The sequence below is a fragment of the Dysidea avara genome, chromosome 6, assembly GCF_963678975.1.
Source record: "Dysidea avara chromosome 6, odDysAvar1.4, whole genome shotgun sequence".
In the NCBI taxonomy this organism is placed as follows: domain Eukaryota; kingdom Metazoa; phylum Porifera; class Demospongiae; order Dictyoceratida; family Dysideidae; genus Dysidea; species Dysidea avara.
The window spans coordinates 40,173,561-40,245,649 of NC_089277.1; the positions used below are offsets into that span (position 1 = coordinate 40,173,561).

Sequence of the window (72,089 nt, forward strand, 5' to 3'; positions counted from 1 at the left end):
TAGCCGAAACATAGCTCTTATCACACTCCTCGGCTTTAATTAATCCAGGTCACATCCGGGTCAAATCCGGGTCAGTGGGTCATCTGGGTCAGCAGTAGTGACCCGGTTTCAACGCTGTTCTATATGTCATGAAAATCTCATCCAGTGAAGTTTTATCTTTCTATTTGTGACTTTTAGTTGCAAATAGCTACCACCAGTCTCTATCGTATAAATGCTATACTTCCAAGACTTCCAACGGCCAGCTTACATGCTAATTAAAACCCACAATTAAATATATTTGAGCGTTGTATAAAAGTACACAGCTAGCTGTGCGTATATGGGTGGCATTGTATAATAAAACTCATGCGCAATTTCTTTAATACAAACAGAAACTTTCCTTTGATTGTTGTCTAAACAGATATGCAGATGTACACACCAAAATCTGTTAAACTTATATACCTTTCAATATTCAGAGTTTGTCAGCATTTTCAAGGGAGCTGCATTGAGTGCATTCTAGGATCCTGTCTAGTGACTATACCATTGTATTTGAGTGCACAAAGGTGTGTACTGTGCAGAGCTGCTGTATAGGTTACATAAAATAGTTCAGGAGGATAGCTGGAAACCCTGACCCATCAACAATTATGCACTATATAAACAACAAAATCAAGGTATCAAGATCAAGATACCCTAATAGAGCAGTCACCTCTAATACAACAGTCGAATAAAAATTGTGATGAACCCATGCTGAAATCACTCTCAGATTCCATCTCAGAGGGCATGCCCCCAGCCCCCCTAGATTGGCATACTTTGAATGATAGTGTGTTTTGCACACTAAGGTATACCTTCCCTATAGTGGCAATTCATTTTGACCCCTTTTCAAAAGTCTGGATTCGTCCCAGGCTGCATGTTATGCTATCTAGTACCACTCATAACCACTTCATTAGTATCATGATACAGTGTTGTATCGAACAGTTTATTGATGGTGATATGTGATACACAAAATGCACTGTATTGCAGAACCCTAGTCCCCAAGGGGTTGATAGGTGAGGTGTTAAGTATAGTATACTGTTAACACAATTGACTCACTATTCTAAATTTTGACGTTTTCGTTGTTGGTCCTTCTCCTCCTAAAGTTACTCTATTAAGTTGACTGGCTACTTGTTGTGTTGGTACACTCCTTGTGGAGGACTATGACCATATATGGTAACGATATTATTAGTAACAAAACAAAACAACACTTACCAGCTGTTGTCTCAACTGATTAATCTTGGACTTTTGCTGCACATTTTCTCTCCTCAGTTGTTCATTTTCTCTATCCTTCTGTTCCACTTGTTGATGTAAAGTGATAACATCTTGTGGGAAACCCTTCATGTAAACATCCTTGTTCACTTGGATCCTCTCACAGACAGCTGATATGGTTGGCCTCACAGCAGGATCATCATCCAGACACTCCTCCACCAGTGGCCTCAATACTTCAGCCTCTCCTCTCAGTTTATCCAGGTACTGTTGACGGCGCTCTACCTCGGACAATGCTACCCTCCTTCTGGTCTTGGGGTCAAATTGCACCTGATCAATAGGATGAGGCCATTGTTGATTGAATGTATGAAGGACTATACCGGCAAATGAAAATACATCCAAGGGAGGACCATAAACTGGACTAACTGAAAGACATTCTGGTGGCATAAAATCGACAGTTCCTGGAGCTTTAGTCATTGTCTTTCTGCTATCAGCCTTTATCACCTTGGCCACCCCAAGATCACTGATCTTTGCCACATGATGTGCCGTCAATAAGATGTTGTTAGGGGAGAGGTCTCGGTGAACAATGGGAAGATCATGATTGTGAAGATAGCACAGGCCAAGAGAGACATCATGGACAATTGAAAATTTTATATGGACAGGAATCTTCGCATGTTTATCCACCAGTGAGGTCAAGCTATCCGCCATCATCTCCATAACCATTACTGGTAGCCGTATCCTTCCCTGTACACCGCCCACCCCCACAGAGGGATAATAAACACCTAGGAACTGTATGACGTTTGGATGACGTAGAGTACTGCATTGACGACACTCCCTCATAAACGACTCGATGGTTCGCTGCATTTGCACTTGTCCAACTCCTTCGACCAGAATGGAGTGGATCTCTTTGGCGGCACAGATCGTTCCATAATAGTTTACAGCGTAAACTCTCCCATAAGCCCCGCGTCCCAGTTCGTCACGATCAAGTGGCGTTACTCCCTTCAGAACTAGACCTTGAAAATCATCACCGGAAGCCATTTCTCTTTGAAGATAGTTGATACGTATATAGGAAATATAATTATTGCACACGTGACTAAATTGTTGTTACGGTTTAATGGAAACCACAAACCTCGTGACCTAATTAATATTTCTCTCCTCTGCCTTAGGACTGTGGGATCTGACAGATCAGTCTGCTAAAGTAACTAATTTAACTAATAATTGATGTATGCGTGCGTGTGCCTGTGTGTGTGCGTGCGTGCGTGCGTGTGCCTGTGTGTGTGCGTGCGTGCGTGCGTGTGCCTGTGTGTGTGCGTGCGTGCGTGTGTGTGTGTTGCCATAGATCTATGGTGTTTCCAGGGCTCCAGCTGCTTTAAAGCTCCTTGGTACCCTGCGTTTAGGCCCCTTATTTATTTCCTGTACATTTGTCTTGAACCATAAGACGTGTAGCTAAATCAATCAATCCTACATGTAGCTACTCAGGGGCGGCCCCCCTCATATTTAGGCTTTACTTGATCAATACGCTGAGTATTATAATGAAATTTTGTCTTAGCATAATTATATGATCACTAATAAAACAAATACTCATAAAACCACCTTATAAACATCTTTCCAAGGTATTATCAGTGGATTTATGCTAAAGTTTATGCAACAAGGATCCGGATCAGCATTGGAGGTGTACAAGATCGAGATACTCTAATAGAGCAGTCAGCTAACTACTCTAATAGAACATTCACTGGAAACATGTAGTTGGTTCTATTATGGAATTTTTCCAAATCTGCCTGCACCTATACATACAATGAAGTGCATTGGTCTGTTTAAAGGGCTTCATTCATCTACTTGTGTAGTTAATATGTATGGCAATACTTAATTCAGGTACACAATTTCCCAGCGGTGGAGGAAGTAGTTGATATGAGGGGGGGGCTGGGCTGACCCAGACTTATTTCTATAGTTTGGTAAGGTGAGACCAAAAAAAAAGGTCACAACCAACTGACAAGAGCTTTCCACTACCATTTCTAGCTGATAAACTATATAAAAATCCTTACATAGCTCGCTACACACTGACTACTTTATAAAAGTGACTGCTCTATTAGAGTATCTCGATCTTTATCACGGTTTTCAGCCCCACTCCAAGAAAGATAATTTCGGTGTAATGTCATTCTGAGGGGGGGCTAAGCCCCCTAGCCCCCCCTTTCCGCCGCCTATGCAATTTCCATTGAAAATGCTCTCAGATTCAATCTTGTATTGTTCAAATTTCAAAATTTTCCACTTTCAACATTTTTATTCTAACATGCACCTATTCAGTGTTGTGCAATTGTGAGAGGGGTGCATCATGTACTTGGTTGTCTGTACCTACCCAAACTTTTCCATTAGCAAAATGCTTCAGAGAGCCATACCTATAATCTAAAGGCAGTATATAAAGTATCTACAGGCAGAAAATATTATGAATTTTATGTGGAAATGTCTCCAAATTGCAGTATTTTAGCATCTATTTTTCAAAAATTTCCTGGGGGGCATGCCCCCAGACCCCCCTAGTTCTTTGCACACCTCTACCCAAGAGATTAGTACCTTGAGTTAGCCCCCCCTTTTATAAATCCTAGATCCGCCCCTGCTACTGTGTATCATCTGGTTGTTGATTGTGTTTATCCACCCCCAGAATTTGTTGACATATGCTGTTAAAGCACTGCGAAAATAACTCACATTGCACCAGCCTAGTATGATGAAAATCACTGTTTAAACTTATGCGGATTAGGCCATACCTATTTGAAAAGTTGTTGCTTGGATCCGACCGGCCCAATTTTGTGTAGAAATTAAGAAAAGAAAAAATCAGATCACATCACACCTAGAAATTAATGTGTTAATTAAATCCACACAAAAACAGCCAAGCTGTGAAGAAATGGTGTGGCTTTAAAAGCTTGGGTGAAAAAGGTGAAAGGAGGCAGCCAAGAAATGGCTACAATGATGTTATATAATGCTAATAGATGTTAACAATGCACACAACCATTATTTAAAAATTTTAGCATTAACATCATTGCAGCCATTTCTTGGCCACCACCTTTGATTTCACAACTTTTTTTCATCCAGGCTTAAGGCTGCACCATTTTTTCACAGCTTGGCTGTTTTTGTGTGGATTTCACTTTTTTCAAGTTTGTACTTTATAAGGCCCCAAAACCAGCCTATGCATGGTTGACTTTGAGGTTTGTTTTGGCTCACATTTCTTCTTTTCTATATATGCATATATGCAGACAAAATGATGATTATTGAAGACAGACTTAGCTACAAATGTATTGCATTGCATGATTTACTTCAATAATATTTTTAATACTCTAATAGAGTGCACATTTTTTGAGGATTTCTAATAGAACATACATAGGATGTTCTAGAACAATCTAGTACTTCTATTGGTAGATCTATGAAATTACAAACGTTTAATTATAAGCAGAAATTTCATTTATAAAGCAAAAATTAAGTGAGGTGATCAGCAGTTTTAGTTTTTAGTTTAGTTTTTAGTAAAATTCAGATTAAAACTTTTAGTTTTAGTTTAGTATAGTACACTAAAAGGAATTTATGCTTACTAAAGTAGATTTTAGTTTAAGTAAACAACACTTTTTTACCACGTGGTAACTGCTCTATAGGAGTATCTCAATCCCGCGATTTTACACTTGTTTGGTTTACGCTTTATAACTTTGTCACTGTAACTCTATTGTTATTCAAACTATCTAAAGGCACTGCTATGATGATCAGCCTGTCTACACACCAATCTCAAGTTATTGTGGGTGTACAACAGGGAGTCCCCTGCTATTTTCTCTTGTGATTATGGATTTTGTTCAATCTGTAGGACTCCACAGCAGTGCTTGTCTTTGACTATGGTATCTGGATGATGGTACATTTATTGGCCCACGGTCTTCCCTAATTGCTTTGTTCACAACAGTCTGAAATTGACAAGGATAAAACATCCTGACTGCCTGGCAAACTCCTGTAAACGTTCAACCGTTAATCAGATGGCTGCAGGTTCGAGGCTGCCCAGGTCCAGTCATGGATTTTTTTCTCCTTTCTCCACCTTTTCAAACACACTTTCTGTAACAACTTTAAAACAGGCTGTAGGACCAGGTGTCCTACAGACCTTCAGCGCTTGTGCTGTAAAGCCTTAATAAATAAAAAAAATTAAGAATGCTCTCGGGATGGATCAGCTTTCGGTCTGCATTTAACCTCACTAAGTGTGAGGTCTTCTGGCCTTCGGGAGATTCTACCTTTCCTGAGTTTCCTGCAGCTGTTCGTAGAGTGGGCATGATTTCTGGGGGTGTTTAGCTGCTGGGTTGCCCCCTATTAGTAGGGCAGATTTTAGAAAACATGGGGACAGGCTGGATAAAAGCACCAATGTTTTTTTGGTGATAACTGAGACCCTTTTCAACATTTTCATGCTAGGAACCCAATTAAATAATTGCCCCTAATCAATTAATTTCAAGTGACTGTTCTATTAGAGATTTTATCATTAATTTTGTGCTACCAATGTGTTTTAATGGATTTTAAGACACTGTTATGTTGCAAATGTTTATGAAATATGTTCTGAGCATTCAATGACAAATACTAATCTATTTCACAAAATAAATAAATATAATCATGATGTAAAAATGTTATTCTGGATTTTCAAGTAGATAGTTACATTTACATGGATTAGTGCATGTTAAAGTGGCTTTTTTGCAACTACATCTAGTCCCACATCCCTTTTCACTTTTACAACTGCATTTTACAAACTACATGCATGCACTGGAAGCTATTGGCTGAGTAGTCCAAACTGGAATCTTTATCAAGTTCATCCCAATTCCAATCCCAAGAATCTGGCGTAGATTGATTTTGCTGAGAGTTGTGACTAGAAGTCCAAAGGCTTGCTTGATAAGTGGCCCTTTTAGCATGTTGCAATAAGGCATCTGACGTTGGTGGAATATTTTCCATTGACTTATTTTCCCGACAAAATAATTCCATTCTTGCTTCATCTACATCTTCCTATGTGCTGCTTTTGTTATATAAAAGAACTGTATACCTTTCCAGCATCCTAAAGTGTGAAGTTGCAGCATAAAAATTTTCAAATGGTTGCAGTGATATTCTAGAAAATACTGATGTAATTTCTGGGAAGCTATTCCAAGCTTCCCAAGCAGTTTTTTTGCCTCTTCTATAAAAACTTGATGTTGTATCACAGCCTGTGAAGCTATGAAACAATGGCAATGCAATAGATTTTTCCTCACCCAGATTGGAGCAGATGGTGTTTATATGCCAAAAAGCAAAGTTTTTCCCAGTACCAAATGCCACCCAAATGTTTGCATTAGAATTGACAGAGAATAAATGCGATAATTTTCCAATAAGGATGACGATTACATCTGTGTCTACAGTGCGTACAAGACAAGTGCTTAGCCCTTTCTTCAATGAATCAATCAGGTGAATTACAAGTCTCATATCTGCTCCCTCATGATTACACTGTTGCATAGATTGAGTAGCACTGTTTGTCAACACGAATGGGCCATCAGTGACAAAGACTTCTTTATTATCTGGGTATTTGAATGATATAATTTTACCAGATAAGAACTTGAACAGTTCCTCTTTATTTCTTTCATCACGCAAACAACTCTTCCAATTTGTTGATACCTTGTTTTTTCCTGCCACCTTTCGTCAAATACCCAGACCTCGCCTTTCCCTGGTAGAAGCTTTGATACTGTCAGTAATGTATGTATCCCATACTAGATCAAGCCGTGAACAGTTTTCAAGCTGTCTGACTAGGTGAGGTATAAATATTGAATCAGCATATTCATCAAATGTAGCGACACTTACTGTTGGTAGAAGGTGAACCAAAGCTGCACCATCAATAACACTGACATCGAAAACTTTGGGACATTCTGCTTGGCCATCTTGTGGAATCAAATTTAATAGATCAGATTTTTTTGATAATCGCAGTTTACCATTGTCTGATATAGAGGGTGGAAAGGGCTGGTTTTCATGACTGAAAAATGTTTGCATATCACAATCCCTATTTTTAGCTACAATGTATAGTCGTGAAAATAATGACACATCATTTTTCCGATTTTCAACAGTCTTGGACTGCTTTGATTTTGACTTTTGTTTTGGGCATTAAAAAAGTGAAAGATTGTTTCTTTTTATCGGATCATGTATAGACCTAGTGCAATCAACAAACACCGATTTGTAGTAACTATTAAACTGCTCTCTTCCCAAAGCTTCGATTGTAAAAACAGTGTCTACTGCTGACTTGTCCATTATAATTCCTGCATCCAATGTTGACAAGTCTTCAGATTGATCTAAAAATGGGTTACCCATGTCTCCAAATGCTTCCACCAAAGAAAGAACTTTCATTTTAAAATTGCTTTGTGTTGAGTGTCCTTCATCATGATGAAAATGATCATCATCATCTTTACTTTCCAAAAATTGCTTCTCGAATTCTTCAATTAGCCATGCCTGTTCTGGTCCAGAAATTAACCATTTCCTTAAAGCAGCAGGATTCTGCAAAAGACCAATAGCACCACCAGCCCCTTTTACACAGGCATTGTTTTGTTCATGAGCCTGGTCAATGGGCATTGCAGAAAATCGATTTTTGGTTTTCTGTATAACCCAATGACTGTTCTCATAAAACTCATTGTAAATAGATGTTAGCAAGTTTTACATATCACGAATATGCACAGGCATCCATCATGCATAGTGATAGTGATCCAAGGCAAAAAACCATGGTGTAATTGCTTTGATAGAATCAAGGTATAGTGGAAAATTTCTCTCACGGTGAGCTCTCACAAATATTAGGTCAGATAGCTCTAAATTGAATACAGTGTCCCAATACAAAAACATGGGACAGGTTTTCCTCAAGTTTTCTTTCCATTCTTGTTGGGAGCTAAATGAACCACCTGCTTGTAAAAAAAGCCTTCTTTTGCAGTATTGCTAGAGCTGATGCACTGACCTGGTGAGCATTTCTTGTTTTCATAAGGTGAAATGCATTGAGAAAACTTTCTGCAGTGCCTGTTGATGCTACACCAGATTGTGTGAGAGCAGTCACCCATCCTGACCCAACAAGATAATCTCCAACAGAACTCCACAAAGCCATCTCTATGTGAAGGCCACCCATCATAGCTACACATTTGTCTTCACCATGCATATCTGGCCATTTCCATTGCACTAACTTGGCTAAAGCAAATAGTGGTGCATCAAATGCTATAACTGGAATCTGGCCTGGGTTTAGGAAGTGTATGGCTTTAGTTTGTACAGTGATTCCATGCTTCACCATTGCAGCAGAAGCAGCATACTCATAAAACAAAGACATTAATTGAGAAATGCTTGCGCATGTAACTTCAGATTTAAGATAATGTATGATAAGCAGCCCATGATATCCGTTCTTCTTTGTCTAACTCTTCCTTGCTTATAGCTTCCATAACATGCTTCAGCCAATTGTGTTCAGTCTGCACTGCTTCATTAAAATGTGGATGAGACAATAATTGTGCTTGTTGAAACAGAGGGAACTACAACAGCATCTTTCCTCAGAACAACAGCTGGTACAATTGTACAGCTATCTAGCAACTTTGGTAGCTTTTTAGCTGCAGAAGCAGTATTTACAGTGGGTTGGGGTAGTCCTTCATTACACAGGGTAGGAAATTGAAAAAGACTGATACCTGTTCCATGAAAAGATTCTCTAGATGTGGTACTTGAAGGATTGTGGTCTAAATTGTCCAGAACACCAACAGTAAATAATCCATGCCGTAGCTGATGAGGGCACACTAAACCAGTTTCATTGATGGAATTACAAAAAGATGTGGCTATTTGGTTTTCAAGTTCCAAAATCCTATCATAACTGACAGAAAGACTCAAGCGGTACAGTTCAGAAACTATTTTCTTCGATCTGGTTTGTGTATGCATTTTCAGCCCTAGATAGAGAGGCAAAGGTGGCTCAAATTTTCTGTAGTGATGATGTGAAGATTTAGATTGTCTATTGCAGTTAAAAACGATAGTCTGTGATATGGTTAGGCAGCTTTGTGAGTCTTAAGGTTCAATGGTGCATCCATTCAATAGCATTGACACAAATTACTTGACATTTGTTGGAACTGATTGTTGCTGGCAGTCTACACCAAAGGAGCCATTAAATTTTGCAATGTTAGAATTCAATATGTCTTCGCGAATGACTTTAGCAGCTTTCGCAAGAATTATTGCATCGTCTTCATAGTTACCATTCACAGCTTGCTTCATTATCTGTTGCATTTCCTTGTAAAAATAAGCAGTGTATTCTTTCCATCACTTTGAACTTGAGCTTGAGGAAAATGCGAAAGTATTTACTCCTTCAATCTAGCCTTGTTTATTTCTTTGGGAATACCAAAGAAACTCAGCGCTTTTCATAGAGTGCTCTTAGTTCAGAAAACTTGAATAAAAAAACTCCTTCCTTTACTGAGGCTTCTACATGCGACAAAAGCTCAGCAAAAGCTCTTGCTTCAAGTTTTCTTTCCTCAATTAGTACACTAGAACTTTCCTCGACTTCTCTTAAGTAAGACCTGTGATGATTGCGGAGCTTAGCTAAACAACTCAAATGATATTTAGATTCCACAGCAATAAGGTCCCCTCCTTCAATTTTTGTGAGCAATGAAGTGTCGTTCAGGTCTTTATCAATAGTACACACACTACTGTCAGTTTCCAACATGCTGAAGTGATGAAGCTTACCACAGCCTTCTTCACAAAAAATGCATTTGTCCTTATCTAATGACTGGCGCAAAGGTCAAGTGCGCTTGGGACCACAAATATTTCCAACCTCTAATTCAATGTCTGGAGCATTCCTTTTCCTTGCTTTTTCTAACTTATCTTGACCAAATTTCAAATGAAAACTTTTGTGCCACTTTGCTTTATTTTGTACAAAGTCTTGTACTGTTATATTTTCAAGTAAATGAGTCAGTGGTAATAGTAAAATTTCTAATTCTTTAAAATCCTTGACTCTTTCAAGGAAACATTGATATGGGATAGACTTATCTGCTTTGCCTGGTGCATTTAATGGACATTTCAAAATTTCAGTTGCTTGCTGCTGACAGAGAACACACAAGGACCAGTCCATGATTTTGAAACTAACACTGTTCTTACAGCAGAGATGACTCTACAGCACAAACAAATCAGTGATTTCAAGCATCAAGTGTTTTATATTACCTGTATTCAGTCTTTGGTTGAACAGGAAGTCTTTGTTTGAGCAGGAAGTTGAAGATTATCACAAGCACGTGGTTGTATCAATAAGCGCCTCTTAAAACAATAAATTATTTCTAGAGGCGCTTAAGTCAGAAAACTGCTCACGTGTTTATGTATACTATATCTTGTGTGTATTTACCTTTAAACTGACATAGAACTGAATGTTTGAGTTGAAACTATTGTAATTACAAAATACAATTACATGCTGTTATTTTGAATTCTCAATTACAAACCCGAGGGCTCCTAGCATAAAATGACATCTAACCATCTCATGGCCATGTACAAAAAGTTTGATGCTTATATCCGCTCTGTCCCCATCTTCTTAAAAATACCCATTTATCTGCCCTACTATATGGGGTAGTTTAGACTTCTATACTGAGTGTTTTGATCGTAGCCTTCTCCACTTGTCTCAAGCTGATATAATGCTAAGACTGTCCTCCGCTACTGGACCCTCCACCCAGTTGTGGAGGAAGATGTTTGACTTGTTTGCTTTCTGTGTGTGTGTTTAAAAAAAAAGTATTTCTCTATAGTGAAAAAAAAATTTTTTAAGTTATTCCTATACTCAAGTTTTACTCTGCAGCAGTGACAGAAGTTTGATCTTTTTTACATGAATAAATGCTCATAACTCCTTGGATATTCCTCAGTTTCACAGCAAACTTGGTAGGTGAATCCACCATTACACGCTCTTCATTTGTGCTAAAGATCGAGGCAATCAAGTTACACGTTTGCATTTTATAGCAATTTTTGCAAAGTATGTGAAAAGAAATCAAAATCCCCGTAGCCCCGTATGACATAAGAAGAAAAAGGAACTTTATATCTTGCAAATGGCTGTTGCAAATTTAATCAAATTTGCTGTGTGGCTTACCCTAACTGGTGGATAGCTGTAATGCAAAAATGGTGTGCTTTGGAGAAGGGGCCATGGAGCTATGCATGTGTGAAAAAGCTATTTTCTTTCCTCCTGTCAATATACTCACAGTGTGGTGCACTGGCTTTCTTGGCCATTCTACACACTACTGTGTGTCTTGATGTTGCTGAATGATTACGATACTCTAATAGAACTGTCAGGGAGTAAACGTCTGCTCTCAAAAGGCATAATATTCCATAATATGTAATCTATGCAAAAGGCAATGTATCTGTAGGCGTAGATCCTTTAAGATCACACTGGCTATGAAAATCTACGATATGAAACTTCAGTGCTGTCTATAGCTCTTTGGGTTATGTATGTAGCCACTAGCTACGTAGCTCTAACCATAAGGTATTTGACATGTCTGTGGACAGTGCAGTATAAATGTTAATTTGAAACATGGTTTCAGTTCACTTGTATGAAACTGAGACCAGCTAGGTTTTTTTTTTTTTTTTTTTTTTTTGCCAATACCAACCAATCCATTCTGTTGTAAAAACAATCCGAGCAACAACTTTTCAAACAGGTATGTCCTTAGCATTGCAATGCACAATTAATACATGCATTTTGCATGTGATATTGTGCTTTGCACATGATTTGTCAAGTATGGCGGATGTTGTAAGATTGTTATCCTCGTATGCACGTCTATCAATAAACATGGCTGAGGAGCTGTATCAGCGAGATCTGCTTTATGGGTATAGTAGGTTTTGGCCAGAAGGGTGAGACCACGATGGGCCCAACCCAGCTCCCAATCGTGTGATCCTATGCATCACATGAGCATTTTGGAGCATAAATACTATGTAAAATGAAATCCTGATAATATATTTACAAACATTTAGTTATATAACAATGTTGTATGTGTATGTTGCTAGGTATGTTGTGTGTAGGGCATAGATGAAGAACAATTTTGTCTGATTCTGCCTCCCTGTTATAATAACAATTACGTTTTATACTTGAGTTACCAAATTAGCTAAACTTAGGGTGTCAACAATAGTAGCTAGCTACCTCCAATAATAAGAAACCATACAGATGATCACTATTATGTATCTACTAGAAATCACTGTATCCGGTCCTGCACTGTGTTCAGTTCATTTCACACAGCACAGGCTCACTCCAACCATGCTTTAGCATCTGTCTAGTTATTGACATGAATTTGAGGCAAAGCTGAGACTGATTCGCAGTAACTAAGATATTCTATAACTGCTGTGATATAGCATAAGTCACCAATTATCAGCAGGTATATACCGATTATCAGCACCTGTAAAGTATACAGACTACAGAGTACGGTGTATATAGAAGCCACCCAGTAACGCTGTGGGCTGTAATACCCTCTAAACATTTCTTACAATTGCTTTCATTCAGTAATTATTGCTCTTAAAGTGCTCTACAAGCTATGTTGGTTAACCATGAAGTTGTGTAAAAATAAATTTTACATTGGAAACCTTTGTAAAACTTTGTGAAACAAGAACTGTATATTGCACAAAAATTTCACAAGGTACCGGAGAGGTAATTACTCACAAATTTGCACAGTCTGCTGCTAATTGGTCAATCACTGAAGTACAGGGTGCTGATAATACTGAAGTACAGGGTGCCAATAATAGGTACCTAATGCTGATAATTGGTGCATGAGAGGCTTTGTGATTTCACTTAGAACATGGTACACTGACGTGAGATACTAAAGACTGCTCTAGTCCACACCAGGAGTTCATACGTCATTACAGTGAATAATTACAATTGCTTGATGAAATGATGCCGATAATTGGGGGCTTATGCTAAATGATTTCTATCCACTCGCAGGTGTAACCCAGGGTATTACACGTACACCTCAAGTATGCCTGGAACGCCTGAAGTCGCAACACAATCAAACGGATTACACACAGAAAGTACAAGCACACGTGACACATCACACACTGAAAGTGTAAACAAAGTCTGTAAACTATATATTATATCACTACTTAAATACTAGCTATTAGTTACAGTGTTACACAGGTATACATATGACTTTTTAATAGTCCCAGTGAACTCTTTTAAGTAGCTATGGCTTCACTGAGCAAATTTGTGACATCAAAACTAATTTTAAGACATAAAATTAATGATGTTTCCTTCTTACTTGTAGTAGTGGCTTTTTATTTTAATGTGTTCTAATTGTTTCACTCACCAGTCTGGTCCAAAATGGCTACCACTAGAGCTGGTTAAGAGTGGAGAATTGTTATTGAGTGTGAAGGAGATAATCCCTATTGGAGTGAGTTGTGTGCAGCGGCAGAGGAAGTAGTTGATATGAGGGGGGCTGGGCTGACCCACACTCATGGAAATGATCTACATTGTCTCTGGTTTTGTAAGGTGAGACCCACAAAAAAAAAAAGGTCACAGCCAGCTGAGAATAGCTTCCCACCTCACCAGCTACGCATTTATAACCGACAAACTACATAAATACACAAATCCTTACATAGCTCACTACATACTGCTCTAATACTGTGACTGCTTTATTAGAGTGACTGCTCTATTAGAGTATCTCGATCTTTATCGTGGCTTTCAGCCCCACTGCAAGAAGGATAATTTCAGCATGATGTCATTCTGAGGGGGGGCTAAGCCCCCTAGCCCCCCCCCCTTTCCGCCACCTATGGTTGTGTGTATATTGCAACTGTATATTCGGGATAGTGGAAGTGACTAAACAGGAGGGACCAACCTTATTGTACATAACCAACTTGTATCAGCCATTGTTATAGCCTTGCTATTATATTTAGGATTGATATGTAAAATTTGTATTAGTAATGTGATCTTATATACCATTAAAATGCTATAGACTCTTCTATTGTCTGAAAAAGAGGCATCGATGGGCTCCTTGACCCTCTGTATATGATTATTTGTCATTACAATAGTTCCTTAGTTATCCAAACACCCTTGTTCCTAGAGTAGACAAAAGTGCTCAGATAAGTGAATTTGTTTGGGTAAATGAAGCCCATTGATTTATATACAGATCTCTGTTCATTTACACTAATGACAAAATCAAACAGTGAGTCTTAGTGATCAGATAATCAAGGTGTTCGGATAACTGAAGTTTGGATAAGCGAGGATCCACTGTAATTGTATTTACAATTCAGGTGCAAGATTATTCTGAAGAGAGCATATCACTGTAGAGAGTGATGAGTGATTGTCCGTATGTGTGTCTGTTCATCTATTAAAGTATTTATTTATTAAATGCTATCCCACTAGGGACCTGTGAGAAGGCTAAAGCCTGTGAATACAGGGAGTCTTTAGTGCTCATAAAAGATCTTACATGTATATTTAAGTGCTTGAAAATATGATGAAACTAATAGCAGGAGTTCAGAAGTGCTGCAAGACACTTTCAGCACTTATAAACTTCTGCTAATACTGTATGTGATATTATCTAAGATTAGTAATTCATGTGATCAGAATTTGTCTTTGTGGTTGGTATGTGGTCTATACTACATGTAATAGTTGTGTTGTGCTGGTTATTAGGAGACTCAGTGGATGGAGACTCATTAACTGGTCAGTTAGAGATAAGGTCTTACAGTGATGATGAGTTACTGAACTCTCGACGATCATCACTTCATCCTGTTAGTACTAATGTCAGCCTCACAGGTGTGTGGTAGATGTGTAGTGTAACAGTTACATTGTTTATCTAACAATTCCCCATTATTCTCACCTAAGCTAGATGAAGTTGTGGATGTACCCAGTGACCCTCATTACTGCTGAACAAAACAAGACATAGAACATGCCCTCAAGAACTCTCCTCTTCCAGGGAGGAGTAATAGTCAACGTAAACAGAACGGACAAGCTAGTTTAGTGTATGGGCTGTCTGGGATATGATAGTGAAGGTGGAAGGATTGAAAGGAGACCTCAGTAAGTGTGTACGATTGTCACATGTACAGATTTCTGTGGAATGCTCTTCCACCTCTAGATTTGTCATTATCTATTGATGTTTTGAGAGCAAAACTTTTCAACATTTTTGGTCAAACTTTCTTAGACATTTTGATCAACATAATCCTTGTAGTTTCATGTTGTGTGTCCTTTGCTCCAGATGTAATTTAATCCCCACAATTCCCTTATATATAGCTTTAATTAACTTGGGTGGTGGTAGATTGTACTTAGTCTAGCATACCTGTTGTACATGTAGTACATAATCACTTTGTAATTGTATATGTATGTATACGTATATTGTAACTGCAGCAAAATCATTAATAAATAATTAGCCATTAGTAAATTTAAATAGTTGAACTTCAGTATCATGTTTGCTACACAGGATTTCAGTAGCCTTCTTTAGTGGAATAGTGACTAGTAATTTTGAGAAGAATGGTTTAAATACTTCAAGCTGTTCTAGAATATTGAACATAATAATCTGTAACCAAAACTGCATCATTTTAAAAACCTTTTTGGAGCATTTCCTGTACTAGCAGCTTCTGTTTGATAATAAAATAATTTGAAGAGTGAGTAGTATGACTAGTGTTCACACTAGGATGGTAACGTGGCACCACCTATGCTTCATAATGAACAGAGACGAAACTATAGGATTATGTTGAATCCTCACAGACTATAATGGCACATTGATCATGTGGCCATCCTTGCACCACTGCTTCACATCAAACCAGGTCCTTACCATTACCACAACACTTTCAGTATTACATATTGTTGATCAAGTACAGTACAGTACAATGAGTGACAGGTTACTATATATTTACATTATCTGCCTAAACACAGTTGATATCTCCAGTAGTTGTTGTCATATGGACAATTATCACATCATATTCCTCTACAGGTAATATTGAACTATATGTGAAGATCAGGTTGAATTGGTAGGTGTAGTTATTGTTGTTGTTTGTCATAACTAAGGTTGTCACATTGTAGTCAAGTTGTTGCCATCATGTAGTGTTGTTAGGTTGTTGTTATTGTTGTGTTATGTTATAATTATTATATTGCTGCTGTCATTATGTTTTGTTGTGCACTGCTTTGGTTTATTAATTTTATTGCTCATTTTATTCATGTTACCATATAGCATATAGTGGGTTTTTCTTGCAGACAAATTTAATCTCGCGAGGTGACAATCTCGTGACATTAAATTCCTCTTACGGATTTATTACTTGCTGTAATAAGTATTCGCATAGATGGAAAGCAATGAATTGTTGTCATGTTAGCCATGTTTCTTTGTATCTGTATGCTTGTATCCACAATGAATTGATGCAGGCGCCTGAAGTTCACCAGCAAACAGGTAGGGCAGCTGTGTTCAGTGATGTTTGGTGAAGAAACACTTGTTCAACAAGCAACTGATTGAGCCATTATAAACAATCAGCAAGCTGTTATGTACATAAACAAGCACAATGTTCAAACACAACAGTTTTATAGGTGCTAAAAACCTCACCAATAAACAAAATGCCACTCCAAAATGACAATGTAGTTTCCTGTCTGAAAATTTTCAAAATTTGGTGAGGGAGGGAGGCTTATTATTATAACAATATAAAAAGAAGAATATAAACTACGTACAAACACAACTTCAAAAAAGTAATACACATAGCTACACTGAACTCACAGTAACACAACTCACAGTAGCTACAGTTTGTTAATCTTTTTTGTGTTAGGAATTTTACTTTTATCGTCACATGCCTTGCACTGTGGATGAAATGGTTCAATATCACTCCATGGATCCAGAACAGTGTATGCATATATCTTCAAACTTAGCTAAATAGTAGAGCCTTTCTACTGGGTCTTCACAAGAAAGTTTACAATACAAATACAATCACTTTTAGATAATCTGGAAAATCAGAATCCTGAAGCTGTGCTCCACAATAAAAAGACAGACCATTCAGTCCTTGTTCCACTTCAATTTTCTCCAACCTTTTCAACTTCTTCTTGGTGTATACATGTAATAGACACCACATTTCACACTCATCGTGCAACAGCATCATATCAATGTTTTTGACATGTTGAATGCTAACTGAAAATGGAAGAGATTTGTCTTTTAATGACTTTTTCTTTTTCTTGTTTGAAGGCCTATGTTCTTTGGTTGTTTATGTTTCAAAAACTTCAGTAAACTTCTTGTAGTGATGGAACAGGGTCTGGAAGATGATTAAGCTTTGCAAACACATCAGTTGCAAGTCTTGGTGGTATACAGATGTCACAGTCACCCTAATGGATTTGACAGAGCAATCGAGAATGGGAAAGCAGCTCCTCCCTTGACATTGACTGCTTTACACACTTCCTGTGTTTGTGACTCTCTGGCTGATTCTATCCAGTAAACTGGTTAAAAACTGCTGGGACGTTAAGGGATCTTTCATTTATGGTGTCATGTATTCCATCTATATACCAAAGAGCATCTCTCAAACAGACACACATCTAGTTGCTGTCCAACTACTATGTAATTTCACTACTTTGCCACTACTGTAAGCTGGTCTGAATAACTGACACATTGTCAGTATACATCTTGTCCGTACGGTTTCAAACATTTGTGATAAAAGGCAGCTGAGCAGAGTTCCTTGATACAGTCCTTGAAGCAGCCATCATAAATTTGCAGGACTTTTTGCTTGTTCTTGCTGAGTGATGATCACATTTGTACTCACATAGTACTTCTCATACTTCCCAATGAGGTCAGCAGCACTACACAGGTTGAGATTATGATCGTCCACAACAATGGGCTTTGACTCTTGAGACCGTGACATATTCATATTTCAGCAACAACATTGTGATTGCTCTTCTCTTGTGGGAGTTTTTTGGAAACAACCTAGCGAACAACAATCTATAGCTAGCTAAGCCCTCAAGTGGCTAATATTATACATGCATACATGTGTATAGAGTGGGTCTAGTTGGGTATTTTATAATTAAAATACTAAACATGATATTAAAAACATTTAAAGATTTATGTACACTTAGCTATGCTGAGAGTTATTATAACTTACTTCATGAAACGATTCTTCTAATCTCCACTTTTCATCAGCTTCCAACAGTGTTTGATCAATTAAAAGGAACTTACAGCAGTTTTCATTAACAGAAGTCACTATAAGAATTATTCTTTATTCAATACATCACGGAAGATTTTTACACAATGCCATACAACTAGCAGCACTGAGAGGAAATAATAATTATCCATGTAAATAGAGTATAATGACAATAATATGGCAATAATGACCATTTAATGCAAGTCCTCAGACAGGATGTGGGCAGAGTACAGGTAACTACATCCTCATTTTGAGTGGCCTAATAAAATGAGGTAACATACCTGTTACACTACATCAACTATTATATGTCTAATTCAAGATCAGACACACGTCAAGTTGAAAACTGGGTGTTTTGGTTGTTTACTTGGAATCAGCTCGAGAAGATCCAAGTGCTGAAAAGAATAGGCAATTCAAAGGAGGGGGCATGCCTCCTGTTGAAAAAGAATTCTTAGGGAATCGTTGCAATACAGATTGGCATGTTAATTTCCATGTTTTTAGAATCAATTTTAAATTGCAAAAATCTCACAACTTCTGGGTATTACACCCCTAGACCCCCAGAATTCCACTTTTTACTACAGCCATGCAGTAACATCCATGGTGTGTCCCCTATGTGCCAGCAGTCTAGAATTGCTGCTGCTGAAAGAAAGTATTGATGCAGATTTGACTACAACAGTGGTTTTCGTGAGCCCAGAATGGTCGTTCATTGACACCAAAACAACCATGTTCAGGCACTAAATGCAACCAATCAATTAGGTCTAGCAGCTATATAGATGAAGTATATTATGATTGGCAAGACTTTTAAGCAAACATATATAAGATGTGGAAACATTTTGCTTCATCTCAGTTATTTAATCTGTTGAGACTAATGGAAGAACAAATAGCAATTATTATAAGAGTAACTGGGTAAGTGCAAGTAATTGGATTAATTTATAAGTGATGGACGAAACTTAACCACCTTACACTGCTTGAAGTTTCTTAGTTTACTAGAGTGGTATATCCCCAGTATATGGAAAAGTTAATTGTTTGTTATTTTAGTAGTTTTTCAGTAAACTCACATTCACTGATGTTTTACTGAGAGTTTAAAACTTAGTAAAAGAATTATGTTCCATATACTTAGAGTTACCGACATTTTACTATCAGTATAACTACAGTAAAGCATCTTAACAAATTAGTAAACTAAGAACCTTCAAGCAGTGTTAAGATGCTTTGCAAATCATTCACAAAGATAACTTCCAGCATAATGCTCCACGAAACACCAATGGAGTGGAAAGGGCAAATTTACTGGCTAAAGATGGTGAGCAATCTTTACATTGTGTAATGTAGTCTCTTTATAAAAAAACCTGATTGTGGTTCCAAAATACATGTAACATATCACTCCAATGTGTCTGCAGAACGGTGAATGAAAACTGTGTGCAAATGAAAGGCATGCCAATTTGCTAGTAATGATGTACAGCATCTTTGGGACCACCCAATAGAAAACGGCACTTTGAAACAAAACTGAATGCAGATATAGCAAAATCTTATGTTGAGAAATAAAATCAGGTGACCAGATGTAGAAGCCATTGAAAAACAACAAACAGTGAAATAATGGGTAAACAAGAGGTTACAAATAGGAGAACTATAGAAGAAGTCAGAAGAGCCTCTTGAGCTTATTGAGGTTGGTTGCTGTTCATAGCTTTGTTAATATGGTGTCTCCCTGTTATAGAATAGCAGAAGACAGAGTTTAAAAAAGAACAGCTGGTTGAACCAACCTTTATTTGAACAGACTTAGTTGTTATTGCCAATTGTCTATTTGTTAAAGATTTGATCTAAGGTCATCTGAACAACGAGTTCTGGTAACAGAGGATGTTGAAGAAGTGAATCCACTGACTTTAGAAGCACTTCAGAGAGATGTCCAGCAAGAGGCTGAGAAAAAGTTGATAGAGAAAAGGGAAGAGCAAAAACTGACTTTACTAAGTGTAGGCGTTGCTTGTTAGTGTTAATACAGAGTGAGGAAGTTCCTGTAGTAGAGATTAAACAGGCTTGTGAGGTATTAGATGAAGCTTTGGATAATGCTATGAATGTAATGGTAAGGCTGTCAGAAATGTACATGGCAAACAGAGACAGACTGAATATGGAGAAGGTGGACCAAGAGATAGAGAAGATCGAAGCAGAATACAGCAAAGCGCAAAATTGTATGCAGGAAGTTTAACCAGATAAGCAGTAATCAAGTAGTAAAGAAGATCTGGGAAGATGGCAATAATAGAAGCCAGGCATCTAATACTGGAAAGTCTCTGAATGACACAGCTACACTTTAGTCTGATAGTAGAACAGAGGGTACAGCACCGAACATACAGCAGCAGGTAACAAGATCGCAAGGTCAAATTCCTATGTATTCACTTACTGAGGTTGGTTTTGATCATGATGTAGAGCCAGTCTTACTGGGCCGAGACATGTGGAAACAACTAAAACATGTTACCATTCCTGTATTTTCAGGTGACAAGAAAACCTACCATAGTTGGAAGGCTGCTTTTACAGCCTGTGTGGATCAGGCACCTGTCACAGTGGAATACAAGTTACTACAATTCACCAATATTTAATTGGAGAAGCTTTGAGATGCATGATAGAATAATGATGGAAAATTTTGAAATTTGAATGGTATAAGATGGAATCTGAAAGCATTTGCAATGGAAATTGTGTATCTGAATTAAGTATACCATGACCAGTACCGGTAATAACTACACAAGTAAGCCTTTTAAGCACTTCATTGTATGTATAGGTGTATTGGAAAAACAGAACCAACTTTTATGCTTACACTGAATGTTCTATTAGAGTAGTTAGGTGACTGTGCTATTGGAGTATCTCGATCTTGTACACCTCCAATGCTGATCCGGGTCCTTGTTACATAAACTTTAGTATAAATCCACTGATAATACCTTGGAAAGATGTTTATAAGGTGGGTTTATGAGTATTTGTATTATTAGTGATCATACAATTGTGCTAAGACAAAATTTCATTATCCTCAGCATATTGATCAAACAAAGCCTAAAAGTAAATGGGGGGGGGGCAATCCTCTCCTGAACATGGGAGCAGTTTTGTCTGTGTTATATTAGGGTAGGTAGATGTAGTTTATTATTGTCAATGTTGTTATCATCATCACATCATTAACAGTTAACACGTATGCAATGGATCATAATGGACTAGTCAGTCCTGTACTGTAGTAACTGAATAGGGCAGGTACTATTGATAACTATTTATATAACTATTCAAATTACTAGTGTCACTATAAACATGTGTACACATGTCTCCATAGGTGTAAACATTCTGAGGGTCATTATGGTGAGCCAGTATCATATGGTCATTGTCAGATGAAGTGTGCCTTCATCAGATAGGATCAGGTGAAACAGAAGGTGAGATCATGTGATCCACCACACCCCTGACACTCACCCTACAGGTTGATGGGATGACATTATGTCTGATGTGTACCCTGAGGTATAAGAAGACTAGACACCAACTAACCTCCAGTAACTATGATTATGATATCATCAGTTCAAGGTGACTTCTTGTGATATCTTAAACACAAACATGTTATCCAATCAAGTTGAAATTTGGCACACCTAAAGACGTCCTTAGCACAAATACCAGTACCAATTTTTGTGCTATATTTTCAGAGTTATGGCCAATTGTTTGAATAATATCTGTCACACCTATGGAGTAGTATGGCATAAACCACTTCAAGGAATGTGGTTTTCTTGTGGTTTGAAAGGAATTGAGATAAGACCATACCAAATTAATTGTATGTTTCATGGACTTACGTAGTCCCCTCCAGTAGTGACCTGGAATCATCAGGATTTATATATAAATCAATTCTCAAAATACTAACCAATAACCAGCCTCACAATACCTTCATGATGTGTTTGACAGTTTTGGTTAGGTAGAGTCAAGCCCAAAACTGTCTTCGAGCAGCCAAATGTTTCCCATAAGTTGCTTCAGAATATTATATAACAGAATTTTCTACTGACTGACACAGTGCAAGGTGTCAATTCATGGTAGCTAGCATGCAATGGCTTCACTACATTTGTAACTGAAATTTCCATGGTGATTGCAGTGGTGTTCCTGTGTTTGTAATGCTGTTTAACAGGCTGAAAACAAGGTTACTGCACATTTTCAGGAATTGATAGTTGGGACACATGTCAGTATGGCACTGTTCTTTCTTTTGATGCAGTACATGTTGAAATACAAGTTCCATTAGGGATCATAGTCACATGTAGTGATACAAGGGACATCTTCTACACCAGCAGATATACTAGTGGAAATTATTCCCTAATTCAGTCATGAGTATAGGATGATCATTGAAGTAGAGATTAAATGTCCACTAGTATATCTTCAGGTGTAGGTAACCTTCCCCTTGTTTCACAAATTTTTATTTCTTTGATCCATAAAATTTCTTGTGCTTGTAGGGTAAATGACCTTGGTCTCCAGCACTGCAGCAAGTAACACCTCAAAGGGCTTGACCTCATCCTCTTTCTTTGTCACCAGTAGAAGCAGAGAAGATGTGTACATATGATCAAAAGTGAACTTGTCAAAGTACAGGCCATATTGGCAGTTAGACACTCTCTCCCATACAAATATTATGACCTCTTGATTTTACCCACAAATATTTATTGTGGTCACTGAGTTATTATCATCACTATCCAGTAATGATTGTCAAAAGGAACCTGTCTGGCTAAAGTAACAGGAAAAAAATAGCAAAGCCCGTAACCTTAGTTGTCATTGAGTAATTCTTGTCTGAAGGCATTAGTAAGTCAGGGTGGGTGGGTCAGTCAGTCAGGGAATAGATCCACTGAACACAAATTCCATAGCAGCCTATTGAAAGTGTTTTGGGGGTACTTTTGGACTTGGTTATGCCTAGTCAATATTGCCAAAGTGCCAGGATGGTATTGTGAGGTTAATGATTCACATGCAGTCCCTGATGAGATAGTTAACATCTTGACTGCTCTAGAGTGTTTTGATCACTTTAGTGGGTATAATCTAAAAATGCTGTGAAGAAATAAGTATTGTGCTGCAAAGTATATATTGACATGATGACCTTTATCAGGCATTTATTCAACATTGATCAGTTAAACAAGTTCCGTTACTAGGTTCTTGTAACTCATGACCAGGATAACAAGAAAAGGTACAGTTATGTTCCGTTGGTTGTTCCCATTTCTGATTGTTCATGTCCCTTTCCTGCTTTCCTTGAATTCTACTTATCCATTTTAAAAGACCAATAAGGCTATTGTCCTCCATGATACTATGACAATGAACAATTCCCAAGTGACTTGAAATGAAACCACCTCATTTACTGTATGAGCCATTGACTGAGTCAAATTTGCCCAAAATGCTTTTAGAAATTTCCCCAAAATTTTCCCTATTGCGTTCCTCAGTGTTCTCATTATGCTTGCATTATGATTTTTAGGTTAGCAACATTTCTTACAATGATCTTGGAACATTTTAATCAGTGAATGGTCTGTAAGAGTATTTCACTACAAAGTGACTGTTCTATTAGAGAGTATTGATCTAAGGAGCCATGTACAATGTATTTGAGTAGCTTCATGGAATTTAGCTCCACAGTCTACCTAATATGCTAGCATTATGCTGGTGTATTTGACACAGGCCCCTTGTCAACATAGATCTTTACTTAAAAAACACTCCTGGGATTAACCCACCCCATCTAGTAGTAGTCTGTTGATCTAAATGTCCCGACTACTCATCAACCTGTTGTTATTATAACACATGTAGAGACAAGCTACCAGCAAACAAGAAGCAATGACAACCACAACAAGGTTGTCAAAATCACATGATCTCGTCACCACCAGCCTGCCAGTAGCTAGATAACATGTGTTATTGATAACAGTACTCCATTAATCATAATTCAGCTAATCAGAAACATTCTCCACTGATCACCAGACAGTAGAGGTGGAGCAATTGAGGGATCAGGTGAGCTAGCCACACCCATATGACCTCATTAGTTAACACCAGGTTACCATTAATACAGCTGGGTAGACTACTTCACCAGTTAAAACCAGGTCCCCATTAATACAGCTGGGTAGACTACTTCACCAGTTAACACCAGGTCACCATTAATACAGCTGGATAGACTACTACACCAGTTAACACCAGGTCCCCATTAATACAGCTGGGTAGACTACTACACCAGTTAACACCAGGTCACCTCCCGTCAGCTAAGATCAACACACACACACACACACACACACACACACACACACACACACACACACACACACACACACACACACACACACACACACACACACACACACACACACACACACACACACACACACACACACACACACACACACACACACACACACACACACACACACACACACACACACACACACACACACACACACACACACACACACACACACACACACACACACACACACACACACACACACACACACACACACACACACACACACACACACACACACACACACACACACACACACACACACACACACACACACACACACACACACACACACACACACACACACACACACACACACACACACACACACACACACACACACACACACACACACACACACACACACACACACACACACACACACACACACACACACACACACCTCAAAACACTGTCAAAACTTCACCACAATACTCACCGTGCCATGACGGGTCCAAATCCACCACACACCCTACCTAGTTAGGAGGAAAAACCATGATAAAACACACAATTACAAACACCTTGGGGTATTAGTTTGCATCATTTTAAGTTAGTAACAGTTACTATACACCATGTTTTTGAGGTAAAAATCAATGGTATACCAGTGAAAAAATGAAACATTTCACTATAGTGCACAATTGAAGAAAGACTAGTGAAGATCACTATGTGAGTTAATTATATTAATAACTAATTTAGAGTGTTAATTAAGGGATTTCCAATTCCCCGCAAAACCCCAAAAATGTGTACAATATTTAAGGATTTCATAGTATTTCAATAAATGTTACACAATTCAATTTTTTAACCTTGATTTTTTTGGTGGAATGTCTGCTTGTGCAGTAGTTAAGGGATCACAAGAGCCTCAACAGAGACACAGGTTTACTATGCACAGATTAATTACATTTCAGAATGCTCAGATCACATATCAATGTGCTTGGCCTTATTTCAGCAAGCTTTTGTATGATCAATAAAAAGGAAGTGACATCACCACAACTGCCATATAAATACTGCCACGTGCCTACAACAATCAATCATTTTTCTTGCTTCATCAAGTGTGTGGTAGGATCCATCAGCCATGTTGTCGGGTGACTCTCCTTCACATTGCTGGCACTGCAAGAAGCATCACACTGTCACAAACAGAGCTACTCCCACAAGTCATTACAACTAGACTCCTTGCTCAAGTCAATACGTGGAGAAATTGCGTCAAACCACTCCCTACTCTGTGACAAGATGAGAAAAATTTCTTCAAGAGTGACCGCCATGGAACAAGGCTCATCTGAGCCAAACAGTTAGGAGCACAGCCTCCTCACCACCTTATCCTATTCCATGGTCCATTCTACACCATCAAAAGCAGTGGAACACAGTTTCCCAATTGCAACCAACATTCCCTGAGGCAGAGTTCTCCCAACAATCAGGATCAAGCTGATGGGATAGAGCCCCAGCAAGAGCACCAGCATTGTGAGACAACCTCTCCAGTTAGCAAAGTTACCCCAACAATCAGGATCAAGCTGATGGGATAGAGCCCCAGCAAGAGCACCAGCATTATGAGACAACCTCTCCAGTTAGCAAAGTTACCCCAACAATCAGGATCAAGCTGATGGGATAGAGCCCCAGCAAGAGCACCAGCATTGTGAGACAACTTCTCCAGTTAGCAAAGTTACCCCAACAATCAGGATCAAGCTGATGGGATAGAGCCCCAGCAAGAGCACCAGCATTGTGAGACAACCTCTCCAGTTAGCAAAGTTACCCCAACAATCAGGATCAAGCTGATGGGATAGAGCCCCAGCAAGAGCACCAGCATTACGAGACAACCTCTCCAGTTAGCAAAGTTACCCCAACAATCAGGATCAAGCTGATGGGATAGAGCCCCAGCAAGAGCACCAGCATTGTGAGACACCCTCTCCAGTTAACAAAGTTACCCCAACAATCAGGATCAAGCTGATGGGATAGAGCCCCAGCAAGAGCACCAGCATTGTGAGACAACCTCTCCAGTTAGCAAAGTTACCCCAACAATCAGGATCAAGCTGATGGGATAGAGCCCCAGCAAGAGCACCAGCATTATGAGACAACCTCTCCAGTTAGCAAAGTTACCCCAACAATCAGGATCAAGCTGATGGGATAGAGCCCCAGCAAGAGCACCAGCATTGTGAGACAACCTCTCCAGTTAGCAAAGTTACCCGAGACTGGGATGAATAGGACAACAAACCTGATTACGATGGGCTCATCTACTGGCAGCCCAGCGACTCTGACCCTGGAGAGGGTGATACCTGCAAGATCTCAGCTAATGCAGTCGAGGACGCCTTCTCAAATAAGCTACTTCCCAAGAAGAGGAAAGCTATCAAGCAGAAGCACCCCATCCCAGACACCCTGTTCACCAAAGGTTCCCAGGCTGGATACCACTATCCAGTCAAGGGATGACACCAGCAGCAAAGACAGCTGACAGAAGCCTAACTGGTCTACAAAAATGTGTCCTGGATGGTGTATTTTCTGTTAGTTGAATGTAATGAATTAGACAGAAAATAAGCTCCCGCATGAATACTATATGGTTGTCATTTGAGCCTCTCTCACGTGACAGTAGGTATAAAAGGTAAGGTAAAGTGTTACAATTCATTCTACGCCACGTGTTTGTACGAGTGGGCTACGAAGTACGTTAATGCATCTTCTGTATCAAGTTAGACTACGAGTAACAGCGATGGAGCTAGGAGCCACCAGGTTGGCAAGCTTTAACGGCAAAAGCCGAGCCACTAGAGGTGGACTTTGATCCTGAGGATGCCGAAAAGAGCGTGCTTACTGCTTAGAGACATCGAGGAGATATAGAGGAGGCGCTTGGCTGAGGCAGCTCGGCAAAGAAAAATATAGGGGGAAGTACACTGGCAGCACGGAGTTCTAGCAACCGTATCCTTCATGCTGATCATGCTGATTGCCTACCAGTAATAATAATGTCACATGTTGATGGAACAAGTACAAGCAAAGCGCTTAATAGATGTGCTGATTGAGCAAGCAAATTAATCTCATGTGTTGATATGTAGTAGCTACTGAGCAACTGAAGAGCTTGTGTTGGCAGTACTACCTGATAGTATTGTACTAGGAGTAAAGGGCTCAATCACAGTGTTCAGTTAATGTCACAATGATGATATCACTAAGGAAATGATGTGTGTTGATAGTAGTGAGCAAAGGGCTCAATCATAAGTCCACGTACTGGCAGCTAGTACTGAGTTAAAGGCCCAATCATGACATTCCGATGCTTCGAATTACAGTTTCTACTGATTCAAATGTACCACTATTTTGAACTCCAAAGTAGAAGAGCAGCTGCTTTGTGTTATATAGCCATGGTGAACCCCTTCTTATGAAATAGTTAATCCAGACAATTAAAAATGGAGGCTCCACTCTGAAGTATGTTGTTTATTTCCCTAGTTATAAGAAATTATTGAGTTATTTAGAAGTTACAGGAGTTCCACAACAAAAGGAAGTAATTTAAGAAGTTTTATTTATAATCACACACATTTGAGTGAAATTTTGGCTGTTACGAGTACAATTTAGGGCTGAGCAATACTGCCATTTTAGTATCATGATCGATACTAAAGCCACTATTCACGATACGGAATAGTTCACGATACTTGCAAATATGTCAATCATAGTTGGTGCCATATAGTGTATTGCTCAGTATTCCTGCAGGAAGTCTTCATCAAACTAGCCACTGTCAACCTTGTTTACAGTAACAGTTATTGTAACACATGCTTTGAAGTTATGTTATGGTGTTCACACCTCTCTGCAGGGGTAACCAGGTTATGACTTACAAGGATTCTTGAGCCTAGTACAGCATAACAAATGGATTTTAATGACAGTAATGTACAGGCATGGTATCACGATAGTTAATAACAAAATATCGCGATATCGATATTTCAAAATTCACGATATATCGCTAAAACGGTAGTATCGCTCAGCCCTAGTACAATTATTCCATAATTGCACTCAAATTGTGTGATAGCCTACTAATGTGTGTGATAGCCTACTAATGTGTGTGATAGCCTACTAATGTGTGTGATAGCCTACTAATGTGTGTGATAGCCTACTAATGTGTGTGATAGCCTACTAATGTGTGTGATAGCCTACTAATCACATAGTGACCATCCTTCATGGTTTGTAGTACACGTCCATCTAGGGACATTGGAAACAATGGAAATTGAAAACTGAAACTGAAAACTGAAACGGAAAAACTGAAACTGAAAAACTAAAATTGGTCAAAACTTCATATAAACAGCTACCTCTTAACAAAGACCACCTATATAATAAGACCACCTCTAAAATAAGACCACCTCATAGTAGTTATGTCAAGTAGGTCCAAAAATATAGCTAAGGTGTACTCATAATGTAATAAAGTATCAATCAATCAGACAGTACTCAAAAGTTGAAATGACAGCTGCAGGGTTGTACAAAAGGATATACTATCTTATCATGCCAAGACCTAAAGTCCATGGTCATGTCACAAATGAAAATGGAGCAATTGCATGCATAATTGAATTTGATAATGGATTTCTCATGAATATTATTGTGCATGATTTAGGAGTTGCATAGTTACAAAATCAACATTAATGATTTTTGACTTTGTGTCTTAATAATTGTTAGGCACATGTAATAAGCATCCTCGAAGATTTAAAAACCTGAGGTGACATCAGTAGTTACCGAGGCGCAGGTAATTATTGACAGGCTTTTAAATCCTCGAAGACACCTATCACGAGTGTCTAACTATTACCAAGACACAAAGTCCAAGATCATTAATTTAACTGTGCAACTCTTAAATCATGCACAATTCATGAGAAATCCATTATCAAATCCAGTATCAGCAGAGTAATTGTGCATGCAATTACCCCATTTTCATTGTGACATGACCATGGACTTTAGGTCTTGGTATGGTAAGATAGTATATCCTTATGTACAACCCTGCAGCTGTCGTTTTAACTTTTAAGTACTGTCTGATTGATTGATACTTTATTACATTATGAGTACACCTAATGGCCTTTTTGTTGGACCTACTTGACATGACTACTATAATGAGGTGGTCTTATTAGAGGCGGTCTTATTATACAGGTGGTCTATTACAGAGGTGGTCTTTGTTAAGAGGTACCTGTTAATATGAAGTTTTGACCAATTTTAGTTTTTCAGTTTCAGTTTTTCCGTTTCAGTTTTTCAGTTTCAGGTTTCAGTTTCAGTTTTCAATTTCCACTGTTTCCAATGTCCAGTCTATCTACTGTAAATCAGGAAAATTTTGACATAGAAAATTTTCTAGAAAATTTTCGTCTATTAAAATTTTGACGCTACATATTTTCGTCACTTGCATAATTGATGAAAATTTTTTGACAGAATAACTAGCTATACGTTAATATTTGCATGTGCGAATTATCCGTACAATATAACAGTTTAAAATAATTCATCGTTTTAATTTTTGTCGATACAGCCAGCAACAAAAATTTTTTGACGACGGATTTACGGTAGTTCTATGTAGCCATTAACTTCTACCGGGTGATTGCATCATTCTTCTTTTCATTACATTTGTTTTTGCACTTGAAAGGCTTCATGTGTCAGCGATTTTATTTGGCTACTCAAAATGTCTACATTTGTTGCACTTAAAAGGCTTCTATTGTCAGCTTATTTCTTATTTGTTTGGCTATTCATCATATCACTTTCTTGTTGCACTTAAAGGCTTCTGTGGTTCTGCTATTTTATTGGCTACTTTACAGAGCAATAATTACAGAAACAAGCTGGGATTAATTGCACTCTTACTATTAGGACTAATGTATGGCAAACTAAATCGCTATGTGATTAGATCTTTAAAAGTAACTTTACATTGTGACTGTCTAATCAAAAGTTGGTTTCACATTGCTATAGCTATTCTGTCTATTACAGCATGTGGTTGTAGACTAAAAATATATATACATATTAAATAAAAAACCAACAAACAAAAAAATATTGTTTTTGGAACTGCCCCTACAAATTAATGTCCATGTACCTAGCATTCTTATATGTGGTTTGATTTCAGAAATAACAAATAAAGAAAATGAACTTTTGGAAGACTTGATAATTGAGTTAAATTTACCTGTTGCTATTCTCATGTAGGGGAAGACATTTTTGCTTAATACTAATTATTTGCCTGCAAAATTCAATGAATGGTTTCAGGTTCGAATAGTAAACCAGCACTTAGAAATGTTATACATGTACGAAATGAGCTGTAATAGTAGCTTTGTGCAGTGTGAATCCTTTAGCGTGTGTTTTTGTGTGTTAAAGTCAATCAGAAAATATGCTTTAGCCACAAAAATGGCCGATTGGTGTAGGCACGTGGCAGTACTTATTAAAGCTGAGCGATACTGCCATTTTAGTATCATGATCGATACTAAAGCCACTATTCACGATACTGAATAGTTCACGATACTTACAAATATGTCAATCATAGCTGGTGCTACATAGTGTATTCCTCAGTATTCATGCAGGAAGTCTTTAAAAGTAGCATCAAACTAACCACTGTCATCCTTGTTTACAGTAACAGTTATTGTAACACATGCTTTGAAGTTATGTTATGGTGTTCACACCTCTCTGCAGGGGTAACCAGGTTATGACTTACAAGGATTCTTGAGCCTAATACAGCATAGCAAATGGATTTAATGACAATAATGTACAGGCATGGTATCACGATAGTTAATAACAAAATATCACGATATCGATACTTTTAAAATATCGCAATATATCGCTAAAACGGTAGTATCGCTCAGCCCTAGTACTTATATGGAAGTTATGGTGACGTCACTTCCTTTTTATTGATCCTATAAAAGCTTGCTGAAATAAGGAAAACTAGGCCAAACACGTTGAAACGTTCACTTCACATTCTTCATGTAATCAAAATAGCTGGCAATCACTCTGCCATTCAGGAAGCATCCAGTATGATCAAGAGTATGGCAGTCATCAACTATACTCTAAATTGTTGAGCCATTGTCAAAATCTTCCTCAAAGTTTCACTCAAAGCCATCATCTTTGAAGCCATCTTTTTCGTATAGCCCGCTGTGATTCCCGTATTGTTAATGGAGGAAAACAAAAATAACCGATTTTGTATTTGATTTCAGGATTTCTGAACATTTACTAATTGTATTTCTTGGATTTCTCAGATGGTATATACCAGGACATTGGTGTGGTAATAAGGGGACTAAGTTAACTCTGTAGTACAAGCCAACAAACAGCTATAGTTTAATGGCCATGTTTCTTCCAGCTGCAACAAGGTATTACAAAGCAACAAATAACAAAACAAAATACAGCTTTCTTGTTTTTATCAGCTTGAAACCTCTTACCTCACACATTCAGGTAGATACCAACTAATCTTATGTTTCACAGATAAGGTGGATAAGTGCTTCCCAAAAATAAATGCAAATCACGTGATCTCTTAAAAAGACTGCTAATATGGCTGTAGACTCTGTAATATTGTGCAAGCAGTAACGGGTATAGCAGCAAAGGGGAAGGAAATGGAGCTCCATCACTTTATCTTGGAAGGACTTTAGCTTTTGCACCTGTCAAGATCGAGATCTCTTAATACAGCAGTCATATAAACTCTAACAAAACAGTTAGTTGCAGCTGAAATGATTTACATATTTTTCAACCTGCAAGGTCACTACTAGAGAGCAAACAATCCATGATTTGGTATGGTCTAACCTGTGATTATACGAAGTGTGACGTCAAACAGATACCCCTCTATATGTACAAAATGCGCAGTACAAACACGGCAAGAAAAATAAATAAATTCCCTGTATTCACAGGCTTAAATAATTGACATTCCATGCATTCATTGGTATGACAAATATTGTGCTATTTTTCAGGGTCATTTTAGTAAACCCCACCCCAATTGGTGGTTCCTATCAAAAGATATAAACAAAAGAAGTTGACAGTGAGAAGATTTTTGTGTACAGTATTTTCAATGCTTTTTATGTATATCACATGGCACCAAACACAATATTCAAAGTATCATAAATCTAGATAGGAAACTATTAATAGCATGAAATTTTCACCACATATCTATTTTATGGAGAACAGCATATGAGCTAGGTAAAACGTCTCAAGAGTGACCACTTCTTTGTAGACTGACCACTCAGAATATTACATGAATAAATTAAAGCAAATGATTCACAAATAAAACTGTGTGTATTATGTAATACTAAGTATACACCGTTACGCAATGCATTTTCAAGGACAACTAACTTTATTTGGACATTGTAAGCACTAAGGATGATAATTATTATACAACACAATGACATCACTACACTACAAAGAGAAATTATAAATAGTTTCTGACCAAAATTACAATCACTGAAGCTGCTATAAAATGGATCAAAACAGCAGTAAATACACCAGAATATAACAACAAATAAATGTGAAGCCATATAAGGCTGGTATCACGTGCCAGCCTCCACTTTTGAAAAGATTATGCTCAACCTTGAACCTTTTATTGCAATTCCGCGCAAGACAACAAACTGCTCACCTTCAAACTATACCTGCATCGATGCAGAGGGATGCCTTGAAATCCTGGGTGATTGTAATGCTGAATTCTGAGCAGTGTTAGATGGCAATTTATCTTTAAAAGGGCCATATTTTCGTCGTAATCCAACTTAAATTGTCCTCCAATCAAAAAACACAGAAATCAACATATAGGGTTTGCCCTGGAACACTTTTTTTCGCCCTCATCAGCCACAGATTCATGTGGAAACGCTCGGAAACTTTGGCTATCATCGGTGCCGTATACTTCCAATTAGAATTACGTACGCAATTATTTGTATGGGCTTCCTATGGGAATTTTTATTTCTCAACTTTGATTTGACATATTTCAATGAAACCGCATGGATTTTAATCCAGTAAAGTGCATTACAAAGTACGAAGCATTAACTGGAACGGAAGCTTGTGAAACATTTATTGAAGGTGTGTAATTTAATGTGTGAAAAATTGGTTGGTTGGAAATCGCTACTCACAGGTCCGTAGTGGGATAGCATTTAATAACATAACCAAAAACACACGACATACAAAACCATAGATATTATATACTACTCCAACACATAAACATTCACAAGGACATACCCCCAGCAGTTAAATTATGATCAAGTGTTCCATCATAGATTTATACATCCCTATGGGACAATCACGTGCTTAAAAATATGCCGTGACGACTGAAGCTTAACTCCAGTACTACAGAGCCAGACAGACCAATAACAATACGTAACGTAGTAACTTTCTTCCGAGTTTCTTTCTATTCGCGCTCCCAACATCTCCCGCCATTTGTTTACCCTAGTCATCATATTTCGATTGTGGGTTGTAATAGTGAAGTTGTCTACCTTCTCAACGTGTTGGTTAGTCGTGTAATAACAACGTGTTGTTGTGTGATATTAGTGATATGGTTAGCGCCGCCGGTTGTGAAGGGTGAGGTATAGGGCGGGATAATTGTGAACGTTGTATTGGAATAGAATTGGGAGGAAACTCGATAAGTGTTTGTGTGTAGGGTGAATATCTGCAAATGAGCTCAGTGGAAATACTCCTTGTTTCCTTCCTTTAGTGAGGTGTCCTGATTTCAGAGGTCTAAATACGTGTACACTAATACAAATGGGACCATGTAGTGTCTAGTGGTCCTTGTTGAAAGGTTTCATTGTATTTCACTTACATAGTGATAATTTGAAGTGTTTAGTGTGTGTGTACATGTCATACTAGAATTGTGGTGTACAACTGGTTGAGTTGTGTGGAAATATTATAACATGTGGAAATACTGTGATTTAGAAATTTTACACATGGAAAAATTATTTCTTACTCTTTGATTTCAATGAACGCTTAACACAATGAAATATTTCAACAAGAGTTCATAAATATTATGAACTTTTGATTTTACCCACAAATATTTATTGTAGTGACTGAGTTGTTACCATCACTATCTAGTAATGTACCTACCAATGTCAGCCCCACCCACCTTTACTGAGTTGTTACCATCACTATCTAGTAATGTACCTACCAGTGTCAGCCCCACCCACCTTTACTGAGTTGTTACCGTCACTATCCAGTAATGTACCTACCAATGTCAGCCCCACCCACCTTTACTGAGTTGTTACCGTCACTATCCAGTAATGTACCTACCAGTGTCAGCCCCACCCACCTTTACTGAGTTGTTACCATCACTATCCAGTAATGTACCTACCAATGTCAGCCCCACCCACCTTTACTGAGTTGTTACCGTCACTATCTAGTAATGTACCTACCAATGTCAGCCCCACCCACCTTTACTGAGTTGTTACCATCACTATCCAGTAATGTACCTACCAATGTCAGCCCCACCCACCTTTACTGAGTTGTTACCGTCACTATCCAGTAATGTACCTACCAATGTCAGCCCCACCCACCTTTACTGAGTTGTTACCGTCACTATCCAGTAATGTACCTACCAATGTCAGCCCCACCCACCTTTACTGAGTTGTTACCGTCACTATCCAGTAATGTACCTACCAATGTCAGCCCCACCCACCTTTACTGAGTTGTTACCATCACTATCCAGTGATGTACCTACCAATGTCAGCCCCACCCACCTTTACTGAGTTGTTACCATCACTATCCAGTGATGTACCTACCAATGTCAGCCCCACCCACCTTTACTGAGCTGTTACCATCACTATCCAGTGATGTACCTACCAATGTCAGCCCCACCCACCTTTACACATTATAAACTGTCATTCAATATACCGTATTGATACATGTATTGGTGAAACTAATTTGGTAATTTACTTTCAAAATGCAGTTGTCAAGATTTTAATTTGGCTGTCTGCAAGCTTACGTGGAGCCACGCCCATCAATTGAGTACCAGTTCTAGTTTAGTCTTACTGAGTATAATCTGATTCTTACAACTGTCCTTAGCCATATCCACTTGCACGTGTGAAGCCATGCTAATTTATCGGTTGAATATCCACAAAATCATACATGGTTTGTCAAAATCATAGATTTATAACCCCCAGTTATAAATCTATGTCGAAACTGACCTCAACAGCTGTTATCAAAAGCTTTGACACAAGGTATGAAAATAATGTTGATGAATTTTAAATTTGGCGATTTGGTGCCAATTGACCAAATTTGCTCATTTTGTTGTTATACTGTATTGCCCCATGTGAACAGGAGTATGGCACATTTTAATACTTTGTTAGTCTCAAAGTAATGTTGTATCATGTGATAATACCATACCTGTTTCACTGCCCATACAAAAGTCTCAATATATAGTAGCAGTGAAATTTATCCCGTATTTCACTGGTAGCAGTGAAAAAGTTGTAATTGCAATTTCATTGGCTAGAATTTATGTTAACAATGTAGCACAATGCTAATGTACAGCATGTGTATATGCAGCGAGTATGGTATTAACTGGGAATAGCATGGGTAGCAGTGAAATTTGGGATAAATACCACGAGTGTTGTATTGGAAATGGTAAATTTCACTCGGCTTTGCCTCGTGAAATTTATCCTCATCTCCAATACAACACTCGTGGTATTTATCCCAAATTTCACTGCTACCCATGCTATTACTAGTACTAATAACATATACTCTTGATAATAATATGACATGTTGTATAGGATTATTGGATCACATGATCATGACTAGTATAACAAACCGTCAGGGCGTGGAGAACTTGTTTGCCTGTACCAGTTGTCATGGTAAACACTCGTATGATGAACTATCCCATAATGAACAGTTGTGTAAGGTTAGGATATGTTTGGATATCATCAGGATACTAACATGATGTTATTATAGACATGTCGTAAACGTTACCCTCGAGTTCAATGTCGTTATTGTCACCTTGACTACCATAAGATGGAGTAAGTATGTGTGTGTGCGTGTGTGTGTGTGTGTGTGTGAGAGAGAGAGAGCTCTTATCCTCAACACCCCCACACACTCGATTACACAAAGGTCATCTGGTGATGTTAGTCAGCTCAAGTGAGGAATGATACAAACATTTTTCTCATTCATGATTACAATCAAATGAATAATCCAATTGTTTGACTCACTGTCATGATTATTGAAGGCTGATACATATTTAATCCTTCATTTACAGTAATGCTCAAATGTAATGTTGCACTAGCTTGCACCGCTCAATTGCGAGTGATAAAAAAACTCACTAATTAAAGGGCGTGGCACCCATTTCCTTCGCGAGCATTCATCCCGTTCGTATGGGATGAATAATCGTGAAGGAAACAGGTGCCACGCCCTTTAATTAATCACTTGCAATTGAGCGAGTGCGACATTACATTTGAGCGGTACCGTAGACCAATAAACAACTACAATAAACAATTACTGGTACTACCTATACTTTATTAGTGTACACTTCCTGGGGTCAAGAAGTTTGACCAACACCACCAGAACACCTTCATATAATCAAAGTGGGTGGGGATGTCACAAAGGTCCCATAGTGTGCATCATTTAGAAGTAATAGCTAGCATCATGTGATGTCTTACAGTGACTCCAGCAGTAAACGTAACATGTGTAAGAATTGTTACCGAGAGTTTAAGGATCATGGAGAGGTGAGTGTGTCATCACTATTGGTGTGTTGTCATGGTGATGTGTTGTCATGGTGATGTGTTGTCATGACTACAGCCATCAGTGTGTGAATACTGCAAGTTGAGGTCAGCATTCAACAGCAATAAATGTAATAGGTGAGTTGTGTATGTTTGTAGTGTGTGCATGTGTGTGTGCGTAGCGTGTGTGTGTAGTGTAGAGCAAGGATGGAGCTACACCTGGGCCTGCTTCCCTGGCAGCAAGCCTGGTAATGGTAGTACCCACCCGGGTGCGCCCGTAAATATTATAGACTAAATACTTTCTATCTTTTTGTACCATCTTGTAGTACTTTCCAACAGAGCTGCTATAATAAAAATCGTGTATACTTGAGTTTACTAACCTTCTATGTAGTGCCCAGCATTACGTAATAACATTTTTAGATTTGAGCACCGTTCTAGAGTCAAACAAATGCTACAATTTGGTGAAACAGCTCAGTGGACAACAGTACTGGATATAAAGTGATTGTTTTATTAGATGTCTAATGGTAGACAGACAAAAGCCAATTCCTACTGTAGGCCAGTCATGGATAGGTTGTGGTGCCTGTCTTACTGGAGGTGGGACTAAGGAGGATCAATGTTTATTCAAGCTTGGTTATGAAGTGTGCCTAAAGCACTTGGTGTGTGTTAGTAGAGAAGACAGAAGAGTGAGAAATGATGTTAGGGCTGGAAGCTAAGTCAGTCTGTCATTGTTTAGTTTTAGCTTCTATATTATTCTTGCAGTAATAACCTAGTCTAACAAGCTGCACAAACAACATGCAGTGTAGTAGCTAGCTAGGCACTTTTAAACACTTTATGTGTAATAAAGAGTCCAGGCTTACGTTTCTTGTTAAATAGTCTGCATGGGGACAGTCAGACCTTGTACCCAGGCAACCCTGAAACCTAGCTATACCCCTAGTGTAGTGTTTGTGTAGTGTGTGTGTGTGTGTTGTGTTGTATGTGTAGTGTGTGTGGTGTAGTGTAGTGTGTGTGTGTGGTGTAGTGTGTGTGTGTGTTGTGCTGTGTAGTGTGTGTGGTGTAGTGTAGTGTAGTGTGTGTGGTATAGTGTAGTGTGTGTGGTATAGTGTAGTGTGTGTGTGTTGTGTGTGTGTGTGTGTGGTGTTGTGTGTGTTTGTGTAGTGTTTGTGTAGTGTTGTGTTGTGTGTGTAGTGTAGTGTGTGTGTAGTGTGTGTTTGTGTAGTGTTGTGTTGTGTTGTGTGTGTGGTGTAGTGTGTGTGCGTGTGTGTGTGTGGTGTAGTGTGTGTGTGTGGTGTAGTGTGTGTGTGTAGTGTTGTGTTGTGTGTGTGGTGTAGTGTGTGTGTGTGTGTGTGTGTGTGGTGTTGTGTGTGTGTGTGTGGTGTAGTGTGTGTTGTGTAGTGTAGTGTTGTGTTGTGTGTGTGTGTGTGTTGTGTGTGTGTTGTGTAGTGTTGTGTTGTGTAGTGTGTGTGTGGTGTTGTGTGTGTAGTGTAGTGTGTGTTGTGTAGTGTGTGTTGTGTAGTGTGTGTTGTGTTGTGTGTGTAGTGTGTGTGTGTGTTTTGTTGTGTGTGTGTGTGGTGTTGTGTGTGTGTGTGGTGTTGTGTGTGTGTGTGGTGTTGTGTGTGTGTGTGGTGTTGTGTGTGTGTGTGGTGTTGTGTGTGTGTGGTGTTGTGTGTGTGTGTGGTGTTGTGTGTGTGTGTGGTGTTGTGTGTGTGTGTGGCGTTGTGTGTGTGTGAGGTGTAGTGTGTGTGTTGTGTGTGTGTGTGTGTGTGTGTGTGTGTGTGTGTGTGTGTGTGTGTGTGTGTGTGTGTGTGTGTGTGTGATGGTATGTAGTGTGTAGTGTTATCACAGATAAAAGTATCTAATCCAAAACAGCCAAGCTGTAAAAAAAAAAGAGTGCAGCCCTCAGAAAGGCTATGGTGAAAAAAGATGTGAAATCCAAGGTGGTGGCCAAGAAATGTCTGTGATGGTAGGTTAATGGTAAAAATTTTAATAACAACAATTCAGGTGAATTTGGTGCCGCTTGGTCTTGGCACAAAATTCACCTGAATTGTCGTTATTAAAATTTTTACCGTTAACCTACCATCACAGCCATTTCTTGGCCGCCACCTTGGATTTCACATCTTTTTTCACCATAGCCTTTTTGAGGGCCGCACACTTTTTTTACAGCTTGGCTGTTTTGGATTAGATTTCACTTCTTTTTGTATTTGTATACCCCAAAGCTGGCCTATGGCCGGCTTTAGGGCTTTTTAACCTATCATTTTTTTTCTTTACTGCAGGAAGAAGAAAAGATGAAGCAGGGTGATTTCTTTGTAGCTGAACTCTCTACAAGGTGATCCTTCTAGCTGATCTCTCTACCAGATGGCTTGTGTGTAGCTGAACTCTCTACAGGGTGATTTGTTTGTAGCTGAACTCTCTACAAGGTAACTTCTTCTAGCTGATCTTTCTACAGGGTGATTTGTTTGTAGCTGAATTCTCTACAGGGCGATTTGTTTGCAGCTGAACTCTCTACATGGTAGTTTCTTTGTAGCTGAACTCTCTACAATGTAACTTCTTCTAGCTGAACTCTCTACGGGGTGACTTGTTTCTAGCTGATCTCTCTACAGGGTGATTTGTTCCTATATAGCTGAACTCTCTACAGGGTGATTTGTTTGTAGCTGAACTCTCTACAAGGTAACTTCTTCTAGCTGATCTTTCTACAGGGTGATTTGTTTGTAGCTGAATTCTCTACAGGGCGATTTGTTTGCAGCTGAACTCTCTACATGGTAGTTTCTTTGTAGCTGAACTCTCTGCAATGTAACTTCTTCTAGCTGAACTCTCTACAGGGTGACTTGTTTCTAGCTGATCTCTCTACAGGGTGACTTGTTCCTAGCTGAACTCTCTACAGGTGATTTGTTTGCAGCTGAACTCTCTACATGGTTTATTTCTTTGTAACTGAACTCCCTGCAAGGTGACTTCTTCTAGCTGATCTCTCTACAGGGAGATTTGTTTGTAGCTTAACTCTCTACAGGTGATTTGTTTGCAGCTGAACTCTCTACATGATGACTTGTTTCTATCTGAACTCTCTACAGTGTGATCTGTTCATAGCGGAACTTTCTACTGGGTGATTGTTTGCAACTGGACTCTCTGCATGATTGTTTCTTTGTAACTGAACTCTCTACAAGGTAACTTCTTCTAGCTGATCTCTCTACAGGGCAATTTGTTTGTAGCTGAATTCTCTACAGGGTGATTTGTTTGAGCTGAACTCTCTACATGATGGTTTCTTTGTAGCTGAATTCTCTATTAGGTACCTTCTTCTAGCTGATCTGACTACAGGGTGACTTGTTTGTAGCTGAATTCTCTACAGAATAACTTGTAATGTAATATAATTGAGTAAATTATAAATGCAGCTGAATGCTTTATTAGGGTGACTGTTCTATTAGAGTATCTCGATCTCGCATTTGCTACACGTAGTTGCCTTTCGAATCATAACTCAGTGGTTTGTAATCCGATTCTTCTGTACTACTGCAAGGACTTTCTATGATGATTATTCCAGCTACATACTGATTTTCAGCTTGTTGCTCTAAGCGGTTTGCCTGGTAGACATGAAAACTAATAGTTTTTTTATTCATAAAAATCGATCGCCTAATTTTGACATAGGTTGGGTTTTGTGTCATATCTCCATGGTCTTTATCCCGATTCCTTTCAAACCACAAAAAGGCACTCCTACGATGGTTGCTCCATCTACATATGAATTTTCAACTGATTCCTCCAAGGGGTTTACCCTGTAGGCGTGACAGACCTTCGACCTTATTTTACACAAGTAATCGGTGATAACTCCGTGAATGTTCATCGAATTCCTACCAAAGTTAGTACTGAGATCCATCTTAATGAGCCTTTTAAGTGTGCCAAATTTCAGCCCAATCCGAGCACGCATTCGTATTTTATGACAGATTTTGCGAAGTGTGCGAAATGAAGAAGAAAAAAACGAAGAAATTAAAACGAAAGTTTGTTCGCTTGTATCTCGGAAATGGCTGGAGCGATTTTCTTCAAATTTGGTGTGTAGACTCCCCTAACTGGCCGGCACTGCTCTAGCAAATTTGATTCCAATGGGATAAAGGATCACAGAGCTACATACTTAGGTGTGAAAATTGCGTTTTCTTTCTTCCTGTTAATATACTCACGGGTGGCGCACCGGCTTCTTGGGCTGCACGACACACTACCGTGTGTCTTGATATTAGCAGGCCAATTGAGTTCAAGTGTGTCTGTTTGTTTGTTTGTCCTATGAGTGATATTAGGGTAGGTAGATGTAGTTTATTATCAATGTCATCATCACATCATTAACAGTTAACATGTATGTAATGGATCATAATGGACTAGTCAGTCCTAACTGTAGTAACTGAACTATCTGTACAATAGGACTGATAACTAGTTATATAACTATCATGGAGTACGATAGTACTGTATAATAGGGACATCGAAGGTGTGGGGGCGATCCGTGATATAATATAACCCAAAAAAACCTGTTGTGATTTTTCCTCACAATGACATGACAGTATTGGTTGGCAAACCCAAAAAATCGACCCGAAACATTTCCATCAAGTTGCTACAGATTTTTTTTTTAAATTATATTCAATGGAATTTTCTACTGCCTGCCTGCCTGCCTGACGCCTTCAGTCAAGCGTAGCGGAGAACTGGTTACAGCCCTAATTCTTTTGCAGAAATGTTTTTAGTTCGCTTAAGAAAAAACCTTTGGTATATTGATAAACATACACTACTTTTATCGTTCTTTACAATGGCCATCAGTCAAGGTTCGACCGCTGAGTGTTAATAGACTACAGTAGGGCTTCCATCTACCAGTGTATATTGCATCAAGCTACTCAAATACACTTGGTCGCCAGTTGCACCAAACTATTTGAACACACGCGTACGTAACTCACTGTTGATGTCGATCAGAAAGAGAGCAACTCACAGCGAACTATATAGCAATGTATAAGTCAATAAATATAGTTTATTTAGTTAAACTGAGTCGGGTCATCCAGGTCCCGCTTTACAGATTATTTGGGTCTGACCCCACGTGTTAAATTAAATGTGGACATGTTTCTACACGTCATAATGTAGCCCTACTTCTTTCGTGAGCCACGCCCACTTACGTAAATTACTGTCTGTAGACATATGGTAACTACGCCCATTCATCAGTCTGTAGATATGCATGAATCCACGTCCATTATTGTCTGCAGGCTTATGTAGAGCCACGCCCACTGATTAGTTGTTATTGTATGAGTCATAATCTAGTATAATAGTGCTGTGATTAACTCTTAAAATATTGCGATTGGTTTTGTGAAAAGCAGGCTATTTAGTGGTCTTGAGCTTGCAAAAAAACTTCACAAACAAGTATAAGAAAAAAATTAGGAATTTTAAATTAGAGTAGGGACAGTGTATAGTACTGTAATAAAAAGTACTGAAACAAGCTGGATTGGAGTAGTACGTAATGTCCAAATACTGTAAAACAATAAGAAGTGAATATCCCTACTGTGTGACACTCAATGCACAGTAGGGATATTCATTTCTTATTGTTTTACAGTATTTGGACATTATGTACTACTCCAATCCAGCTTGTTTCAGTACTTTTTATTGCAGCACTATACACTGTCCCTACTCTAATTTATAATTCCTAATTTTTTTCTCATATACAAATTACAGGTGTCACTATAGCCATGTGTACACATGTCTCCATAGGTGTAAACATTCTGAGGGTCGCTATGGAGAGCCGGTATCATGTGATCATTGTCAGATGAAGTGTGCCTTCATCAAACAGGATCAGGTAAAACAGAAGGTGAGATCATGTGATCCATCACCCCTGACACACACCCTACAGGTTGATGGGATGACATTATGTCTGATGTGTACCCTGAGGTATAAGAAGACTAGACACCAACTAACCTCCAGTAACTATGATTATGACATCATTAGTTCAAGGTGACTACTTCCTGTGATGTCACACCATAAATTTTCTACAACTTATTTGAATACAATAGAATACACACATGTGTGCAGGAAACCACGAAAACATGTGTGCAAGTGCTATAAATACAACTCTGAACTTCACACTTTGGCTTTTTTCACAGCCTCAGTGTACATGAGAGAAATACACAACTAAGGATGAAAAGGCTTGGTGGGACATGTTGATATTCAAACCTCACCCTTCTCATATAATTATAAATAACTAGTGGCCATTACATGACCTGAATTATACCTCAAAGGGCTTGGTCTCCATATCAACATGTGATTTTGAAGAGCCAGCTGCCAAAATCTTCACTCCGAATTTTCCAGAGTACTTAGGTCTCTAATAAAACTTCTGAAAGACTCCTTCAGTAGACCAGTCAGCAATGTCCTCAACTGTCATTCCAGATATTGCCACTGTGGATGTTGCAGCAGCCCTTACAGAATATGCTTGAAATGTAGCTGTATCAATTCCTGCATTTTGCAAGCAAGTTTTTGTCCATCTAGCCACAGTACTTGAGGTGACTGGTCCATGCTTTCCAATGAAGGATCTAAGGAGGTGGTTCCTCCCTGACTTACTGTAAAGTGCTAGTGTTTTTCTCTGATAAACCTTCAATGTTTCCACTGGAAGGTTTTTTCCTCTGGAAGAAAAAAACTGACAATGTTATGAGATGGACGGGACTGCTTTGACAAATGTAGTGGAGTAAACAACTCCCCTCTGGCAGAAAGGATCAGTTGTTAAGTTCCAATTCTGCCCAAATCTGCTTCTCTACAGGGGTGTGTCAAGGCCAGCAACATTGTTAGTTTTGATAGTCAGATCCTACAATGATAGTGACTCTGTAGGGCCCTGTTCCCTAAACCACCTAAGCACTGCATCACCATTCCACACAGAATCGTACTCAGGCTTTGGAGGCCTTTCATTAATAGTGCCTTTCATCATACGAGATACTAATGGGTGTTTACCAACCTTTTCACTATCCATCTCCTCATGTACTAAAGAGATAGCTGGTCTGTTTGAGTTCACAGACCAGTATTTATATCCTTGCTAGACTGACTCGTATGTTAATGTTGTCTTGCTTCTCCAGGAGGAAGCCAGTAGTCTTGAAGCCCCTTCTGAAAGGCCTCCTGATCTCCACTGATTCCTGACAATGGCCAAACGACTGGCTGCGGAACACCTGCTGGCATGATGAACTCCTGCTGAGTTGGAGAGATTACTGTGTTCTCCTGAGCTGGAATGAGAAATGAGATCTCTATTAGGAGCTGCAGAAGAAGAGGATACCATGGCTTTGTTCTCAACAATGGTGCCACTAGAACTACTTTGGCTTTCTCTCTTTGGATCTTCACTAATGTTAGTAACAACAGGCACCAAGGAGGGTTGGCAAATCCTTGGAACTGGCTCAAGTTCTGTGTGAAGGCATCTGTTGCCTCTGCTGCTGGATCTGGCCTCCAACTGAGGTAACGTTCTAGCTGATGTGTCAGCAGCCGAGATGCAAATAGACCCACTTCCAGAGGTCCAAACTTTTCATGTTGATTTGAGAGTGAACAAGTGAGGATGAATCATCCAATTGCACCTGTCCCTCGCTGTCCTGGATTCTGTGTCCACAATCAGAGCGTTCATCCCAAGTAGGTGGTCTGCTATCAAGAAAATCTGCCTCTTTATATACCACTTAGTCCGGCTGTTGAAGGGTTGGACCTTGAAGAAATTGGTATAGAAGAAAATTTGGTATCAACAGAAGCGGAATTTTTTGTAGAATGACATATCCAAAGTCCACCAAAAACCACTTCGGGGAAATTTTTTTATTCCTTATTAAAAATTTTTATTGCCAACATTTTCAGGGACCATGTTATTCTATATATTTTACAAACTGTAAAACGAATTACCATAAAACTATATATAATATTGTTTGCTGTTGTCTAAGGAATTTGATTATGCAGTTTCTGTTTACCTAACGGTAACCACAAGAATCTTATAAAGCCATAACTAGTAAAAATCGGACGGTCAGCTTTGTGAGAACATTGTAACTCTAGCAAACACTGTCCTAATGTTCCTTACAATACAATAAACACTGCTAGTCTTCTTATAATTGAAGCAACATACATTAGGGCTGGTTTTCAGGTGCTTTACAACTACGCATGCGCAAACACACACATGGCTTAAAAGTCCGTCTTATAGAAAAGTTGCGCTACAATCTCGTAACTAACCTCCTACCTTTGCTTATCCTTCTCTTGCGTAAACTACATGGTTATCGTTTCAAAAATCTCTTTAGTATGCTAGAAACACACCACAGATGAACAGACAATTACATAATGTTATGCAGAATAGCCCGGTGCGCAAAGGAATCATTTACCCATATTCCCATGTTTGTAGGATTTGCGCCTGGTTTAACTTATGAAGAAAGCTATAGCATGTCTAAATGGCGAGGTCTATAACATCAGGGCAGAATGTTCAAGCCTGCAAACTATATTCGGTGATCTTGCTCGTATTATTTCAACTGCTTTGAGCCACAATGGCTGATTAAATGTTACACATGGTGTTGGGATATTCAGTTGTTCAGCTTGACTTTGGATGTACACCAATGTGGAATGTAATGCAGTTATCATCAGATGGGTTCAAATCAATAATGGGCAGAAGGAGCACCTCAGATTTGCAAAAAGAACCATGGCAGTTAGAAAAGGTTGTCTGTCTGCATAAAACCTAACCATTTTGTTCTAAGTATGGCTGAATGTGTGTCCACAGTGTCAGAGAAGATTAGAGTATAGCTGTAATGGCATAGTGTATGGAGTTTGTAATTCATTGATTGTTGAAACAGTTATAGATAATTCCCATACCATGCAAGCTACCACTACCATCTAATGATGCCACATTGTGGCCACATTGTGGTCAAAATTATCTGCAACCCACTGGCTGAAAGTACCGGGAAGGTACTCTGCAAACAAGTTATCCAGGCTTTCACTCTGAGTAACAGATTGTTTGTATCTGTTTACCTCATCATAACTGATGGAGTAACCTAGCTGTGACAGTTCATTTACAAGCCACCTTTACCCAAACATATGGTCCAATGCCAAATAGTGTAGGGGTTGTAACAGATTTTGGTCTTGCAGACTGTATAATTGAATGACCAATGCTGTTATGCTCAGATTGTATAAGTAAGAATCACCAGGAATGTTTGCAGATGGCATGATATCCATTCCAATAACATTAGCAATATCTTCATTAGTGGGGTATGATTTAATTTGTGTAATGTATTCTTTCCCTAAATTCAGCCCTTACGATTTTAGCTGCAGCACTTACCAAGCGCTGTGTTCCTCTTCTATGTTTCTTTTCCGAATACCATTTGTCATTGATAGTATATAACCTGCCATGTTTCTAAAGTACAAAACAGAACCACACCCCTCAACCTCTGCAAAGAATATGCAGCCTTCATAATGTTTGTGCAATTTTTGTTTTAGCTATTTAGAAGTGTAAATGTCAGATCCTCCAGAAAATTCTCTCATCTTGTCATGTAATTCTGATATAGTGTATAGAGCTCGGCATCAGCCTCTGATTCAAGCCACTGATTCAACATGTGGAACCAATGCAACATCCCTCTGTCCTCAGACCTACCTGGAACACTTTCTATTCATAAAGTGTTTCCTTTATTTAGCAAAATCTGAATAACATGCAATTTGCATGGTAATTTGCCTCTGCTACAACTAAGTCAAAACAGCCATACAGCTGTGCTGTAAAGCATTAATAAATAAACTAGTGTCCATTTGGTTCTACTTGGGGTACTTTGAGATAATGAGTTACTCTCTAGAATTCCTATGGATATAGTTACATGAAAATAACAAGGAGAAAACATCCTGACCACCTGGTAGACTCCTGTAAGTGTTTGAGCGTAAATCGGATGGCTGCAGGTTCAAGGCTACCTAGGTCCAGTCATGGATTTTTTCTCCTTTCTCCAACTTTTCAAACACACCTTAAGTAGCTAAAGTCTTTGAGCAGGCTGTAGGACCAGGTGCCCTACAGACCTTCAGCACTTGTGCTGTAAAGCATTAATAAAAAAATAAATAAATAAAAGATGTTTTTGAGCCTTAGATACCCATGTATCACCCCTTATGTCACAACACTCTAGTAGATTATCACGCATAGCAAGTGTTTTAACATTGTGTATTTTGTTTCTCTCTGGGTGGCGAGCATCAACTTTAGCTTTTTCCCCACATAGCATGCAGTTTTCTTTCCAATTAAATGATATCAAGCTAGATTTTGCTTGTGGAAGCTGATCCTCTTCAACACTGCTGCAACAAGTGACCCTTCTTTGGTTGGTATAATCTCGACCGCAGCTTTTATGTACTAAGACTTTTCCAATAAGAGTCTGACTGATACATTCAGTAAGGTGGGAATGCAGCATTCAACTTTACTGAAACTGATAAGGCTCATCATACCCTTTTCTGTCACTGTGATAGCTTTATCATTTTAAAATCCTTGTTTGCATATGACACAACTGTCTACTTCAATTGGGCTAACTGCTCCTGAAGATCCTTCTTTGAGTATGATAAAACTTAATCTACAGTCAAAATGTACGCAACTTCAAACCAGCTAATAAATTTTAATGCAGTTTACTTGTTGATGATAACACAAAAATTAAAGATAAATTAATACAAAATTACAGGTAGAATAAACTATCAACATGCACTAAGAACAGATTTAATTAATGATCATTACTACATTGATAGTTAATAGTCAACAGCTTACCTTACAATAAAAGCTTTCTGTCATGAATTTCAGTGATCAAGCGCTAAGCTGGTGTAGCTCTCAGAAGTTAGAAGCACTTTAATAAGCTCAACTAACTCAAACACTTAATACTGTACTCATACAAACAACAAATTGTGCTCTGTATTAATACTACAAAAACTGAATTACTTTATTGCAAGATGGAAGACTACATAAACAAAAGACCTAACACAGCAATAGAGTCACTTTAACATTGTAAGGCTGCCTTATATCTATAGTAATTAATCATACATCATTTCCTAATTACAAAACAAAACTCCACCATTTGCTAGGTGTGTACTAGTCTGGTATAGCTGACCTACATGCAGAGCACTCCAGCTATGCCAGACATGCATAGGCCATTATGTCATACCTTTTAGCCACACACGTGGTAGCACGTATCTTCTAAAATAATAATAGTGAAAGATGAATATTGACATTTTGCATTAATGTTAAACAAATTGTACATTGATGCTGGAATTTTTGATGAAACAAGTCAAGTATGGGTGCAAGTTCATGTTGAAAAACTGAAGTCAGGCTAATTAATATATAAATTTAATTCCCCGAATTCCATTGAGGTGGATTTTGGATATGTTGTTGTCTGAAAAATTCCGCTTCTTTTGATACCAAAATTGCTTCTATACCAATTTCTTCAAGGTTTGACCCTTGTTTGATGTTTAACAGCCAGACTAACTTCCATAGTTCCACTGCCAATACATTCATGGGGTGAGGGTGGTTCCCCCAAAGTGGGCTCTGGTTGGTACGTTGTCTGTCCTCCTATGAATTGTCACATTCTGCTGATCCTTGTCATAGGTTTTCACTGCCATTGATGCTGCTAATAGTTCCAGGCAGTTGATGTGCATGCCCTGTTCGTTCACTGACCACAAGCCTCTGTTTTCACTTTCCTGGCCTTTCAGAGTTGCCCTCCAACCCTGGAATGATGTATCATGATGTATCTGTCAACTATGGTGGGGGATTGATTGATTGATTAAGCTGTTGCATTCAGCTAAAAGCCATTCTTCCATGCTGGTGCGTACATACAAGTACATACAGTTACAATACAACACACACACACACACACATTAGTACCCACAATATATGGTACAGCAATTAATACAAAAATACACTAAATAATTAATACGTTAATCATCATCGCATACAGTATAGTCATATATATCACCACGGAAGGCAGAAGCAGTCACAATCTCATCTGGCAAGCTATTCCACCAATGTGCAGTGTTGTGCTGAAATGTTTTTGGGTAGCTTACAGTTTACAGCGTTCTGGATGTATATGTCTACTCAACAATCGAGTGTGATAATGATGATTAGAGCCTAACACTACTGGTGGATCCAGAGAAGTGTCATGTTCTGATCGATATTGATTGTCTGGGCTTCTTGAGCCCACCATATTAACCCCTGTTTGGCTTTTGGTGAAATCTCCACCATTTGGTATTCACTTCTTCCAATGATCTTGCTGGTTGCACCAGTCTTAGCCTGTAAGTGCTGATGTTGATAAAGATGACTCACTTGAATTGCTTGCTTTGCTGCTACTGTCATGTCCACAAAAGCTGCCAGTCTCTGCACAGAAGTTTCTGTCTTGGGGATCAACATCTTGGCTTCCTGTTTTATCTTGTTGATCTTCAGGGAGACCTGCATTGAGACTGTTATGAGGAAAATCTCAAAGCCAGAGGAGAACAAAAGATTTTCCTGGATACCACCCTTGAAGCTATCAAACCAGTCACAGGGGTGGATACAGAAGCAGCTGCGGACAATACCTGTCATACAGCAGGGATACAACCACTCAAACCATAGCTCAAACCGCCCATCTGCAAGCAATCAAGGACAGGAACCATAGATATAACCCATGGTATGCATGTTCTAAATTGTCAAAAACTAATAATAAGTTGTCATCATACATCTAAGTGTCCTCAATAGAGATCTACAATCAAGGTGTATAAAGGCCTTCAAACAGAACTGGGCCTTGTTTACACAACACCCTTAGATCATACAGACAGTCTAGGGGTTTCACTTGCCCATAGTTTCCCAACCAATTCAGACAATGGTCCCATCACAGATGTACTTCCGTCCAAAGCAACAAAGCTTGATATTGTCGGAGGTGGAAGTAATATTAATATCACTGGTGCAGCCCAGCCAGGATGTCTTCATTTCTGTGATCCCCAAGAAAGACGGGGCTACTGTCCAGTAGTGAACCTGAAAGTGTTGAACAGATTCTTAGCAGAGGAACATTTCATGATGGAGGGCTTACTATGGTGAATTGGATGGTGAAGATAGACTTGAAAGATACTTACTGTCTAGTTCCAGTGATCGTATCCCACCAGAAGTTTCAGTAACAAGGTTGCACCTATCAGTTTCAGTGTCTACCATTCAGTCTGTCCTGTACCCCTTGGACTTTACAAAACTAATGAAGCCAATATTGGCCTTTCTGAGGGAGAGGGGCATCAGGCTGATAATTTATTTGGACGATATCCTGATTTTCTGCAACAACTGGGAGATCCTACTAAGTCAACTGAAGGACTTGTTTCAGTGCTTATCAACCTCAAGAAGTCTCAGTTGGACCCAACACAATAGATAGTTTTTTTTAGGCGTATGTCTTCACCTGGTCTACTCTAGTGGTTGCTGACTTGGCTAATTCTTCTCCAAACAACATTGGAACTACTGGTTCAAAGCTTTTTAGGTTCTCTGCCATGAATTTCAGAGATGGATTTAGCTTGAGTAGCGGTTTTTTGTGCCTCTCTTTAGCCATCTTCTGATGAGCATTTCCCATTAAACACAGTGCTACTTGGGTTGAAACAACCGCCTTTTCTGGTGTCAAATTGCCTGCTTCCGCACTCTCCAAAATTGCTGAGAGAGGCCATGGCGTCCAACGAGAACTGCTGCAGACGCGATAAGTACTGTAGCCATCCACCTTTATGGTAATACACAGCCTTCAATAACTTTGGACAGCGGATTTGCAGTCTGGCACCCCAATCTGTTTAGTTCGCTTTTTGCGATCGTCATTGTCAATCATCCTGGAGAAGGCTACCTCCAGAAAGGCTTCTGAAACTTCTACTAGACTACCTTCACCTTGTTCCTCCAGTATCCATGCCGGACAAGTTACTGACTTATTTGTTTATTGTATACAGAAATGAAACCTCCTCATTAACTAGTTAACACTAGGGGTCTTGTTACATCAACATAACATGTATTAAATCCTGGATCCCTTCTAGTAGTCCAAATGTCCCCACTACTCATCAACTTGTTGTTATAACACATGTAGAGACAAGCCACCAGCAAACAAGAAGCAACGGCTGTCAATACCAACCACAACAAGGTTGTCAGCCTCAATAACACAATCATCACATGATCTCGTCACCACCAGCCTACCAGTTGCTAGGTAACGACATGTGTTATTGATAACAGTACTCCATTAATCATAATCCAGCCAATCAGAAACATTCTTCACTGATCATCAGACAGTAGAGGTGGAGCAGTTGAGGGATCAGGTGAGCTAGCCACACCTACCTGACATCACATGACCTCATCACTGGATCAGGTGACTAACCTCAAGAAACAATTAACAGCTAAAGATCAACTGATCATTGAGAAAGAGAAACAAGTAATGTTGTGATGTGATATATTGTAACTACCAACAATTTAATGAATACAGTGTATAGACTGGTAGTCAGGCAATATGGAGATAGGTTACAAATAGTTTTACCTCTGCAACTTTTAGAAGGTTGCTACTTAAGGAATAATTCCCCATCACTCCTCCCTTACATTATTCACTACCATTTAGTCAGCTTATCTATACTAATACCTGTGACCTTCATAACTTGTTCAACACTAAATAGTTACACCCTGTGTTTGTGTGTTGTGTAGATGTGTCAGTTGAGGGCGGAGGGATGGGAACAGGTGAAGGAGTTACGTCATAAACTACAAACAGTTCAGAAGGCTCACTCTGAACAAGTTGATAACCTGCAGGTAATATTTGATTGATGTTACCATGGTAACCACAAACACATCATATACACAATGAATATTAAAACGACGGCCACTACTTTACCTGCTGTGTCATTTTCATATTGGGAACAGTTAAATATCTTCTGTACCTGTATTATGAGACTTTATGATATTGATGGTATAGTTGTGGTACCAGTACTTCCCATACAAACACACTGTACAACTAACCCATGCTAATACTTAAGGCTACAGTTGATGTACAATTCATAATACACCAATTATTGTTCCATGACCTGGGCAAAGAGAGATCTCACTGTTGCATGTAAATAATTTTAGACTAAACAAATTACTGTCATAGTTTGAGATTTAAAAGTGTTTGAATAACGGACTATCTACCAGCTAGCAAAGTATATGAGATGTTAACGTACCATGCTTATATACTTGGTTTTTAAAAAAGTGGCAATTATTCAAACTCGACCACTAATACTCGATATTTGAAAACAATTAATTTTAATAATTAGCTTGTGGTACCACTCAAGTGCGGCTAATTTGCAGGGTGTGTCATTTATCTAAGTAAATACATTGTACTAGATTTCAGTTTTCATGGTTATAAATGATGGCCAACCTTTCTTGAAGTGTATGCCACATGGCCAATTACAACAATAACGATATCCAAGATGGTGATGGGTTACTAAGTGATGTTGGTTGATAAGTTTTAACTCACGACAACAGGATTGTGGGCTCTTGTTGAGCCTGTATTTGAGGGCAAGTATTTATTTCCCTAACTCCCCTCGGCTTATAATTTAGATCAGTGCTTATACGAACACAGCTTTCATGTGAGGATGAGTACGACATCAATTAAGGAAGTAACCAGTTATCTACACAAGTGTCACAAGTAGTTCATCAGACCACTGCTCTTCTTCTAGCAGTGTTAAGGGTGGCAACAACAGACTAACTAGCTACCCTGGTGTAGACAGGAACTTGCCTGGCTGCTCCTAATCAATAACATTATGTACTAATATCCCCGCACTACTCAACTTTTTAATGATAGTGGCATACAATGTGTAAAGAGGTTCCTTTGTCACTAGATATTACAAGTTGTTGATGTGATCAGATTATTGTGGTCATGTCTCTATGTTACACACCAAATGTAATACAGTCAACTATTACAACTAACTCCTATTGGCTTGTTACAACTAACTCCTATTGGCTTGTTAACTCCTATTGGCTTGTTAACTCCTATTGGCTTGTTAACTCCTATTGGCTTGTTACAACTAACTCCTATTGGCTTGTTAACTCCTATTGGCTTGTTACAACTAACTCCTATTGGCTTGTTAACTCCTATTGGCTTGTTACAACTAACTCCTATTGGCTTGTTAACTCCTATTGGCTTGTTAACTCCTATTGGCTTGTTAACTCCTATTGGCTTGTTACAACTAACTCCTATTGGCTTGTTAACTCCTATTGGCTTGTTACAACTAACTCCTATTGGCTTGTTACAACTAACTCCTATTGGCTTGTTACAACTAACTCCTATTGGCTTGTTAACTCCTATTGGCTTGTTACAACTAACTCCTATTGGCTTGTTACAACTAACTCCTATTGGCTTGTTACAACTAACTGCTATTGGCTTGTTACAACTAACTCCTATTGGCTTGTTACAACTAACTCCTATTGGCTTGTTACAACTAACTCCTATTGGCTTGTTACAACTAACTGCTATTGGCTTGTTACAACTAACTCCTATTGGCTTGTTACAACTAACTCCTATTGGCTTGTTACAACTAACTGCTATTGGCTTGTTACAACTAACTCCTATTGGCTTGTTAACTCCTATTGGCTTGTTACAACTAACTCCTATTGGCTTGTTAACTCCTATTGGCTTGTTACAACTAACTCCTATTGGCTTGTTACAACTAACTCCTATTGGCTTGTTAACTCCTATTGGCTTGTTACAACTAACTCCTATTGGCTTGTTACAACTAACTCCTATTGGCTTGTTAACTCCTATTGGCTTGTTACAACTAACTCCTATTGGCTTGTTACAACTAACTCCTATTGGCTTGTTAACTCCTATTGGCTTGTTAACTCCTATTGGCTTGTTAACTCCTATTGGCTTGTTACAACTAACTCCTATTGGCTTGTTACAACTAACTCCTATTGGCTTGTTAACTCCTATTGGCTTGTTACAACTAACTCCTATTGGCTTGTTAACTCCTATTGGCTTGTTACAACTAACTCCTATTGGCTTGTTACAACTAACTCCTATTGGCTTGTTAACTCCTATTGGCTTGTTACAACTAACTCCTATTGGCTTGTTACAACTAACTCCTATTGGCTTGTTAACTCCTATTGGCTTGTTACAACTAACTCCTATTGGCTTGTTACAACTAACTCCTATTGGCTTGTTACAACTAACTGCTATTGGCTTGTTACAACTAACTCCTATTGGCTTGTTTTTATGGTGTATCACTGGCCACATATATGCCAGACTTGTAGGACTTTCTTTATAATGCCAACTAGGAGTGTTTACCATCTCTTTGTACAATACTAACTAACAAGCCTTGACATGGTACTCTTTTGTTCCTGTCAATATGTTAGATATCAATGAGTGATTCTGGGCACTATCATTTGTCTGATAACACTACACCCTGGGATAGTCCCACAGTGACAGGGTCCCTTACTATGTGTTATTGTTATGTTGTGTATACCTTCCCTAGGGTACCATCCGACAGTTACAAAAACAGTTGTCACAGCAACACAGTTCCAAGATCACTCGTCCACAGCCAACTCCTCCTCCTAGCAACAAGGACACAATATTTTAGCCTCCTCATCATCCCGCCGGCTGCCTTAATTTATTAGAAGTATTTTATTATTTTTATTGTTGCCAAGTTATGTGATGGTTGTGTACATAGTGGATCTATTAACTGTTATTATGGTATGGTTGTGTAATTAACTGCTATATGGTACTGTTGTGTAATTAACTGCACCGTTGTGTTGTTAACTGCTATATGGTACCATTGTGTTGTTCAATGTGATAGCTAGTCTCATCAGCCAGATCGGTTGTTTTGTCTTTTGGTAGAGAAAGAAACTGTCTTTTTTTCCTGACCAAAGGAAAAACAGTCTCACTGATGAGACTGGCTAATGAGAATAAATCTTTAGGTATCTATCACTACATTTGACACACATTGCCACTCTATACACCAGCTACACCCTCACAGGCAGTGATTCCTCCATTATACATGAATACAGCTATGTAGCAAATTGTATATTTGGCACAGATACATGGGGCTTATAAAATGACTGTATCCCATCAGATATGAAGACTGGAATTTGGATATAGTATAGTACATTTCCTATAGGATTAAAGTGGTGGATCAGGCAAGGCCAACTGCAGCAATTTAGCTTCTTATAACTGGCCATTGTATGCATGGCAACCAGGCCATTTATTTGAACAAGAAAAGATGTGGAATCATAGTAGCAATTCCAGAACTCTGTGTGAATTTTTCTCTGTGAATCTTCCATTGGAGAGCTGGCACAATTGATTTTTTGCTGTACAAGTGATTGGTCAAACAATTGGATCATTTCCAGGGTTTCTGGAGCGAGGAATATTATATAGTTTTCTGTTGCAAAATATGTTTGTGTGGTGTTTTATGCCAATATGTTTGTCACAATTTTATATTCTCTTTCCAAGAAACAACACCTTAGTTACAACAAGGTTGAACACTTTTGGCCACGGATGCTTAAAGTCAGCCAATTTGTAGCTTATCTGTTTGGTGCACCATTTGGTAGCTATGAGGAGCTGTACATTTGGAGGGAAAAAATTGTATAGCAGCAACGAATATAAATCAGTAAAAATCCTTGTTTTGTATGTACATTGTATTATTGGGGGTTATTGTCTGAGGTCTGCCACGACGTATCTACTGAGCCTTCCCTTCAACCTTTGACTGGTGAGTCTCTCTCCCTCCAAACTGCAAATTGTGATGTCTATACATCAAGGCATCTGGCTTCTTGGGTTGTCCATTTCAACCTATCATATAGAGGGAAACTTTGGCAGGGCTAAACTTTGGTGAATAGCAAGCTAATGTTTATAGCTATAAAGATACTAATCTGAGACACTACAAGTAATTGGCGGGTTAGACTTTGGCGAATTTGATTGCCACATTCACTAACCCTCCGAAGTTTCCCTTTTTACGGCATACTTTTTAACCCATATGCCTAGTCACTTCTAACCCTACTTCCAACATGAAAGTGTGAAGGGTCATCAGTATGAGGAGAGAGTTCGAGATATCGAACATGGGAGCTTTAGTCCTCTTGTTTTCTCCATCTCAGGTGGCATGGGTGCTCCACTACCGTAGCCTATAAGCACCTATCCTTCCTCTTGTCTCACAAGTGGGACACTAATGTGATGAGCTGGCTTCATTGTCGTCTTGGTTTTTTCGCTGTTGCAACCACCACCCGTCATGTTCATCAGGAGTTGTCATTCCTCCTCCGGTCATCCCCTTAAGGGTCATGTTCCAACCTCAGTTGACCTAGCACTGGGGAGGAACAGCTGTCTAAGCCCCCTTTTCATTCCTCTCTTCGGTGGAATGTAAACATTCTGAAGCATGCAGTCTCCTACACCTGATAATTTCTTAAAGGATAGAAGAACCGGTGGCACACCTCCACACCATGTGGATGTTGTTTTGCTGCCATCTGAAAGATAGTAGCTAGTGGCCTTTTACAGAGGTGACCTTTATTCAGAGGGTCTTTCAAGTAATGTTGCACTGTGGTCCATGTACTAAGATATTTTTCCTTGTCAAGCCCGTTTTTGGCATTTGCCATTATTATGTGGTGGTAGTGTGAGTCCGAGGACATTTTATAAGTGTATTGTTCATGCCTTTTACATCAATAATGATGCTTTACATCAATAATGATGGTTCTCTCTTTTATAATAGAAACAGAAGTTCAGAATGTTTTTACAAAGCTGAGTTAACTGCATTTGTTCCCATTTTGGGACTGTTTTCAATGCCTCAGGAGGAATTTTTTACCATTTTAAAGGATAGAATCCTATGATGATTCTGAGGTCCTCAGGGAATACTATGAAAATATTTCATGATAGCATAGGTTGTATAGCTCAGAAAGTGAATCACAAGCCAAGAATAAAATATCTAATTACTTATTTATTTATTTTCCAAAAAAATGTGCAGCCTCAGTTTGAGGATTAACACAATATGAAACATGCATACAAAATGTTTTACAATGTGATTGATTATGGGATTACTGATTGGTAGGGGAAAGTAATAAAAATTTCAGTTGGTGCTTAAAAATTTGTAATGATTGTTGTTGGATTAGGTCAGGTGGGAGTGAATTCCATAGTCTTATTGATCTAGGGAAGAATGAGTTACTGTACTGATTGGTCCTTGCATAGATATGATGAAATCTTTGGTCATGTCCTCTGGTGTTAGAGGTGACGGGGATTAAATTAACAGGAGATATATCAATGAGATTATGAACAATTTTGTAGAGGAGGGTGATACTGGATACTTGTCTGCGGTGTTCTAAACTGGGAATGTTAAGGTCAATGAGCATGTTGGTTACGCTGCTGAAACACGAGAAGTCAGCCATAATGAATCTGGCAGATTGCCTCTGTACTCGTTCAAACTTATCAATATCTCTTCTGATGTGAGGGGACCAGACAGGATTGGAAGATTGGTCTTATCATGGCATTATAACATTTCATTGAGTTGGGCAGGACTTAAGATTTCTCTGTAGGAATGCTTTGACTGATAGAGCTTTGGATGTGATGTTAGTAATGTGTGTGGACCAAGACAAGTCATTGGTGATTGTAACTCCTAAATATTTAGTAGATGAAACTTCTTTGATAGAGATGTCATTAATGGTGTAGTTGTAGGTGATCGGATTGTGTTTACGAGTAATTCTCATGAATACACTTTTATCAGGATTAAAAAACATACCAGATCTAGTGCCCCATTGTGATAAGGAGTTGAGATCATTTTGAAGTGATAAACAGTCGGATGTAGAGTGAATAACAGTATAAAGTATGGTATCGTCAGCATACAGACCAATGTTGGCATTGATTGATAATGGGAGGTCATTAATATAACATAAAAATAATAGAGGGGCTAAGATTGTTCCTTGGGGGACACCCGAGTTAACTTGTGACTCACTGGTTGAACCGTCAAGAATTACTTGTTGATGCCACGAATTACTTAACCACGTGCCAGTCAGAGCCTAATTTCCTGTTCTAAACCGGAAGGTGACCAGCCGGAAATTTGACGTTTTACTTTAAAAGGTGATTGTTTTCATTTCTGGAACTTTCTACATCGAGTGTTGCGCTACTGACAATATGGCGGAGCGACCCAAGGGATATGGGATGACTGCTGAACTGCAAGAGAAGGTACAGTGTGCAAGTTGTGTGTAGTCTTTGTGCTGTGTGTCTGCGAGCCCCTGTTCTCCTGTAAGCGTGAAGGGGCACACGTCCACATTGTTGACCGTTTGTCGCGTTATTAAGTGCTGAACCAGCCAAGCACATAAAGGAGAGGCCGTACTAGCGAGCTCTTGATACGCGTCACTGAGCAGCGTTGAATTAACTAGGGTAAGATGTCTAGGGCTTCACCAATCTGCAGCCAGGGTGAAAGTGGCGGGCACAAATTCCATTGTCCACCATCTTCTTCTTCGTTTACACGTAGAACTGAGAGGGTAGAGTTTATAATCAGTTGCCAGACAAAGTGGACTGCCCTTGCCTACCACCCCCAGCACAAAGAAAGCACGTGCTGGACAACTGAATAAAAAGGACCAGATTGCTAAAAGTCCCTGTGCTCATCAATGCGGCCCATCTCAGGAGAGGCACCAGACAAAGTCAATTTGTTTCTCATCCATGGACAAGAGGTCATTATAATGCTCCTCACCACACCACTAACAAGGGGTTGTCACTCCAATAGTCACTTGTACTATAACCTGGTCATAGCAAGTGGCTGATTTTACATGAACAACAGTAAAGCTAATTTCCCAACACAGTCAATAGCTGCACAAGTAGTGCGTGTATAGCACAAGTGTTAACCTGGTCAAGACAATTTTTTGGTGAAGCTTTGAAGGTCAGCAATCAAATCAATTTTGACCATGGACACCCCCTGGAACAACATGGCTGTATTCATCACTACAAATTAGCTAGCAGTTTAATGTTGGTGAATAGTGCTGAAATGATTAACAATTTTACTATTCAAATAGTTGTGACTAAAACAACTGAATATATGTCTTTTAAGCATTGAATAAGTACTGAAACAGTTGTTAGGCAAGGTGAAGCCTGAGAACTAGCAAATTTTTACGGTATGTCACTTTGTTCACAATCTCAAACTTGGCTTCAATGCTAACAAATATTCAAGTAGTGTGTAACAAATCGAGTAATGTCATGTCAACCAAATAGTGTAATATCAAATAATTGTTTAGCACTATTTGTCATCACATTTTAGCTTTCTGTGGGCGTATTGTATTTCACAGACTGGACTCGCGGACTGGATTCACGCACTGAGCTGGAAACAGTTTTTAACCAATAATCCAGGCATCATTATCCATCTCTTGCAACGCACTATCGAGCTGCAACTGCTGGTGCTGCTCTTCCTTACAAGTCAACAAACTAGCGTGTGCACCAATTAATTAGAATACACTTATGATACACAAGTACTCGCAGTGATAAAGCATGATATAGGCTATTGTTGTAGCGTAGATGTTTTCTTTTATTGCTTTAGCACTAGTACTAGGGTTGTAGAGATGAACCAGTAATAATAAAAATAATAATTATTCTTAGCAGGGTAGCTATAGGTGGAACCGCCTGGCAAGGTGATGGGGCTATGGCTCATCACTACAGCCCTAACACTAGTGTTAAGTACTGAAGCAACAAAGGAAAGCATCTACGCTACAACAATAGCCTCTATTACACTTTATCACTGCTAGTACTCGTGTATTGTAAGTGCATTCTAATTAATTAGTGCATGCGCTAGTTTGTTGGCTTGTAAGGAAGAACAGACCAGCAGTTGTAGCTCGATAGTGGCGTCTCCAGTGTTGCAAGCTCGGTTGCAAGAGATGGATAATACCTAGATTATTGTTTAAAAGCTGTTTCCAGCTCAGTGCATGAGTCCAGTCCGCGAAAAACATCACACCCTTTCTGTGTGTGTGTTTCCAGTCTCCTGTGTGAAAGCTATAATAATGGTCAGTGATATCTTAACTTTAAACTGGTTGAACAAGAAGTTTATGATTTGAATAGAATGTACTAGAACAATACTAATTGACTATGTGACCAGATCTGTGAAAACCTGACACAATCGTGCAAGCCTAAATTTAGTATAGAGCATTGAATATAATGGGTGAAATACTTGCGTATTATTGAAAAATTCCGTAAACTTTTTTAACATCTGAAGAAAGAGACTAACAATAAACACCTAGATATCATCTTATCCACCTACTCAAGAGGAGTTGGAAAATCTTTGATTTCGTTGCAGTAGACCCAAGGACACATAAGTTATGGACGTTTGTTTCCATCACGCCAAAGCGATCATACGCGATTGATCTTTCTTCACAACTTTCGTCTTTGTATCAAGATACAAGAAAAAACTTAACCAGTAATCGATTTCCCTATTCATGGTGAACACGATGGTGCAAATTTCAACTCTGTACATCATCCGTTTCAGTAAGCGCCTGTAATTTATTTTCCCAATACTTGCTGTACAAATCGATTTTTCTGTTGTTGCTACTTTGTAGGACTGTAACTCCCAAAGTTATTGGCATATGAGTCTGTAACTTTGCCAGATGGTACACTTGGTTATGTAGATTATAAATATTTATTACACAGGAATTCAAAAAATGCATGATTGTGTTGGGTTTTCACAGATTCGGTCACATATAACGTAAGTCAACACTGGCAAGGTAAGGATGAACTAAATCTAATGCAGATGAGGATGATAAACTAATTGTCAATCCCCCTAGAGACTGAATACAAAAGGCAACACCTATAGGGATCATCCAACAGAGTTTATATCAACTGTTGTGTGTGTAGTGTGTAGTTGTTGGTATGTGTAGTGGAGTAAGTGCACTAAGTGGGGAGTGTGACTGTTAACATGTCACATGAAGGAGTGTAGTACATCATTTGAACTACATAGGTCATATCATTAGTAGCTAATCAATTAATAGAATTTTTTGTTTGTTGATATTCTGGTCTCTGGAGACATGAAAACACTACTGACCACAAACCAATATTATTTGTGGTGATGCACTTGTTAAGGATGGCTGTATAAACATACATTAGATAATGGATGCAAATATGCTTTGATCTTTGGAGGATAATGAGGTCTTTAAGAGACCTGCTAGTGTGTCCTTAAAATGTTACAGAACCTTGTCAGCTCATCTCTTCTGCCTTAGCCACATGATACCAGTGGCAGATAAGAGAAACACTTTTATAACCACAGTCCTTATAAAGGATGGCAAGTTAATTAGCCTGTTTACAAGTGATCATGTCCATCACCAGTGATGAAGTACTGCAGTTGAGAATGTTGCTGAAGAGGTTATAGAAGAATTATCACCTTATAAAGAGCAGTTGTACAGTCTTGTAGAAGCTGCTACATCTTTTTTCTGTAGTGTTTTCTGCCAATCTTGTTATGTGATGTTTTGTGTCAACCTTGTTACGGGCAAATTCTAATGCCGGATTCAATTTCTGACTGGACAAATTCATTTGCCAAAAGTGATGAATTAAATTGTGCTACTGGTCCCCTTCAGTCTATGAGTTCAGTTCGCAGAATAGATTAGGCAGTTCTTACAATCAATTTTGGTATATATTTTAAAGTTACTAACCAGCTAGCCTTTTATCCACAACTATAGTCCAACTGCAACACTACAACAGCTGAACTGTGTGATCAAGATGTGGAGTATTGATCACTGATAACCTCCACTAAACCTCTCCATCAATATTTTTGTACCATTAGACTCACATGATCAAACATTCCATACTTAACACAACCCATTTAGTGATCACCAGTAATGTAGTGTGGTCAATATTGTATAGTGACACTTGATATTGACGTTGTTAAAGTTTCTACACAGATTATAATAGTTCTCTCACAGTATGTGTGCAATTTTAGTTTTGGAGTGATTTGATTGGCTGAAATTATTGGTTTCCTCATACACATACTCCCCATCAAACAGTACTGTTTCATTACATCATCAATATTACTGTCATCTTGCTGTGTGCTTCAGCCCTTACACCAACATTGATCGGGTAGTATAACAATTATTGCTATACTTTTTCCTACAAGAAAATAATTTTATATGCTACAGCACATCTGTATTGCCCCAATTATTCACCAAGTATCAAGTCAAAAGATTCTGTTATATATCAATGACTTGTCGTATCCAGTTGAGCAATAATGTGTCTCCTCCTGACACAAAGTTATGGACAGCTTCCAACTACAGGAATGATTGGCTAATTATGATATTGCAATGTTGTAGACTAATGCAAACGGAAGTTAGTGTAAGCACCTGTAGTTCATTTTCAATATAGTCATTGTATAAATCAATCATCTTACTCTTCCTATGGTTTAGCACTATCATTCCAAAACTACTCACCATAGAAGGCTGAACTGGTGATTGGACACTTGTTCAACCTATTGCACAGCATTACGAATCAAGAACAGTTTGAAAAGCACCTCTGCAATCAAAATAGCCACTATGAAAAATACGGACAATTTCCGTCACAAAGGGAAGCCATCACACACTACCGCCAAATCAACACCTTTCGCTGTCAGCAAAGATGAATGGGACACAAAGGAGGATACTGGTAAGTCCATGAAGAATGCATTGTACATACTGTGGTATGCCAAAAGGCAGCTGAAGCAACGTCGAACAGTGAAACAATGAAGCCCGTAGCCTTAGCCGTTATCAAGTTACGCTTGTCTGAAGGCATCAGTCAGTCAGTCAGTCACTAGAAAAATCTGTTTAATAATTTTTAATTCCATAGCTACTTGTTGAAAGTATTTCGGGTCGATCTGAAGGTTTGTTTGGGCCTAACCAATTCTGCCTCATTGTTGTCGAGGCAAAAGTGAGGCTGATTTTTGAGTGATGTATTTTCATGGGCCACACCCACACCTTTGTGATCCCTATTATCCAGTACTATCATACTGTATGATTATACACTGCTGTTGTGGTACTACAGAAAGCTGCTAAGAGAGATGCCAATTTAGAGAGGCAAGGAATGGACTGGATGGCAGCTGTTACTGGAGAACCTTTCCCAGCTGGTAGTTATGAAGAGGCTCTTAAGAATGGAGTTTATTTGTGCAAGTGAGTATCTGTCTGTCTGTCTGTCTGTATAGTGTGTGTGTGTTGTCATGTGTAGAGGGCATTAATACATTCCTGGTTGTCATGGTAACCAGCAATGACATCTGATATTAACTAGTTCCACTATTTATGTTACTAGATTGTTTTCCCTTATATGGCCATCAGCTGGTCAATGTGTATTCCTACACACTTAATGCACCTGATGCCTGTATAGTGTATGTATGTGTCGTCATGTCAACCTCATCTGAAATGATGTCACACTAATTCTGTACTAGTTTCTTATGATGACTGTATTAGGATTCAGAAACTTTCAATTCTGTTACATACCTCGTCCCCAGCTATGCCTGTCAGTTCAGCTTGATACCAATGCTTGGATTATAGGCTATAACCACAAAAATATATTCATAATTTTTACATGGACAAGAAACACTTAGTGGCTTTACACACTATCTGAAGAGCAGGGAGGGGTTCTCCCCTGAAATTGGGCTTAAAGGTATTTTACTCCCAATCTATTAAGCTACACTTTAGGTTGTGTTTAGAGTGGATACATAGTACAATTAAAATTATTAAAATTTAAACGAAGTCATGAGTGAAGCAAGATGTATGAATCCCTACATTGGCATGTTACCACCATCTGTTTAATGTCAGTGTAGGGATTTTCCCACATAACAATTAGAGCTGGGAAATAATTTAATAAAAGATTATCTAGATACTAACTCACCCTTTTGTAAATCATACAGTAACAGTAGGAACCACAAAGGTTTGGCGTGGCCCATGAAAAACATCACCCAAAAACCAGCCTCACTTTTCCCTGATGAAAATGAGGCAGTATTGGTTAGGTAAAACTACGCCCAAACAAGCCTTCAGATCGACCCGAAACACTTTCACCAAGTTGCTATATGAATTTTTTAATGGAATTTTCTACTGACTGAGTAACTGACTGATGCCTTCAGACAAGCGTAACTCGATAACGGCTAAGGCTACGGGCTTGAATTATTTCACTGTTCGACGTCGCTTCAGCCGGACACATGCCTTTTGGCATTTATACTGTAGAACATCTTGGGTGTGTGTGGTCCACGATAGAGTGATGTTTTTTTCAAAAACACACCACCAAAAAGCAGACTAACAGATTACTGAATCCCTATAATTTTGACACAAGTAACTAAGCAACCAAAATATCTAGGTCCTGTGGAAGCGATATTTATTTTATTATTTTGTAAGTTTGTGGTGTTAGCAAAACTAGTTTTGCTATTAAAAATTATAGTGGACAAATCGCCCATCAATAACAAACAACACTATCTAACTTAAAAGTGTGTAGAACGTACCATTTTCAAGTAACAGGTTGATCTTTCATGAACGGTGGTGATCTTTCTTCTTCGTAACGTAGTTCTTTTAAAATCACTTGTCCATCTCTATGTAAAGCGCCACATCAAGTGATCTTGTATACCAAAATATTTAGCTCTAAATAAGGAAGATGAATTATTAAAATCGGTTCATCAGAGAGGGAGATACAAGGCAATTTCTACAAGGTTAGTTTTGTTGTTGTGTAAATACAATATGTGACCTGATCTTGGAAAACCTACCTTTTTGGCACATTGGTCAATTTTCTGTTTTATAGCTTAAATAAGGTACTGGGTGCTTATCTATCTTGTGTCAAAATTTCAACTTAATATCTTTAAGCATTCCTGAGATATGGCCAATTTTCTCTCCTGTACATTACAAACTAACTTTTATGGTAATGTATTGAGTTCTGTGAGTGATTAAGGGTGACAAATGGTGACAAATCACTTTGTTTACCAATAATTCCGTTTTTACTATTCAGAATACTTTAAAAGACATTTCTGATAGTTTAATGAAGTATTCTTGGTACATTTATGCAATTAAATGCCATGTATTATTGTCTAAGACTAAGTTTTAGCCATTCCAGCACCTGAACAAATCACCTAATTTGTAAGTTAATTGTTGTCCCACGCATGTGAAATTACTACATGGTCTGATATAATCATCCATATCTCCTAAGAAAAAGAAGCTATGGGTGTGAAACTTCACAGCAAGAAGGTTTAATAGTTGCTTTATCCTAATGTGCAAAAAAATTAATATTGAAAAAAATGTTGAAATTTTCAATTGAGTTTTCCCAAAAAGTTTGCTTGTGCCCAAAAGGTAGGTTTTCCAAGATCCGGTCACATATTGTCTTTATTACAAGGCTATTTTATTTCTCTAACTAGCTTAGTTTCACGTAACATTTTATCATTGTATATCAACAGAATCGCCTATAATGGCACACAAAATGGCCTTTATTTAAAGCCCGTAGCTTCTAGTACTGCAAAGATATAGCTGTTTGTTTACTGCCTATTCGCTTGGATGTACATGTACGATGGCAGGCTTTTGCGTAAGGCTATATTTAGACGTACATGCGTGACGCTGGTCCCTAAAGGGTTAATTACAAAGGATTCACGTGCTCTAATATATTAGAATACACAAGGAGCAAGTGTATTCACAACTTTGTTAAGTTATTTGCATAGCTAGAGATGGTGGAAGATATAATAAATGTGGTGAGTGTCTACTGGTGGTGTCTGTAGCTTTGTATCACCAATACTGATCTGATACCGATACCACTGGTATCAGTCCACCTTTAATTTTAACTGCTGCATTTTGGGCAGCACCCATCATTTTAGGGGGAACCTAGTACTGCCGCCGTACTGTGATAAGTGCCAACAGATCATAGCAGGAAATATAGTCCTAGATCCCAGACTCACCAAGCAGCTACATGCTGGGTATTCTTACTCAATACCTCCCCTCATGTCAGATACCCTAGCTCATATGACTGACAATTTCACTTGTTGAGGAATATTCATGGCATCCAGGACTCCCAACCAGCATTGGAACTGGTCACTGCTGCTCACCTGAGTCATGTACCAAGAGCTACATTTTGGTGTGTTAAGTAAACAGCTAACTATATGATAACTAAACAAGTAAGTTTTATAACTACCAATCAGTCAGTGGGCTTGGGGTTCCACGATCTGTTTACAAACAGCAAACACGTTTCCTATAAGTGGGTGTGGCTCTGTGCATACCTATACACTTTAACACACTGTACTGATAAACCCACTTGTGTCTGCAAACAGTATCACACATTCCTGGTATTGAAGTGGGTATGGCTCACAAAAGAAGCTGGCATAAGACTGGGATTCGTGCATCGATCGATTAATGGGTGTTGCTCCATGAAAGCCTGCAGACAGCAACAGACATTGATTTGTGCATACTTATACACTACTGATAAATGGGTGTGGCTCTTTGTATGCCTACAGACGCTAATCCTGATAAGTGGGCGTGGCTCACAAAAGAAACTGGGCTGCTAGATCATGACGTGTTAAAACACTTCACATCATTTAACTATTCATTTCACATGTGATCCAATCTGTCAGACCTGACAAAATGTGGCCTGAATGGCTTGACCTGGATACAATACTGCTCCCAACATACAGCATGTTTTAAGTACAACCTCACCACCTTGCCTTAGCTCTGTATTGATGTGTATACCTTAGCGTACATGGTATAGGATATACACTAACCTGCTGTATGTATCATGTGTGTGTACCTTAGTGTACATGGTATAGGATATACACTAACCTGCTGTATGTATCATGTGTGTGTACCTTAGTGTACATGGTATATGATATACACTAACCTGCTGTATGTATCACGTGTAGGGTAATGAACAAACTACAACCAGGATCAATTAAGAAGATCAATACTGGTTCAATGGCCTTCAAATTGATGGAGAATGTTAGTAACTTCCTTGATGCAGCCACTGCCTACGGTGTCCCTAAGGCTGACTTGTTCCAAACAGTTGACCTTTACGAGGCTGAGAATATACCACAAGTATGTGTGTGTTGCCATGGTGATGGGTATTACCATGGTGATGTAATCCCCTGTAGGTGACTTCAGCCATACATGCACTTGGTCGCCAGGTAACACAATCACCATAGTAACATAACATCAAAGTGTTACTTTAGGCACAGAAGAAAGGTTACAAGGGACCAGCCCTGGGTGCTAAACCATCACAGGGAAATGTGCGTCAGTTTAGTGAAGAACAGAAAACAGCTGGCCAGTCAGTTATAGGGCTTCAAATGGGCTCTAATAAGGGAGCCAATCAAGCTGGGATGACCTTTGGCAATACCAGGCACATGTAGAACTGACCTTAGTGATTGTGAAATATTGTGTGTGTCTTAGATTGTCAATAATCAGTGATTTTTATGAGGGTTGGTAAGCTAAACTAAATTTCATTGTGGTCAATAAACTACAAGCAACATGACTAATTTGGGCTGTCCAGGTAATGGAGATGCCTGGATAATAGAGGTCCAGATAATAGAGGTCCAGATAAGAGAGGTTCCACTGTATTATAATAGAACATACACTTACTCCAATAAACACACACTAGAACAGCTATTTTATGTTTAGATAATGAAGGTGCTCAGATGACATAGTCTGATTTATGTTAAGATGAAAGCACAAGGAGGGAGCTTAAAGGTTGCTGTTTACCTATTTGGTGGCTTGTTTATTCTACTAATGATAACTACCCCTTGGTTGCTAGGTGGTAATGCATTTTTACAGCCCAGGGGAGTGACCATGAATGCTCTGTAGTGACTTCCCCCTCTGCCCACTAAACACAGCACTAGCTGATAGCAATAACAACATTACAGTGGATCCTCAGTTATCCGAACAGCGTTGTTCTTACAGTTAGCCAAAATTGTTCAGATAACTGAAGCCCATTGATTATATACAGAGCTTCGTTCAACTACTCCAATAGAACAGTTATTTACTCTAATAGAATGCACACTGATGACAAAATACTCTTAATAGAACAGTCACATTTGGCATTCGGATAAGCGAGGATCTACTGTACTTGTATTTGAGTTATCCAAATAGTATGCAATTCTTAGTTAGACATTTCTGAGATACGGATGGTAGTATGTACCCCAGACCGCCAAGATAAGAGGTTCCACAGTTTGCAGTTTTCATAGTTGCGGTAGATGATAAAATAAGATGTCTTGGTGGGGACTGTCATGAAATGTGCTTTATTGTGACAACATAATACTGTTCACAGCTATTACTAAATTAAAGCTTCATTAACTTTGCAGCTCCTGTCATTGTACAAATGAACTTAGTGGTGAAGAAATCATTGTCAATAATCAAGATGTCTTAGCTTGTGCTGTCACCTGATGCATAGGCCACTCCAAACCTATTTCTCATCCAGGAATATTAAATATTTGTCAAGCAGGCAGTTCACTAAGATGGCTATGGTCTCCACAATGTTAAGCTATAATTATCAATGGAGTTTTATTTTTTGAGAGTCTTGGAGACTATACCACATGTACACCAAGAGATGTGCCAGCAGTAAATTATTCACAGTGCATGTCCACTCAGTATTGTGTCCTAATAAATATCTTTTCAAATTCATTTATTAGCTATGTATATATGTGGCAATTAATGCTATAGCTATTTGGAATAGAATAATGGTTAACACAAGCATTGATACACCATGTAGTGTAGCTACTGGGGAGATTATATAGAACTTGTAACTGGTAGTAACTTGAATTGTCTCCCATAACCTGTTGTATTAATGGGAACCTGGTGTTAACTGGTGAAGTAGTCTACCCAGCTGTATTAATGGTGACCTGGTGTTAACTGGTGAGTAGTCTACCCAGCTGTATTAATGGGAACCAGGTGTTAACTGGTGAAGTAGTCTACCCAGCTGTATTAATGATGACCTGGTGTTAACTGGGGAAGTAGTCTACCCAGCTGTATTAATGGGAACCTGGTGCTAACTGGTGAAGTATCTACCCAGCTGTATTAATGGTGACCTGGTGAAGTAGTCTACCCAACTGTATTAATGGTGACCTGGTGTTAACTGGTGAAGTAGTCTACCCAGCTGTATTAGTGGTGACCTGTTGTTAACTGGTGAAGTAGTCTACCCAGCTGTATTAATGGTGACCTGGTGTTAGAGACCCGCCGATTATGCTCATAATTTTACCTATTATGCTATGCTGCACTGCTCAAAAATTTACCTATTATGCCCAATTATTTATGCCTCAGTTCTCATATGCATGCTCTGCTAATAATTTCCAGTTTGTGGAGTGGCTTAAGCACAAACCTACTTGTCAAAATTCATATCACAGAAAAGATCGATATACTCTAATAGAACAGTCAGCTATGTGATTGTTCTATTAGAGTTACTGACTGTTCTATTAGAGTATATCGATCTTTCTGTGATAGCTATTTTTATAAGCAAGAATTCGTACTATTACAAAATATTCTACCTATTATGCTAGCATTATGCTCAATGCTTTCAGGTACCTATTATGCTCATAATTATGCCAGCATAATCGGCGGGTCCCTACCTGGTGTTAACTGGTGAAGTAGTCTACCCAGCTGTATTAATGGTGACCTGGTGTTAACTGGTGAAGTAGTCTACCCAACTGTATTAATGGTGACCTGGTGTTAACTGGTGAAGTAGTCTACCCAGCTGTATTAGTGGTGACCTGTTGTTAACTGGTGAAGTAGTCTACCCAGCTGTATTAATGGTGACCTGGTGTTAACTGGTGAAGTAGTCTACCCAGCTGTATTAATGGTGACCTGGTGTTAACTGGTGAAGTAGTCTACCCAGCTGTATTAATGGTGACCTGTTGTTAACTGGTGAAGTAGTCTACCCAGCTGTATTAATGGTGACCTGGTGTTAACTGGTGAAGTAGTCTACCCAGCTGTATTAATGGTGACCTGGTGTTAACTGGTGAAGTAGTCTACCCAGCTGTATTAATGGTGACCTGGTGTTAACTGGTGAGTAGTCTACCCAGCTGTATTAATGGTGACCTGGTGTTAACTGGTGAAGTAGTCTACCCAGCTGTATTAATGGTGACCTGGTGTTAACTGGTGAGTAGTCTACCCAGCTGTATTAATGGTGACCTGGTGTTAACTGGTGAAGTAGTCTACCCAGCTGTATTAATGGTGACCTGGTGTTAACTGGTGAAGTAGTCTACCTAGCTGTATTAATGGTGACCTGGTGTTAACTGGTGAGTAGTCTACCCAGCTGTATTAATGGTGACCTGGTGTTAACTGGTGAAGTAGTCTACCCAGCTGTATTAATGGTGACCTGGTGTTAACTGGTGAAGTAGTCTACCCAGCTGTATTAATGGTGACCTGGTGTTAACTGGTGAAGTAGTCTACCCAGCTGTATTAATGGTGACCTGGTTTTAACTGGTGAAGTAGTCTACCCAGCTGTATTAATGGTGACCTGTTGTTAACTGGGGAAGTAGTCTACCCAGCTGTATTAATGGGAACCTGGTGCTAACTGGTGAAGTAGTCTACCCAGCTGTATTAATGGTGACCTGGTGTTAACTGGTGAAGTAGTCTACCCAGCTGTATTAATGGGGACCTGGTGTTAACTGGTGAAGTAATCTACCCAGTTGTATTAATGGTGACCTGGTGTTAACTGATGAAGTAGTCTACCCAGCTGTATTAGTGGTGACCTGGTGAAGTAGTCTACCCAACTGTATTAATGGTGACCTGGTGTTAACTGGTGAAGTAGTCTACCCAGCTGTATTAATGGTGACCTGGTGAAGTAGTCTACCCAGCTGTATTAACGGTGTTAACTGGTGAAGTAGTCTACCCAGCTGTATTAATGGTGACCTGGTGTTAACTGGGGAAGTAGTCTACCCAGCTGTATTAATGGTGACCTGGTGTTAACTGGTGAAGTAGTCTACCCAGCTGTTTTAATGGGGACCTGGTGTTAACTGGTGAAGTAGTCTACCCAGCTGTATTAATGGTGACCTGGTGTTAACTGGTGAAGTAGTCTACCCAGCTGTTTTAATGGGGACCTGGTGTTAACTGGTGAAGTAGTCTACCCAGTTGTATTAATGAGGACCTGGTGTTAACTGGTGAAGTAGTCTACCCAGCTGTATTAATGGGAACCTGGTGTTAACTGGTAAAGTAGTCTACCCAGCTGTAGTAATGGTGACCTGGTGTTAACTGGTGAAGTAGTCTACCCAGCTGTATTAATGGGGACCAGGGGTCAACAACCACAAGCTGGTTTTGATGCACCTAATAATTTAGGAGCATCATTTCAACTTCATCATGTTATTGTATGTGACCACATTTGACAAAACCAGACTTCCGCACACATAAAATTCTTCGACTTTAACCAACTGTAACTCGACCAATCAGTATGCAATTGAGCTACAATTGAGCATTAAGCAACAACAGGTCAATATTTCAAGCTGGTGGCATACCCCCACACTGAGTTATAGTCTTTTAAAGTCAAATAATCTGGATGTGTACATGTGTTGAAGTCTGGTTCCTATACATGTACGTGTATCCCAATACCTTTAAACAAGACATGCATACTGCTGTACAGTATGAATCTTTAGGACAGGATCCTGCTCACCTAGCAGGTTAGGTATATGCTGACAATTTCTGATATCCGACTAAACATTAAACTAAACATTAACTAAATAAAATACAAGGGAACAACACATTCAAAGTCTATGTGAAGTATTACTCTAAAGAGTACCAAAATTTATCTTGAGACACTTCATGATATTTATAGTTATAAAAGCAATACTTTACTTGTGACTCTCTGAAGAATAAAAACGATGAAAGAAATTCACTTTTCAAGTTATTCTGTCGTATTGATATACTTTCTATTTCCTTTTCTCTCATAGAAACTATCGTACTCATCATCAAGTAATTGGGTGGAGTATGAGTGTACATAAATGTTGTTGTTACACCACGTACAGGTCTACCATCCCGATACAACACTCTGTAGCTTACAAGGTCAGTAATGCTATCATTAGATTCTACTATGTAACTATACATGAAATTTGGCATAGCTGGGCATAGGTAGCAATGAGAAAATTCTTCTTCACTAGTAAACACTTGTCTGATCTCAAACTGTGACAAATTTTTGTTAACAAAAGCTAATGCATTAGGAATGTCTTTTTGTGTCATTCTCCTCCAACCA

General features: G+C 38.8%; 3 protein-coding genes and 2 long non-coding RNA genes across 8 annotated transcripts in view; 3 read left to right on the plus strand and 2 right to left on the minus strand.

Moving 5' to 3' along the window:
* The window catches only part of LOC136258708 (uncharacterized), a 6,543-nt gene extending 4,275 nt beyond the window's left edge, over positions 1-2,268 (minus strand). The window contains exons 1-2 of the mRNA XM_066052050.1: positions 1,222-2,268; positions 1,066-1,167 (exon numbers count right to left, since the gene is read on the minus strand). Coding sequence (XP_065908122.1) covers positions 1,066-1,167; positions 1,222-2,253 — 1,134 coding nt within the window. The 5' untranslated portion in view covers positions 2,254-2,268. The remainder of the gene's footprint in view (positions 1-1,065; positions 1,168-1,221) is intronic.
* A 14,153-nt stretch (positions 2,269-16,421) lies between these two features.
* LOC136257180 (uncharacterized) lies at positions 16,422-33,830 on the minus strand. The gene is made up of 4 exons (XR_010701825.1): positions 33,611-33,830; positions 24,948-24,984; positions 18,229-18,326; positions 16,422-18,053 (listed from the first exon to the last, which is right to left on the minus strand). It is a non-coding gene; the product is annotated as an uncharacterized lncRNA (long non-coding RNA).
* Positions 18,815-22,979, plus strand: LOC136257181 (uncharacterized). The gene is made up of 6 exons (XR_010701826.1): positions 18,815-19,561; positions 19,659-19,924; positions 19,973-20,992; positions 21,560-21,656; positions 21,701-21,801; positions 22,707-22,979. It is a non-coding gene; the product is annotated as an uncharacterized lncRNA (long non-coding RNA).
* LOC136257179 (protein FAM76A-like) lies at positions 33,719-54,735 on the plus strand. 4 transcript variants are annotated; one of them, XM_066050251.1, is made up of 12 exons: positions 33,719-33,949; positions 36,127-36,254; positions 36,305-36,369; positions 37,008-37,071; positions 37,145-37,203; positions 42,775-42,871; positions 42,914-43,014; positions 51,069-51,185; positions 51,234-51,294; positions 51,345-51,407; positions 51,671-51,772; positions 54,472-54,735. In XM_066050251.1, the coding sequence occupies exons 2-12, from the start codon at positions 36,141-36,143 to the stop codon at positions 54,574-54,576; spliced, it is 948 nt and encodes a 315-aa protein (XP_065906323.1). In that variant the 5' UTR covers positions 33,719-33,949; positions 36,127-36,140; the 3' UTR covers positions 54,577-54,735. The 4 variants fall into 4 exon arrangements, with proteins under 4 accessions (XP_065906323.1, XP_065906320.1, XP_065906322.1 ...); XM_066050248.1 differs by having other exon boundaries at positions 33,793-33,879; XM_066050250.1 differs by having other exon boundaries at positions 33,807-33,949; positions 42,775-42,859.
* Positions 54,736-57,995: 3,260 nt separating this feature from the next.
* Positions 57,996-67,333, plus strand: LOC136257196 (myophilin-like). The gene is made up of 5 exons (XM_066050268.1): positions 57,996-58,151; positions 62,952-63,076; positions 66,784-66,955; positions 67,012-67,044; positions 67,090-67,333. The coding sequence occupies exons 1-5, from the start codon at positions 58,101-58,103 to the stop codon at positions 67,264-67,266; spliced, it is 558 nt and encodes a 185-aa protein (XP_065906340.1). The 5' UTR covers positions 57,996-58,100; the 3' UTR covers positions 67,267-67,333.
* Positions 67,334-72,089: the final 4,756 nt, after the last annotated feature.

Coding starts and splice junctions, on each gene's coding strand:
- LOC136257179 (XM_066050251.1), top strand. CDS start 36,141: ATGATCATGACTAGTATAACAAACCGTCAGGGCGTGGAGAACTTGTTT. Junction 43,015..51,068: donor TATGACATCATTAGTTCAAG/GTGACTACTTCC, acceptor TAACACATGTAG/AGACAAGCCACCAGCAAACA. Junction 51,773..54,471: donor AACAAGTTGATAACCTGCAG/GTAATATTTGAT, acceptor TACCTTCCCTAG/GGTACCATCCGACAGTTACA.
- LOC136257196 (XM_066050268.1), top strand. CDS start 58,101: ATGGCGGAGCGACCCAAGGGATATGGGATGACTGCTGAACTGCAAGAG. Junction 66,956..67,011: donor AGGCTGAGAATATACCACAA/GTATGTGTGTGT, acceptor AATCCCCTGTAG/GTGACTTCAGCCATACATGC. Junction 67,045..67,089: donor TACATGCACTTGGTCGCCAG/GTAACACAATCA, acceptor GTGTTACTTTAG/GCACAGAAGAAAGGTTACAA.